Source organism: Diabrotica undecimpunctata, chromosome 8 (genome assembly GCF_040954645.1).
Source record: "Diabrotica undecimpunctata isolate CICGRU chromosome 8, icDiaUnde3, whole genome shotgun sequence".
NCBI lineage: Eukaryota > Metazoa > Arthropoda > Insecta > Coleoptera > Chrysomelidae > Diabrotica > Diabrotica undecimpunctata.
The window spans coordinates 73,345,029-73,417,117 of record NC_092810.1 but is presented as its reverse complement, the minus strand read 5'-3'; the positions used below and the strand labels follow the sequence as shown (position 1 = coordinate 73,417,117).

Here is a 72,089-nt window from a genome sequence, read left to right as displayed (position 1 = left end):
CTTCACCACAGGATCTGGATTGTGACAATTCAATGTTATGCCATTTGGACTCTGTAATGCTCCTGCGACATTTGAGAGGCTTATGGAAAATATGTTGAGGGGGTTATCTTGGAAAACATGCCTGGCTTATCTAGATGACATAATCGTCTTGGGTAAGACATTTGAAGAATTTAGAAAACGTTTTTAATCGACTTGAAGCTGCCCGATTGATGTTAAACCCCAAGAAGTGCCAGCTATTTCTAGGTAAAGTCAATTATCTGGGTCATATAGTCAGTAAAGAAGGAGTGGCCGTGGATACGGGAAAAATCGATTCCATTAAGGAATGGCCAAAACCAACTAACAAACACCAAGTAAGAAGTTTTCTGGGACTATGTACTTACTACCGGAGGTTTATTAAGAAGTTTGCAGATATCGCTTAGCCATTAACGCGACTCACAGAGGAAGCAAGAGATTACCGCTGGGATACAGACTGCCAAAATGCCTTTGAGACCTTGAAAAAGCATTTAATAACAGCACCAATTTTAGGGTATCCACTGCCAGAAGGAGAGTTCATCTTAGATACAGATGCAAGTAATGTGGGAATTGGAGGAGTGCTGTCTCAGATTCAAGGAGGACAGGAACGAGTCCTCAGATATTTTAGTAAAGTTCTTTCAAAACCTGAGCGGAATTATTGCGTCACGAGAAGAGAACTTCTAGCAGTAGTTAAATCTGTAGAGCACTTCTATCAATACCTCTATGGCAGAAAATTTCTAATCCGAACCAACCATGCCGCCCTTAAGTGGTTGATGCAGTTTAAGAATCTAGGGGGTCAGATAGCCAGATGGATCGAACGACTCCAAGGATACGATTTCAAAATTGAGCACCGGGCTGGAGTTAGCCCCAGAAACGCTGATTCTCTTTCCAGAAGGCCATGCTCAGCAGAGTGTTTTCACTGCAACAAAACGGAATCCAAGAAAGCAGCAGTGCTAAGAACAACGATGGTCAACGACGACTGGACGCCTACTAAGACCAGAGAAGAACAAGAAAGAGATCCAGTTATACAGAAAATTCGAAAATGGAAAGAGGAAAACCTTCGACCACCTTGGCAAGAAATATCAAACCTATGCTTAGTAGTTAAGATGTATTGGGCCCAGTGGGACTCATTTATCATGGAAAATGGCTTGCTCAAACGAGTCCTGGAAAATGATGACGGTTCAGAGAAGAGAAGACAGTTGGTGATCCCAAAGAGCAGAATAGCCTAAGTACTTCATCAGTTACACGACAGTCCATCAGGAGGGCATTTTGGCGTAAAGAAAACCCTTCAGCGAATTCGGGAACGGTTTTATTGGATGAACAGTTCCGACGATGTAAAAGACTGGTGTAAGAAATGTACTATTTGTGCTACGAGTAACAGGCCTTACCGAAAAAGGAGAGTCCCTATGAGACAATATATTGTTGGAAGCCCGTTTGAAAGAATAGCTTTGGATATCGCTGGGCCATTTCCAGAAAGTGAAAATGGAGGCAAGTACATGTTGGTAGTAATGGATTACTTCACTAAGTGGGTCGAGATTTACGCACTTCCAGACCAGAAGGCCGCCACCGTTGCAGATAAGTTGATCCAAGAATATATCAGCCGATTTGGAGTGCCTTTGGACCAAGATCCATAGTGACCAAGGCAGGAACTTCGAAAGCGATCTATTCCAAGGAATATGTAATAGACTAGGCATGAAGAAAACAAGAACTACCGCGTATCATCCGCAATCGGATGGTATGGTAGAACGAATGAATAGGACAGTTGGCAAGTATTTGACAAAGATGGTGTCCGATCATCAGCGAGACTGGGACCAATACCTTTCGTTCTTCACAATGGCCTACAGATCTGCTGTTAACGAATCAACAGGCCAGACACCAGCCAGAGTCCTATTCGGAAGCGAAATGCGACTACCTTGTGATCTAGAGTTTGGGTGTCGACCTGGAGAAGATGTAGCAGGTGAAGATTACGTGATTGAATTACGAAGAAGAATAGACGATGTACATAAGTTGGTCCATTCCCACCTTCAGATCGCTAGCGACCGAATGAAGAAACGGTACGATACACAAGCCGAAAAGGGTTGCTTTAAGAAGAACGACAAAGTATGGCTGTATAATCCCAAGAAACGAAAAGGTTGTTCTCCCAAATTGCAGCAGTTTTGGGAAGGCCCATACTTAATTATGGAGAAGATCAACGATGTCATCTACCGAATAAGCAAGATTCCGAGGGGAAAGCCGATGATAGTACACCATAACCGGCTGGCGTCTTTCGAAGGTGACCACGACGTAGATGAAGAAGTGGAAGTAAACCAAGTCCAAGATGTGTCTGACCTCACGTTTGAGGAATTCATGGGTGCCTATGGAGGTACCGGTAAAGCAAGACATGGTGTTACCACTAAAGAAAAGCAGGATCTACTCGCGCTCCCCGATGACTACTCACTGGCCCTTACCATCCCGGCCAGTATCAAAGACGCACCAGGGTTGGCATCCGTCTTTCGAAGGAAGTTTGGTCGAGTTGTAGAACTTCAATGCCAAGTAGCAGCTCCCGGTAAAACCTTGAAACTTCAAGATACATCACGTTACCTTTTCTACCTGGTAACAAAAGACACTGCCCGTGACCAACCTACCTACCGAGATGTATGGGAAGCCTTACTTCAATTGGGAGAGCACGTACTAGAGTCCGACGTGCAAAAGTTAGCCGTGCCAAAGTTAGAGTGCCGCCAATTAGATTGGAGGGTTATCCGAAATATGGTGGAGGAGATCTTTAAAGACACCGAAGTCCAGGTGTTAGTCTGTTGCAATCCGTATAGTTATTGGTGCGGAGAGAAAACCGTCCCTTGTCATTTTTATACAACTGGAAGTTGTAAAAGAGGGTCCAATTGCCGATACCAGCATACTATTCTAGTTCCAGTCCCGACAAGGTTCCAGGAGGAACCATCTTTTAAGAGGGGGGCAATGTTACGTAAAAATATGAGTCATATTAAAAACCTGTAAACATGTTTATTCACTAATATGTTCTAGGTTCTACGACCCTTCGACTAGCAGAAATTCCAAGCAATTAAAAACCCGTCCATTCGAAAGTTCCGGAAATAGGCCTGTCCATTCGAGGCAAAACCAGGTCAATTGAGGTCAACATCCATGGGGTTCGAGAAGCAACTGTTTTCGTATAAATATGACGGAACTTTCATTGTGGGGACAGTTAATTTTGAAGATTCGCGCCGCGTGTAAATTGTATCGTTCGTATAGATAAATTATGTATTATTAGTGGTTTAATAAATTGATATAAATTATCGTGTGTTTTAATAAATTAAAATAAGAACAATATACAATACACATTGTAATAAAAAACATACGGCTCTTCACTTTGATAATCTCATCACGAACGATCCCATGCCTTCTGTTTCGGTCTTATCAAATACTTTGATAAATAATGTCTTGCTAGCTTCAGCTACAATCTATGTTCTTGATCGTTTTGGTAAAGCCTTGGGGGTGAAAGCCTTGTTAGACAGTGCGTCTCAAGCTAACTTAATTATATAACAATAAAACACTGAAAACGTTGTTTTCAAAATTTCCACAAAATTTAATCTAAACTTTTATCACTACAGCTGTTTCGGCTAATTGCCTTTCTCAAGTGATCTATTTTTGGCATGCGTTTACATTTTATAGTCTCTAATGAAATAGGTTGAGGAGGGAAGAACTGTTTGTCTCAAGTTGGTCATTCAGAATTATATCTGTGTTTTTTAATTTGTTGATTTCCATAGATTCTAACTATCTAACTTAAGTTATCTTTGTTAGAATATATGGAAATCAACAAACTAAAAAACACATATAATTCTGAATCACCAACTTGAGACAAACAGTTCTCCCCTCCTCAACCTATTTCATTAGAGACTATAAAGTGTAAACGCATGCCAAAAGAGATCACTTGAGAAAGGCAATTAGCCGAAACAGCTGTAGTGATAAAAGTTTAAATTAAATTTTGTGGAAATTTTGAAAACAACGTTTTCAGTGTTTTATTGTTACATAAAATGAATTTCCATCAAGTAACGGTCGAATCCATCAATTACTAACTTAATTAGTTAAGGATTTGTAGACAAATTAAGTCTCCCTAAATTCAATGCGGTTTTATCGATACAGTGTCTTGGTAGAATGTGCACTCCAGCCAAATAAGGCGTAAAATTGAAAATTTCTTCGTCTTATGACATAACTTTTCGTCTTTAAACGATACCTTTTATCCAGCTCCAAAATTACACAACGATCTTGTAGATTTATTGCTTAAATTCAGGTTTCATAAATATTTATTCACTGCAGATAATAAATCCATGTTTACACAGTCTTATCGCTCCTGAGAAACAAAGATTTTAAAGAATACTATAGCATTTTTCTGAACAGGAATATATTGCTGAATACGAACTTACTCGGGTTACTTTTGGTGTGTCTATCATATCTTGCAATTCGTACTCTACAGCAACTAGCACTAGAGGAACCTAATTTACCTGTGGCCTCATCTATACTCCTGAATGATACTTCGTAGATAATGTGGTAACAGAAAAGGTTTCTTTACAAAATAGTGTACTTGCTATAACAGGTGTTGCGTAGCGCAACCTAAAATTATGATCCAAATGACGAACACCCTTTTTTAAAAAATACTACTTTTAGTTTTAAGTCGAGTTGTACCCGAGAATGCACGATAGATGTTGCATATACTCTTTGCACATAATTGCGAGATTATCACGTATTCTCTTCTCAATTTTATTAGAAAAAAAACATCAGTCATTGTGTCACTGTCACATTTGATTAATAAAAATTATTTCGCTCATTTTTTCAACACTCAATGTTCAATTAACGCAAAATAAAGTTTCTCACGTAGTAAGATGTTTTTTTAAGTGTAATACGGGAAGTGTGATCGCCAAATGTAAGGTAACACATTTTAATTAATTAATATATATAATTAGAACCAGATCGAAGGTACTGCCCCAACAGGCAGTGAGCAACACGTCAGGAGGAGAAGATAAAATTCCCCGGTGTTCTACATGGTCCTTCGAGCCGGATACAGCAACTGTTCCCGTTTATGTAAAGCTGGAAGCTGAATTTTCATTAATTATAGCACGAGGGCGATCATCTCTCGTTTCTGCAAAGGCGTTTTCACGCAGTACTCAAGATTTTCTCACACTATTCGTAAAAAACATCACTCGTTTCCTCATTTCTTTGCAAAGAAAAGACATAGTTTTTATTCTCTCATATACACACATTGGAGTTTTGGCGGTTCCAGGATTCAAGGTTGTTCTATTAGCGCCGAGAGGCCGGTATATCGACATCGACACTTGCAAGTAAGAAGTTTATCTGTGGTCGCGGTTGGACTTATGTGCAGTTTGGTAATTTATTTTAACTTTTACGAATTGTTTTTTTTGCATTGTCGCATGTCATTTTATTTTTAGATTTTAGATTCGCAGTGATTATAAGTAGATTTTTATGGTAATATTGTTTAGTTCATAATACTAAGTATCTCTTGTTATATTTAAAATTTGTATTATTTTTTATCACGTTCAAAATGACTGATGTTTCAAAAATTATAAAATTGAGAGGGCATACTAAAGCTTGTATTACTAGAATTCAAACATTTGTCTCAAAAAACCAAAATGTAGTTTTAGATTGCGGTCAATATATTGTACTCAAAAATGTATTAAATGAAACTTATCGCGAGTATCTCAACCTACAAAAGGAACTTGAATTAGAAGATTTTGATAAATATTGTTCAGATAGGGACATAGTTTAAGAACAGTATTATAATTTAGATTCATATTTGTACGAGAAAATCACGCAATTATCTGCAAAACCAGTTCAAACTCAACCTATTGTAACAAATGTAACACCATCTGTTAGCACAATTCAAAATGTAAAGTTGCCAGAATTAAAAATACCTTTTTTCTCGGGCGAAATCTCAGAATGGCCCAGCTTTTTTGATGTTTTCATCAAATTAATAACAAATGATAAACAGCGTTAGGCTTTCACGGCCATCGTCTAACTTATTAAACTGTTTATTCGGGCTGTTGGGCTGTTGTCTTCTGTTGAGATTTGTTCTCGACGTTTCGCCAACACTAGGGGTTGGCATCTTCTGGAGATGTTGATGCTTCGCTTGTAAGTCAGTTTCTGCTTACAAGCGAAGCATCAACATCTCCAGAAGATGCCAACCCCTAGTGTTGGCGAAACGTCGAGAACAAATCTCAACAGAAGACAACGGCCCAACAGCCCGAATAAACAGTTTAATAAGTTAAATGATAAACAGTTATCTAATGCTCCAAAAACTTATTTATCTCAAATCAGTGTTAGGGAATGAACCGTTAAAGTTAATTGACAATCTAGAAATAATTGATTCCAATTTTGAAATTGCAATACAAAATTTATGCAATAGATTTGAAAATAAATATTTAATAGTAAACAGTCATTTGAACAGTTTATTAAATGCTCCACTCATTACAAAACCCAATGCACATGCTCTAAGGGACTTCTTAACTCAAATTAAAAGCCATCTCGCTGCTTTAGAAAACCTCAACATCTCGAATCAACTCACTGATTTAATTCTCATCAATCTCTTTACTCAAAAATTAGACTATAATACTAAAAGATCATTTGAAACCGAGCGTAATATAAACAAACTCCCAAGTTTAATGGAGTTCCTTGAATTTATTGAAAGAAAATGCAAAATTCTCGAAAATATTGTTCCTGAATACTCTCATTCTCCGAAACAAAAACAACCTTCTCGTTTTACTTCTCTTAACACAGTTAGCAATAATTTGCAGTATAGTAGTATGTAATAATCAGTATTTTAAATGTTTCTTATGTCAAAATAACTCCCATAAAATATACACTTGCCGGGAATTCTTAAATATGTCTAAAGATGAGCGTTTTCAAACGGTCAAGGCAAAGAAAGCGTGTCTCAACTGCTTGGCTAGTGGTCATTCAGCAAGCTCATGTATCTCTGCGTCAAATTGCGCTAAATGTAACAGGAGACATCACACATTGCTCCACTTCTCTAACGCTTCTACTCATAACTCAAATAGTTCTTGTTTCAGAACAAATCAAGATTCTCGTAGTCTACCCACTAGAAACACTCACTTCCAAAACACTCGTCACTCTCAAGACTCACAAGACTCACAAGAAAATCATAATTCTCAAAATACTCGCCAGTCTCACAATATGCATGATACTCCAAATTCTCGTACTCACTCTAATGTATCTCGTGATCCCAATACTCAAAGCGAAACTTCAAGTTCTCCTGCAAACCCACGAATAGCAAATCAATCTCAGTCTAATAATGTCTACCGAGCATCATCTCTCTCTACATTCTCAGGCAAAAAGGAGGTTCTACTCCAAACAGCATGTGTTACAATTTATGATTCTCATAATAATCCCGTTAAGGTTCGCTGCCTTACAGACTCAGCTAGTCAGCTTTCGTTTATCACTGAGGAATTAGCAAGTCGCTTGAAATGTATTCCTTACACAAAAAGTCTTCAAATTTCTGGGATATCCGAAATCTGTTCGACGTCGAATAAAATGGTGGATTTAAATATTTTCTCAAATGTTAATCCCACAAAACATTTTACACTCTCTTGTGCGATTCTCCCAACCATCGCTTGTAAGCACCCTCAAATTACATTGGATTTTAATGCTCTCAAAATTCCACCAAACATTCACCTAGCTGATCCAGAATTCTGTACTCCTGCCGAAGTTCAAATGCTGCTTGGAGCAGATGTTTATTTCGACTTACTTACTTACGGGTTAATAAAATTAGGCCCTAATCTTCCTACCTTAACAAATACTCATCTCGGATATCTTGTAGGTGGAAATGTACCTCAATCATTTGGGTCAATTGACTCATATTCCATACTTAACATTCAAGAAAATACTTCAAATACTTCAAATCTCCCAACGAATATAAAAAATTGGGCGAATCGTTTTTCCTCGCAAAGAAGCGATTCCTAAACCTCGAACAGAAACTGATCAAGTCAGATCAATTATACGCACAGTATAAACAATTTATTCATGAACATATTGCACTTGGACATTGCAGATATGTGCCTCTCTCCACTCGAAATATTCACTCGGATTTAAAATACTTTATTCCTCATCATTGCGTTTTAAAGGATAGCGTAACAAATAAGTTGCGTGTTGTCTTTGATGGCAGTATGAAAACTACCTCAAATCTAAGTCTTAATGACATAATGCTTCCTGGTTATACGGTACAACGCGAATTATTCGATATTTTGATAAATCTTAGATTATTTAAATACTGTATTGTAGCAAATCTACGTCATATGTACAGACAAATTCGAGTAAATCCCGAATAGATATTTCTGTTGAACATCTTATGGCGTGATTCACCTCAAGAGGATTTGAAATGTCTTCAACTTGAAACTGTCACTTATGGATTAAATAACTCCGGTTTTCTCAGCACTAGATGTCTTAAGGAATTAGCTCAAAAACATTCCGACAAATTTCCCTTGGCTAGTGATGCTCTTTTAAATTGCTGTTATATCGATGATGTGTTGTATGGCTGTAACGATTTTGAAACACTCTTCGAAATTCATCGTCAATTAACCGAATGTTTAAACCTCGCTTGTTTCTCGCTTCATAAATGGTGTGCAAACTCACCTGAATTTCTCGCAGATATTTCTCATATCTCTAATGAAGCTAGTTATGTCATCAATCCTGAAAATCACACGAACAAAATTCTCGGCCTATGTTGGAATTCTCAATCCGATCATTTTTCAGTTCTTGTGCCAAAGGTTACCGTTAGGGATACCTATACAAAAAGAGAAGTTCTTTCTTTAATTGCTTCCATTTATGACCCTATCGGATTGATTAACCCTGTAGTGGTATCTGCTAAATTAATTATGAGAAAGATTTGGTTAGAAGGGTCGAATTGGGATGACCACCTCAGTCCAAATTTGCTTACAGAATGGAATCTATTTTTACAAACACTTCCTCACCTCTCCAATCTCAAGATTCCTAGGTTGCTGCAAAATTCTAGCAATGTAACAAGTACTCAAATACATGGGTTTTCGGATGCAAGTCTTAGCACGTATGGTGCTTGCGTTTATTTAAGAACATCACATGAAAATGGCTTTATCTCTTGCAATCTAATCTGCTCAAAGAGTCGTGTTAGTCCTGTAAAAGTTGTGACTCTTCCTCGATTAGAACTTCTAGGAGTATTATTACTCTCTAATCTTGTTACGAAGATTCTTTCTGTCATGATTCCATCCCAATCTCAGATAAATTCTGTCAATTTATGGACAGATTCTGAAGTCGTCCTCGCATGGATTAATTCACACCCTTCTCGTTGGTCTACCTTTGTAGCCAATAGAGTAACTCAAATTCAAGAACTCACCTCCAACCATACATGGAGACATGTACGATCGAAAGACAACCCTGCGAATATATTATCTCGTGGTGCTACACCCTTGCAGTTGCTTGATTGTGATCTTTGGTTTAATGGTCCTCAATTTTTGTCAGATCCACACTTTGATTTCAACCTCTTTGTATATAATGGTCCTTCGAGTATTAATGTTGATGAACTGCCTGAACTCAAAAGGGTTACTCATCTGATCAGAAAACCAGATTCACAAGTGTATAATGCCCTCTGCAAACTTTCATGTTTCACTCGACTTCAGAGAGCTTTTGCATACTGCCTTCGTTTTATTCACAATGTAAGAGCTAAGTCTCATAGACGTACAGGTCCTCTCACTCCACATGAACTCTCTAGTTCTGAGTTAATGATTATCAAATTGACCCAGTCTCATTTCTTCAGTTCGGAAATCCAATTTTTAATGGATAATCGTCTGCTTAACGATAAGTCTATTCGTGAATTGAATCTCTTTCTAGATTCGTCTCAAATGATACGAGTAGGCGGTCGTCTTATCCTTTCAGATGTTTCTTATGATCAGAAATTTCCTCTACTGTTGCCCTCAAAATCACATATTGTCAATTTATTACTTACCCGAGAACATCGAAGACTTCTACATTCTGGCCCTCAAAATACACTGTCCAATGTTAGATTGAAATTCTGGCCTCTTGATGGTCTTCGACAAATCAAACGTATAATACAAAATTGTCTCACTTGTTACCGTTTTAACGCACAAGTCGCTTCCCAAATCATGGCTAATCTTCCGAGGGAAAGAGTTCAAATTGCACGTCCATTTATAAACGTTGGAGTTGATTTTGGTGGTCCATTTCCAATCAAGACCTTTAAACTCAAGAGAGCTCCCCTTACTAAGGCCTATATGGCAGTGTTTGTATGTTTAGCTACTCGCGCCGTGCATGTGGAATTAATTTCCAGTCTTTCTACTGAAGCGTTCTTATTGACTCTGAAAAGATTTATCGCCCGAAGGGGTAATCCGAGTATCATTTTCAGCGATAATGGCACCAACTTTCTAGGTGCGAAAAATCAATTGAAAGAACTTTATGAGTTGCTTATCAAAGGTGATACCTCTGAATCTATTCGCTCTTTCGCTACTTCATGTCAAATTCAATGGAAGTTTATCCCTCCACGCTCACCACACCACGGTGGTATTTGGGAAGCTGTCATAAAGAGCTTCAAATATCATCTCGTAAGAATAATGGGTAACTCCAATTTTACTTTCGAAGAACTATCCACTGTACTTTCGCGGATTGAAGCAGTGCTCAATTCACGCCCTATCTGTGCGCTCTCAGACGACCCGTCCGATTTTTCCTTTCTTACTCCCGGACACTTCCTTATTGGATCTAACTTAATGTCTTATCCTGAATTAGATCTCTCTGATATTCAAGAAAATAAATTGTCTTTGTGGAATAAATGCACAAGAATTCAGCAGCATATGTGGAAGGTTTGGACCCGCGATTATCTTAATAGGCTTCAAAATAGACCTAAATGGTTCACTCCTCAGGTAGGCATAAAGCCTGATGATCTCGTCTTGCTTAAGGACGAAAACTCGCCTCCTCTCAAATGGCCTATAGCACGGGTAGTTGAGACATATCCGGGAAAGGACAACAAGGTAAGAGTTGTTAAGGTCAGAACTCCTGAAGGGTTATACGTTCGCTCTATTGCTAAACTGTGTCCTCTTCCTATGACTCACCTTCAAGAATTTTAACAGTTTTTTTTAGATTAGTTATACCTTTCTTCAAATTGTACATAAATATTTTTTTTTGATGCGTTCACATCAAGAGGGGGACTATGTTGCGTAGCGCAACCTAAAATTATGATCCAAATGACGAACACCCTTTTTTAAAAAATACTACTTTTAGTTTTAAGTCGAGTTGTACCCGAGAATGCACGATAGATGTTGCATATACTCTTTGCACATAATTGCGAGATTATCACGTATTCTCTTCTCAATTTTATTAGAAAAAAAACATCAGTCATTGTGTCACTGTCACATTTGATTAATAAAAATTAATTCGCTCATTTTTTCAACACACAATGTTCAATTAACGCAAAATAAAGTTTCTCACGTAGTAAGATGTTTTTTAAAGTGTAATACGGGAAGTGTGATCGCCAAATGTAAGGTAACACATTTTAATTAATTAATAGATATAATTAGAACCAGATCGAAGGTACTGTCCCAACAGGCAGTGAGCAACACGTCAGGAGGAGAAGATAAAATCCCCCGGTGTTCTACAACAGGATTAATATCTTAATTGAAACGTGGTGGATTTGAGTTAGGAAAATGGGCAAGTACCCAAATTATTGTCTCTAGCTAATATGCCTTTGGGCTATATTTTGCAACAGTTTTTTTTATTTGACTTAGATTAATCTTCGTTGAAGGTATTAGGACTTCGATGGAATATATCATCTAATGATTTCTTTTACAAAATTTTACCTTTCCAAGCTTCCTGTACAAAGTGAGCTTCATGGATTTTGCAATGCCTCTTTTCGTGAATCTCCTGACGATACATACCTTCTTGTTTGTTATGATACATGAGTCATCAAAACTTATTTTCTATTAGCTCAAACAAAGGCATCTCCTACCAGGGTACAAACTGTTCCTCGTCTTGAGGATCAATTAATCAGTTTATAACGTTCTACGCTATCTTTTGATTTCCAGTCTCCATTTATCTCGGTCGTTCCAAAGGTTTTTTTCAACTCCCCTCTCCCTTTAGATTTTATAGGTTCCTTCTCTCCAAATTAATCTCGGTCTACCTTGCTTTCTTCTAAATGTGGTGTCCAGTTTAAAACTTTCTTTGGTATTCTGTGTTTATCCAATCTTTGGAGGTGTCCATACCATCTTAGTTGATTTATTCTGATGTCCTCTGTTATATTGTGATTAACAGCCATACTTTCTCGTATTCTTTCTTTTCTAACTCTGTCTAAAGCTATTTTCTTGTGGCATTTTAAATTAATTACTATTTAAATGGGAATAAGCCACAATTAAAGGTTACAATTCGTTTATTGACGTTTCAATTTCCACTTCGGAAATCGTTCTCAAAATACAAACGATTTTGAGAACGATTTCCGAAGTGGAAATTGAAACGTCAATAAACGTATTTTAACCTTTAATTGTGGCTTATTCCCATTTAAATAGTAATTAACTCTGTCTAATCTTGATTTTCCAGCCGCTTTTCTCAAGAAGTCCATTTCTGTTGCTTCTAATGCTTTTAAGTTTTTTCCTTTCAGTGGCCATACTTTACTTCCATATGTAACAATGCTTTGAAGCTCTTTGAAAAAGAGCCCAGCAAGGAGTGGCCATACTTATTAGAAAAAGAATTAGAAGGTGTTTAACATCCTGAGAAGCAGTAAATTAGCGCATCATCAAACTTAACCTGACCCTGCATGGTAGTAAAGTCACCATTATTGGCATCTATGCAGTAAACGAGGACGCTTTATTAAAAGGTAAAGAAGAGTTCTTTGAGCAACTATCTTACGAAATATCAAAAATAGGAACATCAATAGAAATACTCCTCTTAGGAGACCTAAGTGTGACAACGGGCAAAAAAGTTAAAGATAAAATGATTGGTCAATTTAAAAAAAATAATAAAATTACAATGGAGATAGGCTTATCAACATATGTGAACAAAACAACCTGAAAATACTTAACGGCTTGTTCCAGCACCGAGAAATACATAAATTCACTTGGTCTCCAACAATCAAGAAATTTGAAATCCATTATAGACTATGCGATCGCCCGACAAAATACGCAACTTAATATACAAGACGTAAGAGCGTTTAAAGGAAGCACATGTGCACGCGACCACTACCTAGTAATGGCTAAAATAATGCCCATACGACTAGTCAAGAAAAAAAAACACAACGAGGAAAAAGAGCAAAAAACAATAGAAACCAAATACAACTTGGGTAGCCTAAACCATGAAGCACAAAGGCACTGTACAAAATAAAGATTAAACGAGATAAATACCACAAACACTTAAATATAAATATTACTGATCAAAGTAAAAACGAATTTCGAACAGCCCAAAGAAACGTACGATGTGCGATAACTAAGAATAAAAACAAAAGCTGAGAAAGAAACTGCTCCAGAATAAATACTTACTTGGGGGTAGCAGAAGCACCGAAAGTTGGAAAATACTTCGATTTCTTCGACAAGATAAGACTAAAGACATCATCTCATCGATCAGCCTAGATAAAGAGCCTAAGCCTAAAGAAAGGGCATAATATTTGCAAACACCTCAAACGCAATCAGAGGTGCAAGTAAATACAATAGCTTCCCCAATTGGGATTGACGACAAAAAAGTAGCACGAGTATGCCAAGCATTAAAGAATAGAAAATCACCAAGTTCTGGCAATATCCCACCTGAGCTACTCAAGTAAGGTACAAGCAAATTATATAAGCAGCTAGCCAGCCTTTAGCAAAAATGTATTAACGGATAGAGTATACCGGAGGACTGGAGGACATCGTTTATCGCGACAATACATAAGAAGGGAAGTAAAGATGTATGTGACAATTATCAAGGAATCGCAGTCCTTAGCACCATCTCGAGAGTTTACGGGAAACTCATCAAAAAGAGAATGGAAAATGAATTCTTTAATATGGAGGCCAAAGAACAGGCTACCTTTAGATCAGGTAGATCAACTATTGACCATCAGTTTTCTGTTACCCAGCTTAGCGAAAAAAAAAAATAACATGAAATCAACCAATACATCTTTTCTACGTGGACCTTAGTAAATTAATATCGTGTATACTGCAAACTCTCACTATCCCATTTAGTAGAATTTACGCATGGTCAGATTCGGCTGTTGTTCTTCATTGGATTAATTCACAGCCACATAAATGGAGAACCTTCGTCAGTAACAGAATTTGTTATATTCAAGACAGGGTTGATTCAATACGCTGGCGATATATTCCTTCTTCAATTAATAGTGCGGATCCCGTAGACTTTTCCCTAAGGATTTCTTAAATAATCCTGCTTGGTGGGTGGGTTCGGAGTTTCTTCGCAGTACTGAAGATAACTGGTCATTCCCTTGGTCGAGTCTATCGAACATAACGTGAAATTGAAACAGAAGAGTTGTCTTTTATCTTTTCCATCTGATGAATTTGTCGATAATCTCTGTAATCGATTTTCTTTCTTCTTAAAATTAAAACACATCTTTTCATATAATCTTAGATTCGTTGGTAACCTAAAACCAGCCAATCAATGAACAGTTTAAAGGCTTTCTATTCAGGAGCAAAATAATGACACTGATCAACTAATTAGATTAGTGTAACAAAGATATCTGAAGGAGGCAATAAAACAGGTCAAGTGTAATACTGTCAAACTCAAATATTTAAAAAAATTAAATGCCTTCTTTGATTCACATGATCTCCTTAGAATGGGCGGAAGACTTATTCAGTCAGAATTAGCGTATGATAAGCGTTTTTCTCTTTTTTTGTCTTCCAAAGGTAATTTTATCAAATTGATTATTTCGGAAGTTTATATTGTACATCTACATACAGGCATTCAAGGTACGCACTTCATCTTGTCACAAAACTTTTGGATAATTTCATCCAAACGTGTTATTAATAGTGTTCTTTCAAAATGTCTTTCCTGTTGGAGACTAAAACCTCAAAATTATCAGCCACCTATGGAGGCTCTTCCCGACTTACAAATATCCAAGGACAAACCATTTTCTTGCGTTGGCGTCGACTTTGGCGGTCCTTTTCTAATACGAGCCAATAAGCTTAAAAATTCTAAACGAACGAAAGTCATGCACGAAGCGGCATAAAAATGAGTATAATTTGAATATAGGTACTAATACGTAATAAGACCAAGCCTTCCTTTAAAATGGCAAATGAGTCGTATTAAAACTTTAATTTTCGGTCAAGCTTGCTCGTGCAGCTATTGTACAAACCGCGTGAAGGTGAACTTAGGTGACCTTTGGTGAAGCTATGCCCTCTACCATATATTGATTAAAAATTCAAATATGCATTTTAGTGGGAGGGAATGTTACGTCTCTCTACACACATTCATATTTTTCTATTAAATGTTTTTTTATTATTTTATTTTATATTTAATTCTTTAATTATCGTGTGTCTATATTTTATATACGTAAACTAATACGGTCCTGTACGCACTCCCAATATGATACTTAAGAGAGGCAAAGCTATTTCGGAATAAACACACTCAGTACACACTTATATAAACCAACGCGAGAAGCACTTCAGATTTGCGTAAAATCAACCATCCAACTTTAAGCAGACGCTCGCCAACCAACGCAGTGCACTGCGGAAGAAGCAGAAGTGTTAATTTAACACCACATGTACGTAATTTGATTTGCATACACACAATATTGAAATTAATTGAACAGTTTTATATATAACATATTTTGACATAAAAAATAATATCAGCGTCTAAAAATAAACATTTGGACAATTGTTAATTCTTATAATTAAAATACGATTCTTACAACAGTTTTACTAAAAAAAATGGCAACAGTCACATTTTTTGAGATAAAATACCCTTTAAATCGAAATATTAATGTTTAGATTTATTGATTAATATCAACTATTTACGCATGTTATGAAATCTCTATATTTCATGAATTTGAAATTTTTTCGTTAATCAATATAACATGGAACCTTACTTTTTGAAGCGAATCTTCTATACTGGCGTTGTATTACTTTTTTTCTACAGTAAAATGCTAAGGCGAACGTCATGGAACTAGCGCCACAAGAAGGCGTTGTTACGGATAGCGTCATAGAATTTCGGTTCTTGACATCGATTCACTACTCTCGATCAATTCGTTTCTAACCACCATATGTGTACTCCAAGTAGGTTTAAATTAAAAACTACATGAAAAATAAATAACACAATATAGTTATTAAATGATAGGTAAAAAATTAAAAGAATATCTGTCGCTAATAGATTCTATTCTTAACGATTGTCAAAATTAAATAAATATCATAAATGTCATACGATTAATAACAACATTGAATCATCTGTTTAAATTTTTATAATAATAATTATCGTTTTTAAATAATTTTATATAAATACAATTATTATTTGTAAATATATACTATTAAGTTTATATAATAATTAAATTTACTATCAAATGATATTAATTTATATTGTAACGGATTTCTGTATTGTAACGGGATCACTAGTTAATAGTGTGTTTTCCAAAGCTAATGTCACAGAGATCTATTGGGACAAGGTCCCTGATATGATAAAGATCTGTAGATAGTAGAGAAAATAAGTTTCAAACGAAATTAAAAATAAAAGTTGAAACTGAATGCAGTTCGGCTAGCTGGGTATGCTTGAGACTGGCTAGTTGATATTCAAGGTAGGATTAGGCTTATTTGCATGCCCTGAGAAAACAGCAAATAACAGTAAATCGAGATATTAACTAAATCAAGTAAAACAATATAAGAATAAGGATAAATAAAAAGAACTAAGAGTACTGACAACAGGAATGTACCTAAGAAGAATGGTTAGGGCGCCAGGAAAAATATTTGCTGGACTCTTGGTCTAATAAACACTTCACCTAGTGACTTTATTGCTGCTGATAACTATGATTTTCTGTAACTGTATGTATACACATACATATATATATATATATATATATATTATATATATATATATATATATATATATATATATATACATATATACATATATACATATATATATACATATATATATATATACATATATATATATACATATATATACACATATATATATATATACATATATATATATATATATATATATATATATATATACATATACGTATATATATATATACATATATCCAAACAACTATAACCCTTCCCTATATTTAAACCAACGTATCAGTTTGACGATTTCTGATCTGATTCACATCAGATCGCCTGTAAATTTACTTAAATTGGTCTGTTCGGAAAGGAACAGATCCAAGATGAACCAATGATGATACCAGTGGGGCTGTAAAAATACCGAATGCACAAATGACCTTACACAATTGTATTGCAATACACCCCTACCCTGTTATAACTGTTCGTTCAGCTCACTAAAAGTTTATACAAAATTTAGGTAAATTATTTTTAAAATAGTATGAGAACAAGTAAAAAAAACTTAACTCTTCTCAAGCCAAGAAGATTCTTTACCCGGAAGCCTTAACGCCACTGGGACTCGTCCGGGTAAAACCTAGAAGCCTCATTCTTCTAGCACCAGAAACCTAACAGTTACTCCAAAGTCTAGGGGAAAAACTCCAACTAAACCAAACTCCATCCAGCACCCAAATCCAAAATAATATCAATTGACTATTATATTCTTTCTTCTTCCTCCAGCGACTAAAAATGAAATCAAAGAAAGCTCTCATTAGCTTGATTCTGATTTGATAAAAAACAAGGCGGTTGAGACAAGAAAAACTAGACCGAATACTGATAATTAGTGAAAGGTTTCGTACACTTTCTATGACCTTGGAAACATTAACCGAAAGCTACGTATATATAAAAAGAATATTGGGATTTTACTATGAATATTTCAAGGAAGAAATAAAATTTAACTTATCTTGACGAATATATGATATGCAAATAGTAATGAAAGATCTCATTACATAACTGAATTGATTGGATATTGATATGAGAAAATGTATTTAGGAGGATTTCAGAAAGAATTCTGAATGTGATTAGACTGATATAATTAGGGGAAAATTATTGAATAATAAACAATGGTGTTAATATGAAACTAACAATGGTTTAAAAAAATTATTTACTTTAATTAAAATAAAACTCACCCAACACAACAATATTCCACAGTATTTAAACAAAGGCTTCTTTTCCAAAACTTCAAATAATCATCAAATCAAACACGCCTTCTTTAACTTAAATTTGCCTCCGAATAAACTTAAAAATTTTCCTAACTCAAGAACCACGTGGTGTTGGTCGCTGGAGAATTCCTCTTTCCCCTTCAGAGGTTGAATATAAAGTGCTTCTTTACACTTTTAGCTGATTGACCTCTGTCAGTTCCAAGCTAAGCGGAAACGACAGTTAAGCAGTTTGACCAATTGAAAAGGTACCTTTTACCCAAAGATACGTAGATAATTTAATACAAGTCCGTGTATACTTGGTTGCATACTTTACAGGCAGAATTAAGTTATTTTATGTCTCTAAGTAATGATGAAGTAATCTTATCTTTGCTATATTTTCATAATTTCATATAAATATAATTTCATATAAATACAATGTTGGATTTTTGCAATTATCATTTCGACTATTGTATTAAAGTGCGATAAAAAAAGTTATATTATATTAAATTTTTCATATTATTATCATTAAATATTACATTTTCATATTTATACAGACACAGCGAAAGAGTCCATTTGTATACCTAACGAAGGGCCGTTAGGTATACATAATTTCAAAACTGACTATGATTTGCTAATTTAATTTTTGAAATGATTCATAACTTTTTAAAAATTTTAAAAATATAGAAATATAGTATGAAGCTTTACGCTAGTTTACAATAAATTTTAATAAACAGGTTAAAATTTTATTTCGTTCTTTCTTTGGTTTTTTTGGCATTTTCTGAAAAAATTCGCCATAGTAATGTATTACTTTTTACATCATCAGAAAGTAATTAAGTAATTTAACAGATCAAAAAAATGTGATATTTTCTAATAAAGCAGTAACAGTAAGAGATTTGCTCAACAGAAAGATCTGAAAAGTCATCTGAAAAAAAAAATCCAATCTCAGATTAGTCGTCTTGTTTTATGATTAGAAATTAACCGAATTTAAAACAAACTTATCTAACTATTGAATCATAATAACACTTACACTGCCAATTTTACAAAAGTTGAACACCAATCAATAATTAAAGAAAAAAAACTAAAGTTGGAAAAAGTCCGAGTCACTTTTAGCCAATTATATTGCCATGTGTCAAGTTTTGACAATTCAATCAAAAAGTGCCACCTTTTTTACCTTAATTATGAAGCATTATTCACTATTTGTTATGAAAGACACTTTTAGGGCGCTTAAAATTCAAAAAAATTATATTTCTAGGGTGAGCTCAACGTGGACATAGTGGACAATCCTGGCAAGATTGCCAAATCTGTAACCATCAAACGACCCATCAGAAACGGTAGGCGCCAATGTGTAACTATCTCTGAAGGTTTGAGCCTATGTATAACAATAACACTCACAATTTTTTTTTATTTTTAATATCTTAAAATAAAAAACAAAATGCTTATATCTTTACACAAAAATTTTAAATTGATACTTATTTATGACTATATGGTTAATAGAAGTCAACAGTTGCCAACTGAGAAATAACGTCTCTCTTGAAACTGACCATTGATATCGAATACTCATCTGTGTCTATGGCATAGAACAGACTGAAATCGAATACAGGAAATTAACTGAAATAAACTAACGTCAAACAAGAAGAGTAAATAATATGAAAGCATATTTAGTAAATAGAAAGTTGATCGAAGAGTTAAGCGCCATCTATTTTTATAACAAAAAGAGTCAAATAAAAGAAAAGGTTATTAGATGAATAAAAAGAACAACAAACATGTGACGTTTATAACGTTTAGAACGGTTTGGAGTATCGATAGCGGAATTATTCCGTGAGACTGTATCTAAACAAAAGCTGAACGCAGAAATAGGTTATCCAAATCCATTAGCCCAAAAATGTCTACTTTTTTGTGTGCTTGGAACATATTCGTTACCCTATTGTGTTTTTCGTGGACGATATAGATTAATATGTTTACGATCAGTGGTCGTATTTTCGAATTCAATCGAATTTTTTCGTATACGAGTTAACTCGAAAGAAAAATTTCGTATACGAATTTGAATCTGTATTTTTGAACGTCCTTCGAAATTTTATACGTATACTAAAAGAATTTGCACCGGCAACACTGCAAATTCGAACAACCAAAACTTAAATAATAAAAAAAGAAGAATAATTGGCAGTTTTACTAACTTAGTTTATGGTGAATTTGTTATCTAAAACAAGTAAAAAAGGGCATGAAATATGGTGGTTCAGTGTCGGGCCGAACAAAAAAAAGCCATTCTATCAACTCCTTGTGAGGGGCCTTGTTAATCTGTACAATTTTTGAAATGTACATCCGAATAGTCCTCTAGATGGTAAGAATGGGTTAGTAAACTTGCCTCTTCGTTCCGCTAATATTATCGCCTCGGCAAGGGCGTTAACTATTTCTTTCTAATAAAAAATTATTTAAACCACCCATTAAAAACAAAGTTCAATGTAAAAATATGGTAGGTATCAATGTAAATTTTATTGTACTTGTTCAATCTAAAACAACGATTAAAAACTATCAGCTGAAATTTTATCTGACGTACACGGGCCCAGTGACAAAAATGACAAAAATTACTTTGATCGTATACTAGCATCGAAATTTCGAATGGTTCATACCCATTCGTGTCGTCGTATACGAAAAAATTCGTATACGCACTATTCGAAAATATAAAAAACTGGATTTCGAGCGAATTTCTTCTAATTTCGTATGCGAAATATGCTCGAACGAATTCGAAAATACGACCCCAGAAGATTAAAATATTTTTATTTATAAAAATGGACATTTTTAAAAGTTCAAATTCTGACAAATATGGTTTTTGTTACGCCAAAAATGTGATTTCTTATTATCTTGATTTTGATCTGAAATCTGTCAGTTCTGCAGCCAATTTGCTTATTGTGCATCTTACATTAACTAGTACACAATCTTTTATTTAGCACAGGTATCCTCAAGTCTCTGGTATCCAGTTAGCATTGAACCCTCCCTTACCAACAAAAGCTGCCTTACTATGTTGAAGTATTGCCTGTAGGGCCGTGTTTGGGTCTTTGGAATGGCAACCACAGTCTTGGATTCCAAGACTGTGGTTGCTATTCTTCCCGTTACTCTACATTTTTATTTATGGATTCAGAAAAGTGACTCTTTCTGAGGTCTCGTCTGGATCATGTCTTTTTCTTTTTTTTTTCCCTAGGTCTAGTCGCAGCACCAATATTACCATATTTATTATAAGTCAATTGTGGTGAGTAGATGTTTGTGTATGTATTTTTCGTATATATGTTTGTGCGTTTTGGTATGTGTGCGTGTATATCATGTTTAATCAACAAGTCTACAGTTAATGAAAGCTGCATCCCCAGCCCCTATGGTATCTTTTCAGTTTATACGCGCCTGTTTATTTGGCTATATCTTATTAACACGTATCCTAGGTTCTATATACCATAGGACGTTCCCTATTCGCCATTAGCGTGCGGGGTCGAAAATGAGAATTATGTTTATATTCCCCTGTTTTGTGTTGATCACCATCTCAAACCGGTACGGATTCCCTTCATTTAAATTATTTATTTTGGTTTTTTGTCTTGGTTTGTAACTGTTTAATTTTAGATTCTAGCTTCGAATTCTTCAGCAACGAAATAACAAATTTACTTCTCTTCTCAGATTTTGCAATCGGTTAATGCATTGTTTTAAAGTATTCCAAAATTTTAATCTTCCACCGAGTAAGAAACTTGTGATAGACCAGTTCACGTTCTTTTTTACAGTTTCCTTTAAACCTGCCATTATGCAGATAAATTCTTTAATTTGTTAATATTTAAGCTGTGACTGCTCATGCACTAATTTTTTCTACTATCACAAGTTCTAAACACAGTTTTTCAAATTGAATAATAGCTTCTGACATATGACAAAGTCATTTTGACAATGTTGACAAATATTTCAACAAATGAAATAAAAAGTAGATCACACCGAGCATCTTTCATTCTGATTTACATAGATCATCGTGAATATTATCAACGAATAATGGCGTCTATATTAATTTGTATGAAGCCAAGTTCACATTTATCATGGGCAAAATTAATAATAACAATTTAAAATAAAAATAACTTTCCCAGACAATAGTAAAGAAATAAAAAATTGAATAACTTAAATTCTCGAAGTATGTCAATGACCGGTTTACGTATGTTGAAATTGAAATTGCGTGATATGTCTTAAAACGGTGTTGAATGTTAAGGTTACCTATAAGAAATATTAAAAAAAAAACAAGATATGCGATAATTATATACAAACATTTTGAAACCTCACGTTTAATAACATAATACTTCCTGTGTTAAGGTGACTATTATTTGCTACTTTAACGATTGCATAATTTAAGATAGTGCCTATTTATTCCAAAATTTTTTGTCTTATTTTAATTGCAAATCTAAAAAATTAGTTTTGGGCAGGACAAATAAATTATGATAACTAATTATAATTATTATATAAAAAAAAATAAAATGAAATTTTAATATTAAAGTAAATCCTGCGTAGAATCCTACAAAAATTTTGAAAATGATACTTATGGCTCGTTGGCTTGGCCTCGTGCAGTTGGATTTCTTGTTGAACGTAGTTGTTCGCTTTAGATGTAGCTGAATTTAGATGCTTGCATGTATGTATCTTCAGGTAACCGTTGTACTCTATGAATAGCAGCTGCAGTTTTAAGGGAAGCTTCTATACTGGCGTTGTATTACTTTTTTTCTTTAGTAATATGCTGATGAGACCGTCATGGAAGTAGCGCACCGGGACGGCGCGCGGCGTCACGGAAGTAGCCTAACGAAATAGCGGTCTTCACATCCATTTACTACTCTCCATTAATTCGTTTTTAGTCATCATGTATTTATTCTAAGCATGTTTAAATTAAAAAATACATGGAAAATAACTAAAAAAATACAAACACTAAATGAAAAGTAAAAAATTAACAGAATGTCTGTGACAATATCGATCTGCCAAAAAATAAAACACCGATACTAGAATTCGATTCGTATGTCATCATATTAATAACAATATTGAGTCATCTGTTTAAATTTTTATTCTAGGCACTTTTTGTGTTAAAATAATTTCATATATAAATACAATATCATAAGAGAGACAATTTTGCCGGCAATATTTTCGACTGGTATGAAAGTTTGTTGCCTGGCAATTTTCGTGAATTAAATTTTGACAATTAAATCACGAGACGCCAATCGAGTGATTTTGTCCATTCTTTTCTACCAAAGCATGATTTTGTGTATTATTGACCTGTAGCATTTGAAAACTCGAAGGTTCAGCTTCATTTGTTGTTCTGAGATTTTCGATCAACTTCTGGTGGTGACTAGAATCTAGCTGCAGATATGGCTTTAAAAATCTTGAATTTGAGTGACCCGTTAATTTAATTAACTCCTGTTCAGAAACACCTTGCTTGAACATGGCTGACACAGCTGAAAATCAATGATAATTGTTTCTTATTTTATGTTTTTTTGTGTCTATTTTAATTTTTTCAGCAGACATTTTGTCCATTTAGATACGGAGTTGATTCCAAGTGGACAGTTTTGGAACCAAGATCCATCCTTCCAGTTGGGCTGAACGGTAAAAAAGAGTCTGTCTGATAAAATCTTTGGTCCCTTTTTGTTCATTAATTTCAAAAATAATCGAACTGGGCATAAATTTTCGTTTGATAAATTTCTTACCAGTCATTTGCTACTTGTAAAACTTTTGGAACCACCTTGATTTGTTTTAGAAAAAATGCTGTTGTATTTATTGTTGCATTTAATGTGGCATGTAAATTTTTCCATAACATCAAATTTCTTTTGGAAAATGTGAATCTTGCAGTTTACAGCCTCATTGCCCCTCCAAGCAAGTTCAAATGAGCAAAGGTGAAAAAACTTTTTTTGCGCTCCATCGGGGGTTTCCTCGTCGTAGCATTGGATGTTTTTTTATAGTTCTTCGGTGAATAATGCTTTTGAACTGAGTTCTCTTTTTTCTTAAACACTTTGATGCTGCCGCTGCTTGGTGTCTCTGGCCGATCTTGCACATTTGAAAGATATATCTGTGAAGGGTCGATCATAATGCCGTACTCCGTAAAATATTTTTCTTGCACCATTTTTTCTATATTATTCCACATTGACTTTACATACGACTCTTTATAGTCTTCGACATTGCCTTTTTTCATGTTAAAGGGATAATCCTCGAGAATTTTTGCTAGTTTCGTTATAGTAGTACATATTTCAAGCGTAAAATTTCTTACTCGTAGGAACTCCGAAATTGGGTCCAAATAGAGCTTCAGGACCTCTGCGTGTTCAATGGGGCATTTTCCGCATCCAAATCCTGATTTTTGGTCTGGATTCATTACAACATTGATTACGCCTCAATGATATTTGTCAAACTGGCAATAATAGAATTACCATACACTTTGGTGACAAATCTGTCATAATTTTGTCGCTGAGAAATCACGGGCAGGAAGGGGTTTTGTCGGTAGGAGACGTTGCTATCAGAAACGTTTTATCAGTTAAAAATAGTCCAGTGAAATAGTCACAAAAAGAGTTATTATATTAACATTTTAAGTTGAATTTTCATATTTATACCTTCTAAGACATTTCTAAAGCAGCACATAATAAATATGACTTTTTATAAAATAGCCGTCACAGTAAATAATCGGAAAAGTCCATTTACGCCACAAGTGGAATCCGTTATACAACAGGTAAACTTTATTAAATTTATCAAATTTAGAATCTATAAAATTAATAATAAATAAAATAAACTTACTTTATTCAATTTTTAAAATATTTAAATTTTAAAAATATTTATATTTTAAAAATACAAAAAATGTAGTATGAAGCTTCGCGCTAGTCTACAGCCCACTGTACCACTTTTTTTATTTCGTGGTCGAAGATGTGCTTCGGGAAGTCCTTGTGTAGTACCACAATGCTCAAGAAATTTCACCCATATGATTAAGATTTCTCCCAGCAACAACTGTACAAGAAAAATTAATAAGATAAAAAACTTAAACGAGAAACCTTGTGTTAGCGATGGCATATGTTTTAAAGATTTCTTGTCATAGAAAAAAATAATTTTTTTAAAGAACAGAGCTGATGGAAAGGACAATTAAATGAATATATTTATTATTTAAATAAATTACTTAAAACGATTTAAATAAAGATCCTACATGCATATATATAAAGGATTAATAAAGGTGAAAATAAAGCATGGCTTGGAGATTAGGTTATGTATAAAACAAAGTCAAAAGGAGTAAATACAAATGACATTTACGATATATACAAAAAATGATCAACTGCGAATATGAAATGAAATAATTTGTACTCATTCCAGGGAAGATATAACGATATAAATTAAACAGACAGAAACCTGTCTTTTTATAGATAAAAGAAGTACATAATAGCAGGTTCCCTACTTCTGCACCGAACTAAAACTGACGAAACAGAAGGCAAGAGTTGCCAACTAACAAGTCTTACGCGTAGAATAGAATGAAGTAGATAGGGGGTCTGAATACGATAAATCTTAGAAACTTTTAAACTGACTACTGGTAAAAAATATAGGCATAAAAATTAAGGTAAGGTATAACTAAAACAAAGTCCGCTTATGTTTTTTGTGACGCAGAAAGTAACAAATTCACCCCCGTAAAAAACCACACTTATTGTAACTATTCGTTGTTCATTTAGAATTTACTGCATTTATATACAATCATTACATTCTGGAAGTTTAAAAGGTTTAGTTTTAGAAAAATCCGAGTTTAAAGTGAAGAATTATTTTCGGGATTTCTCAAAAATCTCATTTTTTCAACATAACTAAAAAGGCAACAAAAATAGTACTACAAAACAAAAAACACCTTTTTTACTAAAAATTTCGATTTTTTTTATTTATATAGACTAAAAATTAAACGAGATATGATTGTATAAAGGTTTCTTCGCAAGATGGTACTAAACCATCTTCAAGCCCTTTGAGTGCAACCCTTTTTAAAACGAAGGGTTAAAAAAAATTATTTTAAAAGCTACAAAGTAATGTATATACATTTTTTTTCTTTTCTTCTTTTTTTGGGGATTTTCCACTATTTTTACGGTTATATCCTGGACTAAAAATATGATTATCTATAGCCAGCAATTACTTGGAGAACTATTCGGCAGAAAGATCGTTTCACAATGCAACTTACTTGTTGGCGGTTAGCCAGTTTTAGTATTTTATCATGTACTTCTTTCTATTGTGGATTCAACATTGGTACTTTCGTTCGAACTAATTGTTTTAATGTATCTCGTTCACATTTACTTTCAATTCTCGATTGAATGCGTCCTTCAATTCTATGAACGTCCATGAAAGTGGTCATAAAAGACCTGAGAAAAACAACGGCCTTACGCAGTGCTTCAACTGCCAAGGATTCCATCATGCTCAAAATACCTGTCACAAAGATTTAAAATGTACACAGCCGACGTTTCAAGAAAACCAGGAATCCTACTTAAACTATAAGCCGACGGCACTGTCATGGCGGCAAAATACAGAAATCTGGATGTAGCCGTGAGAAACATTCAGACTGTAATGGATACAAAAGAAGACTGGTGTATTCAATGAAAAAAAAATCTAGAGAAAGCCAAGCAGTTAACGTCAAAAAGAAAAAGGATAAACCAGAGCAGTAACTAATAATACAAGACAGATATATCGAATAAAAAAACAAAGCCTGTTCAGAGACCTGAAGCAAATATTGCTTATTGCAGAGTATTGGAGATAATGAAAGAGAAAGCTAGGAAAAAAATTCGCTGGACTTGAAAAACATCCAAACCAGATCCTGCAAGGATGGGGTATGATGTTTTCCCTAATTGGAAAACACAAAAAATCAAAACAACAAATAAAAGCAAATGTTTAAACAAACAATAAGATAACAAAATAACCGCGAAGCTCTATCTGAAAAATCCATCAAGTTCAAATCGCAAGAAGATTAACACGAAATAGATTCAGACCACGCTCGAAAAAAAAATATGAAAAAACAAAAAAAAAAACAAACCAAACAACCGGCCAACAAAAAAAATTTTAAAAACTAACAAAACGTTGCTTCGTTTTTAGGGAATGGAAGGTTCAAACTCTCGAGCTTTAAGTAGCCGAACTAGACCACCTAGTTTGGAGCGGGAATTCGACGCATGGGTCAGCAAAGTACAATGATAATATTTCAATTAAGATAATAACAGGATTCAGGTGGAGTGGTTCCTTATCCCCTCAGATCAATTCCTCCGACTTCAATGAATTGCAACTCAGATGTCATTTTCTAAGGCGTGTACATGTCTCAAAGGCTGGGTTCGTTTTATTGCTTGTTTGCTGCCAGAAAATAACTTCAAAGTAAAATAGGGAAAAAGTACACACTTTATCCCGGGCAAAAAAGTAATTTTATAAAAGGTGATATTTTGTTACCTGTCAATAGAGATAAACTGTTAAACGTCTTTCTCGCCATAGAAAAAAAATATTTGTAAGCCCTACCAGTTGTCGCGAGTTGATTTTTCTACGTAAAAAATATTACCGCAGTATCTAATAGCTTGCTGTTTTTATTCATAACTTGACGGATTTTTCTTAACTATTATAAATTATTGACTTGTCATTTAATTTATTTTGATGTTAGGCTATATGTTATTTTTTTCTAATTTTAGGCATATTTTATCGTATATAGTAACGAAATATATTTGAAGAGGTATTTAATAAATTAATGAAGTAAATTTATTTAATAAGAACTAAACTTACACCCACACTATAGAAAAAAATTATTTATTAGCCATTTCACATAGGCAAAAATTTAACATTAAATTCAACTCATAAATATACGACAAGTTTTGGATTGTAGAAGGGGACATAGTGATTTAAGTCCTTGGATATAAAATATTTATTAAATAAAGAAACTCTTAATTTTTTGCCATATGAAATATTGATATAATGAAATCAGCAAGGATTATTATAGCTTGTGTTCTTTTTACTGAAGTATTTACTGTTTCCTCTGCAAGACGAACAAAGTTCAAAAATAAAAGCCCTGATGAAATTGACAGTCATAATTTTAGTAATTCGGATGAAGTGTAAGTAAATCTATTTTTTATTTAAATTTTAGTGTGACAACAACTGGCATTTTGCCAATATGTTGGTTAAAAATAGTTAATTTTGATCAAATTGTGTAATACAAAATAAACAATTTTATTGACAAATATAATATTACAATATATCTAAAGATGATAAGAAGTAATTGTATGATCCGTGCCTATAGAATTAAGCAAGAGCTTTTTCCAGGTAAGAATCTACCTTGGTTACTTTCAACTACAATATTGTTCTATATTTAATGCCGTAATAATTCTAATTTACACAATATATATCAGCATTAGATCAAATATCGTCGTTGTTAAAGTAATTTGGAACAATTTTTATTTGATTATTTATTTTTGTTATCTACTTTAAACTTATTTTATATTTTTCTATAAGGTTTTATGTCTGGATCGCATTGCGAAAGTTATAAAGAAATAAACGTTCATATTTTTTAAACACTTGTCTTTGAATTGAATAATATAATTTTTTTATGGTTTAATATTGTACATTCCAAAGGGTACACATATTTAAGAAAGATTTTGCTTTTGTGGGATTACGCTAGTTCGAATTACCACTTTTCGGAATTCCTGTCATCGAGATTATGTCATGTCTTCTTATAGGTTCCTCTTGATTTACTATTATCCTTTATTTTAAATTTTATTATAAGCTAATTATATGGATATCGATAGGTGTTGACAATGGATCTTAAGCGACAAATGACAAACTTTAAAAGAGAGGGCTTGTCTCCTCTAAATACGTAATTATTGAAAATCAAGATAAAGCGGGGATTATTTAGGTGTTTTTCTTCGTTGTAGAATGAGTTTTTAACCTTCGAGTAGAAAAAAAAAATGGTTTAGTAGACTGTTTTTACTATCCTCTTTACAATTCCATAATATTTTCCAACTTCTATTTAGATTTTGTGAGTGTATCTTTTTTTACCTTTTTTAATGCTTTATCGCATTCGTTACTAAAATACGTTTTCTGTACAAACAAATATAAAACGTTTCAAAAATCAAAATAACAAATTATGGTCAGTTTTGACATTTTGGATACTTAACGGCCACTCCAGATTAGGTACACATCCTCCGCTGTGGTTGGATAAAATATGAAAATGTTTTATTAATAACTTTTTTATCGCTCTGCTAATAATTGCAAAACTCCAATATTGTATATATATATATATATATATATATATATATATATATATATATATATATATATATATATATATAATCGATATACCTCTTTTGGTTTTCTGTTTTAAGTTATATTAAAAAACATTTTTAAAATATTAATAATAAAAATATTTAAAAGTAGTAATTTTAGTATTTATTTTTTAATTTTATGTTTTAAACAAATTCAATAAATTATTATATTTGCTTCTAACGCCACCTGTTAACCTATTATATACAAAGCATACGATATTTACGTATGACAAACCTGTCAAATTCAGACCAAATAGTAAATTATTATTAAAATATAAATAAATATCATTTGACAGTAAATTTAGTTATTATATAAACTAAATAATATGTTAAAAAATAATAATTGTATTTATATGAAATTATTTACCGAATCTTTTAGTGATAGATATTCTTTTATTTTCTTGATTCTCATTTTTAATGTCTATATTTTGTTAGTTGTTATTTTTCATGCATTTTTTAATTTAAACCTGCTTAGAGTAATATATGATGACTTGAAACGAATTGATAGAGAGTATTGGAATCGATGTCAAGAACCGCTATTCTATGACGACACCATTTCGGGGCGCTAGTTCCATGACGCTGTCCTCAGAATTTTACTGTAGAGAAAAAAATAATACAACGACAGTATAGAAGCTTCACTTTAAAAAGTCATATTTTTAAAATTATTTAACATTAGATATTTTATCCCATTTAGTTCCGCAGCACGGGACGCGGGACGGGACAGCGATTTTTCTGCTCAATGGTACACGCGACGGAACAGGCGCTTTGTCCGGTGGGACATCCCGCATGTCCCGCAAAAACTGGACTTTTATTATTATTGGAATTATTTTATATTTTAAGTTATACAAGTATCTGCATTATGTTTGCAACGTAAAAATATTTATAGAAATTTAATAGTTTTGTGTTTTAATAATTCATATTGATGAAACCTAATTAATACAATTAGAATAACAGAAAAATTTTTAAAAAATGTTTGACAATTCTTTTTGATTTATTGCGATGCACGCCTGGTATGCAAAAAATTGTTTTCGTCTAGGTCCTCCTAATAAACCATCACGCAACATTATGGAGACACCACCACATGATGACACCTTTTAATCTAACCGTAAACATGATAAATCAAAAGAACTTTCTTTCCCTTACTTTCTTCTGTGTCAGTAATTCCAAATTATTACCATTCAAAATCCAAGAAGTGTGGTCATGTACATAAATTTATTTCTCTACTACCTCGACAAAAAAATATTAGAAATTAATACTGACCAAAACAATGACGAGAAATTCAATTTGGAAAACTCTTTTATGGCAGTAAGAAATAAGATTATTAAATACTGCAATAAAACAATGTGGATGTACTGTATTTCTATAGTATTTGAAGCTTTTGATTTATCAAAGTGGGGCTGTTCCTTAAAACAAGAAAGAGACACAGAACTTGGAGAACTATATAAAAAAACCTTAATCTGGAAGTAATAAGGAAGTTGGATCTTCTTCTAGGTCATCTAGTGGCGAAGACAATCTCACAATTTTTTCAAGATACAAGAAAAGGGTGCGCCTCGACTAAGAACTGGATCGATATCTAGCAGAAAAATGAGAAGACAGAAACGTATACATCTTATCTGGGTGAAAAGATAACCAGAATAAATTTCCTACCATGACTCGTTTGGCCAGAGATATCCCATCAATTTCAGCTACGCCCGTCTCAACAAAACGGTTCTTCTCCAGAGCCGGTTTGACCATGAGGAAACCAAGAAGCCGGCTCAGCGAGCATTCAGTAGCTGCGAAGCTTTGTGTCTATTTATGGATAAAAAATAAAATATTTTTAATTTAATTAAAGAATGCTTGTGAATAAATAAAGTAAATAAAGTAAATAAATGAAGATTTGTACAATAAATGGATATTGAAATAATTACTTTTTTGTAAAAGTGTATCTTGTGACTCTATTATGTATATATCCAGCGTATCTGTCCAATTAAGTCGGCGCCAAATAAGACTTTTGTTATTTTTAGTTTTATGAATAAATTATTCCTTATAAAGTTATGCATGTTCGAAAACCTAAAATACAATCATCAGATATTAATTTTTTTTCAGTCATATAAGCAGTTTGTCAAAAAATATTGATGTTGTGAATAGTAAAGTGGGTACCTTTATTTTTAACAATATCTACAATCGTTCAATTAATAATATTGCTCCAAAATCACTCATAAAATTTCATTTAAAATAAAAAAGCTTACAGCGATTTTCAATCTAACCAAAAGTAATAATTAATAAAAAAATATGTTAAATTAGAAGGTGAAGCATATGTTACCTAGGGATGGGAAAAACCTACCGATTTTAACCGAAAACCGGTTTTTTTACTTCGCAATAACCGGTTTTATCGGTTATTTTTTTGTCCCGGTTATAACTGGTTTTTTATTTTTAAAGTAAAAACCGGTTATTAGGTTTTTACAGTGATTAGGATTAGGTTAGGTATTATTTTGGATCCCAATCATAATTATTATTCTCAAGTAATTATTCCTTGACAAAACCATAATTCAAATTTTATTTTATTTTATAAATACAGAAGCAAACTGAAAGTGCAAACTCACATCAGCCAGAAACAATTAAGTTTTATTATAATATTTCGTTGAAAAGGTATTTGTAATCATAATATTTTCATAAGAAGTGATCTGGTACATCATCTATTTTTCACACTTGACTCTTGACATTGAAAGTGGGTGAATGGCTTTTTCTGATTACCAAAAATAATGTTCTGACTATGAATATCGAATTACCGATTGCGAATACGAATATCCAACGATTTACCTACGTTTTCAAAACGATACACCCATACAGGAAGTGTTGGAAACAATATCCAACACCTATGCAAAATTATTGGGACGCTTTGTAGGTTCGGGTGTGTTCGGTCGGAAGTGACAGTGTTTCTCCCTGCCACCACCAAAAAAAGTGACAAGTGACAATTCTGCGCCAGTGCATTCATTACGCATAACGCCATTTTTTTAGTTGTAGTTTTATAAAAAGTAAAAACATACATTAGCTCTGGCTTGTTGCCATCTAATTATTATTATTATTGAACTAGTAAATATTGTATTAGCTCTGGCTTATAGCCATCTAATTATCATAAGTGAATGGTGAATAGTCTAAATTAAATAAAGGTGTAACTACAGTAAGTTTCGTGAGTCTTATTTCAATTAATTAAGTATACAGTCCGCTAACCATCGAGGCTTTATTGTGCGTCTCGTACATAAATTATGGAAGTATTAAATGAGCTAAAATGTACCTATTATACAAATATACAAACGTGTTAAAAGTAATATATGATAAATTTTTTTTGATAGTAGTAAAAATAAAAGATGAATTGCATTATCTAATTTATTTTAAGTAAAATATTTATGTTGATATTTTTTTTAAATCCCATTTGAAAGAGTCTGGGAAATTTTTTATAAGTTAAAATGGTTGGGGTGGGGAATTTGAAATGGCTGGGGATGCAAACTAAAGTGCATTGTAAATGTAACTTTGTAACCTATTGGATTAAAAAAACCGAAAACCGGGTTTTGAAAAAACCGGTTTTTTTTGGCCGGTTATAACCGCCCGGTTAAACCGTAAGCAAAAAAAAACCGGTATAACCGAAAACCGGTATTTTGTCAAAAACCGCCATCCCTACTGTTACCTAACCCTCCTGGTTTAAATGTTCAAAAATATACGACAAGAAAACTTCTACTTGAAAACATATAAAACTTCTACCTAATTATTGAATTGTTGCGTGAATAATCATATAATATATATATATATATATATATATATATATATATATATATATATATATATATATATATATATATAGATATATATATATATATATATATATATATATATATATATTTATATAATACATTGTACAGGAAAAGGTACCAACTATAAGGGGTCCCTTATTATGTTAACTCCCTCTACAATATTTTGCCATAACTCTTAAAGGTTATTTATATTTTTTTATAAATAAGTGAATTTAGGTAGCCCCACAAGTGAAGGTCTAGGGGATTTAGTTCGGGACTGCGTGCTGGCCATGGGTATACACTACCGCTACCAACTAGCAACATTTTGCTTAAGCAATTTGAGCTTAAACGCTTTATTTTGATGTCAGCTATCACCAATTAGCTAATGTCCAATTAATTATGGGACACACAAAACATTTTGACGTTTAATTTTTAAAAGAATTTGTAAAAGCAAAATGTGCTTAGAAAAAACTATAAATATTAAATTTGTCTTTATACCATTACTATAAAAATATGTTTTTTATTTAGAAAATATAATTTATGTTACCTTTGCGGGACGGAACAGCGAAAATAGCTGCGTGACGGGACGCAGGACGGGATGTTGACGTTGATGAAAAAGTGCGTGACACGGGACGGAATAAGTACAGCAAAACGTTTCAGTATTCTTTGTTGTAATATTGTCTGTTTTCAGATTTTTTTGTATCTTCAACTTGTTCAACGAGTTCCAAATATTGATCTAGTGATAACTTTAATGATTTTTTTTACTTTGGTAATAGTAAATTTTGTGAGAATACCGCCACCAAATTTGAAGTGAGATTTTTTGTCTTTTTAGATGTCCCGAGCAGAGAAAATGTTAGAATTGGCGTTGTCAAAGCCTCTTATCTTAGTCGATTTGTTTGTACCACATGAAAGTGAAACTGGAGATATTTGTAACACAGATGTTTTAATTATTGAAGATATGATTGAAGACCCCTATGTAGAAAATGTATCTGATCAGAAACAAATTTTGAAAAGAATGGTGTTAAAATTAACAAAAATGGAGATTCAGAGTGCACCTGGATTTCTCTAAAAACCATGAGAACGAAATTTTTGAAAAATTCAAGAAACTTTAAGAAAGAGCAGAAAAACTAAAAGACATGTTAAAGTAGAAGCTTGGAAAAGAGAGCAAGATAGGAAAAACAGAGAGCTAGGTATTGCTTACAAAGGTAAAAAGTGTTCTACTAGAAAATGGGAATACTGTATTCCAAAAAGACAAAGAATGTTAAAACAAATGTGTTCTTGTAAGATATCAGCCAGAAATCAAAACAACCCAAAAAAATCTGGTATGCACTGCCATCTACTATCGGATGAAGACAGAAAGTTGGCTTTCACGAATTTTTGGAAAATGAGCTAGGGTGAAAAAAATTTTTTTTTGTAGATCTAAACCTAAAATCTGAAACACCCCAAAGAAAACGACACCGAAAAGATGAAAACAAATCTAGAAGAAGTAATAGTTTTACTTATTATTTAAGAAAACAAAACGATCAAATTAAAGTGTGCAGAAAAATGTTGCTTAACATACTAAGCATAGGAGAATGGACCATACGCTCTTGAAAAATTGAAAAACCACAAGAACGTCAAAACGCCACAAGTGTGCATGTGACTGGTCATGAAGATGATCCTGCAGCCAGAAAAGCTCAATCAAAGGCTAGCAAAAGGTAACAGTTAGATTCGGAAGGAATAAATTCGTTAAAGTTATTTTTTGAAAGTTTGTCAAAAACGGAATCCCATTAATGCTGATCTACATCTCAAAAACTGTATCTTGAATCACAATGGCAGTCAAAATAAAAACTTTACGAACTTTACTCTGAGGACTGGTGTAATGACGTGGACCCATTTTCAATTGCATATTTTAGCAATTATTTTGAGAATATGAATTTAAGCTTATTTAAAAAAAAGACAGATGAGTGTAATTTATGTGTGGCTAAAAGAGTAGGCAATGCTACAGAAGAAGGGTATGAATTGCACACATTAAAAAAAGGTGAAGGCAGAGAAGAGAAGTCAAATGACAAAATTAGTGCCAACAATAAAGTGTTTACTATGGACCTACAAGCTGTACTTCTTTGTCCAAAGTCCAACGTCTCAGCTTTATATTATAAAACCGAATTAGCCGTCCATAATTTTACTCTTTATGATATTAAGACCGGTAGAGGATACTGCTTTGTGTGGACCGAAGTTGAAGGGGGTGTTAGAGCAAATGAATTTGCAACTATAATTTGTCATTTTTCAGCTACTCAATTGTCATCCATTCGGCCTGGAGAGAAGTTAATTTTTTACAGTGACGGGTGCACCGGGCAAAATCGCAATGCAATATTGTCAAGTTCTTTGTTGAACTTTGCTGTATATAACAAAGTGCCTGTGGTTCAAAAATATCTCGAGCGTGGGCACACACAAATGGAAGCTGATGATATGCACTCATGTATAGAAAGTGAGTTAAAAAAGAAAATTTTAAATGTACCTGCGCAATACATAGAAGTCATCCAAAACGCTCGAAAAAAAAACCAGAGCCTTATGAAACAAAATACTTACCATACATTTTTTCGAAATTTTAGCAGTCACTACTTATCAACCATTAGGCCTGGAAAAATGACAGGCGATCCTACTGTAACAGATTTGCGTGCACTATAATACAATCCAGATGGAACGATTCAGTTTAAACTAAGACATTCCGAGCAATGGCAGGTTCTTCCAGTCAGAGGAAATAAAAAAGTAGTTTTAGGAGTACCACTTGAAGAAATACCACTTCTTTATCTGGAAACGTTGAAAATTAAAAAAAAAAAAAAGTTTGATTTTTGTGATTATAATTCATTTTATAATAATCTCAAACACATTTGAAAAATGTTATTATGTACCTACTAATTATATTACAGTTTTATTGAAAATAAGTAATATTTTTGTAATATTTAATTAAGCAGTTAACTAAAACATCATTTTGCATTAAATTTGTTTTATAATGCTTGTGTACTTTTAACCTCGTAACTCCAAATTAATATTGTTTTAATTGGGACAAACCTCGTAACTCCACAAACTTTTAGTAAAAACTCTAAAATTTTAAAAATGATTCTCCATACCATCAGGTATATAATTTTATTTTACAATGTTCGATTAATTTTGACAGAATCTCAAAATTTATTCCAAATTCAAATTTTTGCGTCTTCTGAACAATTTGTCGTTTTGGAGTTACGAGTTTTGCTAATATATCATATCATATATGTATACGTGCTTTCCTCATTCTCTGTATACACTCAGAAGTGCATACAGAGAATGAGGAAAGTGAGTTCTTATTTTAAAAAGCAGCCCCTCATGCCATACTTTATTAAATTATAAAATAATAAATTAAATCAATATTTTCATTTGGTTTGAGATTAAGATTTAAATTAATTGCGTTCTAAATATTAACTCTGAACAGACTCCAATTTCTTATATGATTTGAAAACGTAAGTATTTATTTTGTATTATATAAACTTCATTCACAATTATTATAAGAACTGACTTATGCAGAATTTAAAAGTATCCCGCTGATAAGTCGACGCCATAAAGAGATTTGCTCTCTTCATGTAAATAGTAAAAAGGGCCGGCTTAACGAATATTATATTTTATTTGGCATTTACATTACATATTTAATTTAAATAAATATCTAGATAATTAAGGAAAAAAATACATAAACTGATAACTTATTCAATATGCAAAATCAACAAATCCAAAAGTATTTTTTTTTATTTACTTTTTACTTTAAATGTATTATTTAATTATTAGAAAGAAGGTCATGAATCTAAACTTGGACATAATTTTTAATACCTACAAACATTTTAAAATAACATTTTCTTGTATATCTAAATTTAAAATCACTTTCTTCTTCAGTATTAATTAATAATCATGATTTTCATTATCTACTACTTAATATTTTATAAGATTATTGATTAATAATTTTATGTGATGCACAACCTTTAGTGAAGAATAATTTTTTTTTCTTGAAATTATTAATAAAGAAATTTATCATTTTTTACCAACTTTTCAGACATGAAACGGAAAAGTTAAATATAACAAGTCAACATGAATAAATATGAACCTTTTAAAACGAGTAAATCGGTACTCACCTGAGGGACCGCAGACGTTCGAATACAATTAGCGTCTCTTTGTAAAGACAATGACGTCGACTTTATTAAAGTAACAAGACATTTACTTAACACAGACACTACACATTACTCCCCTGAGTTAGTGATAAGTTTAGATTAGTCTAAAAAAATCATTATGAAATTGACTGGCCAGTTGGTTGTGAAAACCAGTGCCAATAAACACAAAACACACACAAAACGAGTATAAATATTACATCACATAGATATTATGTTAAATCTGTGTCACTATCACTGTCGTCTTTTAAATTGATGATAATATTTTGTATATTATATGTAGGAAAATATGAATTCTCAGCTTTCATGATATGTGAGACTGCATTTTTCCAACTATTTGCATCAATTTTGAGTACTTCCTTTTCAATTAAATGCAGGACAGATGCATTTAAATGTGACGAAGTAATATTTCTTTGAACTCTTGACTTAAGTTGATGCCACATATGTTCGATTTGGTTAAATACACAGTAATATGGTGAAAGTCTTAAAATCGTATGACCCATATTTTCGGCATAATTATCACAAAAGTATTCTTTTTTCAATGCGAAACTTTTTAAAATGTCCAATAAATCCTTCTTAGTATTATCTATGTGAAAATAAATATCTTTGTCATACAAGTAATTTTGTATTGTTATTTTCGTATCGCTTGAACTAGGAATTTTATTTAATTGCCTGCTATGATATGTTGAATTGTCCATAACTACAACACTATTAGGGGGTATGTTGAGTATTAACTTATTTTTGAACCAGTCTTCAAATATATCTGAAGTTGTGTTGTCATGATAATCGAGACATGAATCACTGATGTTTTTAGCTGATAGAGATAAGGCATTTGAAACCCATCCATCGACTGATCCAGCATGGAATATTGTTATTCTTTTTCCTCTATAAGAAGGGGCTTTTGTTGAACAAGATTGACTGTTATCTACCCAACCTTTAGATGGCGTATCGTAAGTATCAAACCACGTTTCATCTAAATAAATAATAGGTCGATTCTCTCGACGATACTGTTTAATTTTGTTTAAATATTCCATTCGCCATATCCGTAAACGATTGGATTACGTAAGTACCTGTTTTTATCTAATTTTTTGTATTTAAACCCTATACGTTGCAAACACTTCCAAACAGTTGTTCTACCGCACTTAATTTCAGTGTTGTCGACGTGAAGCCTGTCAACTAATATATCTAGTGTGGGTACAATTTGTTCTTCATACAAGACATACACTTTGCGACGAATAAGATCTTCATCTGCACGATCGAGCTTCCGAGAAATACTGTTATCCCGTCTTATTAATCTTGCTATAATAGGATTACATTTCTACTAGGACAATTTTTCTGACTGTAGATAATGGTTTTGACGTGACAACGTCTTAAATTAGGTTGTGGCTCGGAGTCACTCATGAAAAAGTGTAACGCCCGCTCACGTCTGTTACGATGAGTCACCGAACGAGAGAGAGGCCCGCCGGACCGGCGAATGCCTTGCGTCTCTCTCCCACTCAAACATGATCGGTCCGCTGGTGCGATGCTATTTCTCCTATCATCGTCCTATCCTCAACAAAATCACTCAAATAGAAATTAGTTAAGTTTAAGTTTACATGTACAATGTTTTAGTAAACAAAATATATTTCTATAGTTAAAATTTGTGCAATTCTTATTTTCATTCAATTCCTTGTTCCTATTGTGCAATTTAATAATATTCATATCAATAAATATTCTACCGAGAAAAAGACGTCACGTAAAATCTTCGCCCGTAAAACCGACTTTACAGGCAACCAATTTTTTTAGTCAAATTTGCCGTTTCATGTAAGGCTTCGTTACTGTCCATGTTTTTTTCGACAAGAGTTTGAAAAACATTAGCAATAATTTGTTTTGCATCAGTAGATAAATGTATTCCTTGGCGGAGTTCAGGTTCTAATACTTGAATGAGATCACCTCCTATAGCGAAATTGTTCTATTATCCTCTGGACTCCAGGGACGCCACATTGTTTTATACAATAAAGGTAAATTTGACTATGTGGATTCACCGGCAAGTGTACACACTCTAAAAAAATAAACACTTTTAAGTGTTAATTTGTCATCGTACAACTCTCTTCAAATTAAAAAAACAATTAACCATAAATATCAGGTGAAAAGTTATATAAATTCCAATTAATTTGTTAATAGGTCAATTAAGTTAAACGTTTACTCATTATAACTGTATATATGGGTTTGTCGGTTCTAATGTGCTGTTTGGGATATTACCCGTTTTCCCAAAACTTAATAATTTCCACGGCCGGTCCAGTCAATTTGACTAAATTGAGATCTTCATAATTTTGGGCACTTTTATTTCGTTGAGACTTAAAATAATGATTAATAAAAGAATACAATAATTTTGGGAAATTTGTATGTTTATAAAAAGAGTTTTTTGACATTACCTTGAATGATAATATTTGATCTGATTATATGTACGAACCTACAGTTCACTTGGCTAGATGCCGGTCCTGTTAGCTTGGATAGCTGTGATAATTATACAACAATAGAGTATTTACAAGGAATTATTCAGTTTTACAGCTGTTATTAAAATAACTTTTATACTGAGATACTAAATTTCTGGATACAGTATACATGTTCCGTCACATCAATAAATATGGGAGAATGGTCCGACGAAAGGTCAAAGGAAGGTTAAATATTTAAAAAGTTGTTACTAATTCCTTTTATGACAGAAAAATCAATGAGATCGAGTATTTTATTTCTGTCTGTAGGCTAGTAGGATGGTTGTCCAATAGAAATTGAAGTCAAATTATTGTCGTTTAAACTTTTAGTAACTTATCTTCCACGTGTTGCTATCAATCTTGAGCTCCATCTTGTATGTTCTGCATTAAAAGAAAAGCATCTGCTGTTATAAAGTTGTTATGGAATACTATGCGTTTATTTCTTCTCCGGACTAACTCTTTGTTTTGGAATTAAACAGAATATATTGACATGTATAAATTTATTATATTAGAGGATGAAAATTACACTCTGCTTGTTATTTCTTAAAACTATGAATATATAAGTTCTGTTATCTACAATTATTTAACGATGTTTCTGGATGGATTTGAGTACAAGAGATTGGACTCAAATATTAATATTAAAATAGCAAATACGGATAGCTTATCGAACAAAGAAATAAGAGAAATAAATTATTATTATTCCATAGATACGAAGTATTAGGTGAATAAACTAGCGAAACTTATTTATTCTAAATAGGAAAATATTTATGAAGAGTATTGATTCTGATTTCTAACAGCAAATAATTATTAGTGATTATACATGAGAACTTTTCATAATTGTAAATAACATATACCAGGTGACTAAAAACTATATAGAAATACATAGATACTTTAATTATCTTACATGTGAGTAGGTAGGTACATTACACCTCCTTTTGTAAGAATGAAAATAATTGTAAAATGAATTTTCATTTAAATGGTATAAAACATTTGTATACATTATTATTTTATTTTAACACATTTAAATAGTTTCTTTTAGTCTCGATAGTCTTTCACTTCGTCTTATCGGTGTAGTCTCTGTGAAACTAGTCTCTTCACACTTTTTGGATTCACTATAATTATTGTCTTTATTATGTTTACAATCTATACTTAAATCTGTCTCATGTACATGTTTTCGTTTACTTTGACATATATTTAGTGTTAAACAATTTGTAATTTGTTGACAACTATGTGACGGATTTCTACGAAATCGTCGGTAAAAATATTTAATTATCCTGTATAAAATATAAAGTAACATACATTTTATCAAAAATAAGATTGCATAAGTGAAATAAGAACTATTTTTTATTGTGTCTGAAAAATTAATATTTGTTTCTGAGGTCATTTTCTCTAAATTATCTAGTTTATGGCTTGCTAAATTTAATGCATCTCGATCGAGATTATTTAATTGTAAGGGAACAAGGTGTAATTTGGATTCATTATTTATCTTAATATCATCACAACAGACTTCTGGAAGGGATAAATCTGGAATGATAGACTGAAAATTACTTTCTTTTGGATTTGAGACAGATATCAAAATAGTTGATCCGGTGTAAGTTTTGCAATTATTCGAAGTAGAAAAAATACCTGTGTTTGAAAGAACAATAGATATTGGCGTACTAGTCTGACAGCTTAAAGTTAAATCTGTTGGTTTGGGTAAAACATATATCCAAGAATTTGGTTTGTTTAATTTATGCCAAATTTCATATTCTGTTTGAATTATACGAGTATCGCAACTAGATGGTATGTTTGTTATTGAAGTTAACAATTCAGTTTCACAAATTGGATTAGTGTGTGTAAATCGGAAAGTATCAGGATTTTTGCAAATAAGTTTTTCTTCATCTAATGAATAACAGTCTTCTAATGTATCAATAGTAACATAAATGTTTCTATTTTCTGAAAGAACAAGATATTTGACAGATGGAAGAATAAAGGTAAGTCTCTTTAATGTTGGATGAATTATAGGAAGAGATATTAGTTTAAAAAGAGAATAAGGAGTATTACTAACCAAAGGTATACTAACCGTAATTAAAATCTTGTTATCAAAATATATATATTTAAGTAAAATGATATCGAAATATTTATGAGCATAATCGATAGTCAATGGAAATGGATAAGTCGATGTACTAGGTAAATGCGTTACCGTTTTAGATAATTCTTGAATTAGTTGCTCAGGTGTTATAACAGAAGGATGAAGGTTATTATTTCTTGCAAATAGAATAACGTTTATTAAAGTAGAATATTCTTGTTGTAATTCTGTTATAAAGAAAGTTAGTAAGGTAAAATGTTCTTCAATTTTTTGTTTTAAATCTAAATTAAAATATTTATTATTCATTTTATCTGTGTAATTGGTAATTGATTCAAAATTTTTATCAAAAATCACTTTGTTTCGGTCTAGATTTGTAATAGAGTTATTAAAATTTGCAATCGTGGCTTTTACTACATGAATTTGTTGTTTTAGTAAATCAAGAAGATGATTTTCGTTACTTTCAGCTTTGTTAATAGCATTATTGAAATTTTCAGCATCATCACTGTCTAAGGTACCGAATAAGGTCCTGAAAACAGATCCAATTGCATTAAATAGAGCGCGTTTTGGTCTAAAATGTTCATGCAGAATTATGTTTTTTAAAGTTTGTTCATCTTGAAAGAGTCTAGGTATGATTTGTCCTAAGAGTTTTAGTGAAGTATCGCATAATCGTAATTCAATAAGAACTGGTTTGTTTTGACACAGTCTTAATGTTTTTTGATAGGTGAGATCTACAAAATTTAATTTGTCTGTAAAAGGTTGTAAAGGAATATGACTTAATATGTTCCAATGAGTTTCAATAAATTGAACATTTTTTATGTGTTCGTAATAGATTCCAGGTGATTTGTTGATAGGAGTATTGGTATATTTCTTGTGAATTTGTTCACTATTTGTCAGCCATATTATTGCATACCTGAAACAAAAGCATGTTTCAATCTATTCATGTGAACTTTTATTGGTTTTTTATTTACTAAAATTGTGCAATTGACAGGAGAATTTATCTCTAGAATTTTATAAGGTCCATTATAATTTTGTGTAAGTTTTTTGGTTTGACCCTTCTTTGTTTGCTCATTTTGGAGATATACTAATTGTCCTTCTAAGAAAACGGTGTCATTAATCTTTTGGTCATAATATTTTTTACTGACTACTTTAGATTCTAATAGATTCGTTTTTGCTAACTCATGAGATTTTCTAAGCTTAAGTGTTAAATTATCTAAATAATCTTCATATGTATATTTGAGTTCTACTGGTCGTATTATACTGCTAGGTAGATTAGGTGTATATCCAAATATTAGTTCATATGGTGTGAATTTGGTTGAAGTATGATTAGTTGTATTATATGAAAACATAGCAAAATCTAGCCATTCGTCCCAATCGGATTGATCAGCTTTAATATAATGTTTAAGGTAGTCTGCTAAAGTAGCGTGACTCCTTTCTAATGCAGCATTTGATTCTGGATGATAAGCAGTACAATTTATATGTCTGATTTTAAAAAGCTTGGCGATTTGAGAAAATAATTTGGAAGTAAAATCTCGGCCTTGATCAGTAACTATTATATCGGGTTTTCCAAACTTGCAAATAAATCCACGAACCAGATTTTCAGCGATAGTCTTGGTTTCATGATTCGGAATTGCATAAGCTTGAGAAAATTTTGTTAAGTCATCTTGTAATGTTAATATGAACTTATTACCTGACTCGGTTAAAGGTAAAGGACCTACTATATCTAAAAATATTTTTTCTAATGGATTTGAGCTTGTTGTTGTTATCTCCATGGGCTTTACGAATTTTTTTCTAACGAGTTTATTTTTCTGACAAGATTCACAGGTTTTTATAAAGTTTTTAATATCATTTTTCATATTATTCCATTTGAAATGTTTTTTTATACGATTGTATGTCCGATGAAAACCAGAGTGTCCAGCCGTAGGACTAGTGTGATTCTCTTGTAATATTGTAGTTATTTCCTCAGGTTCAGGATTTGTTAGTATATCATGATAAATGATAATAGATATATCAGTTTTTCTAAAAATAAATCTAATCATAGATCTAATTTTTTCCCAACTTAATTTATCGTAGCTAAAAGTTATTCTGGGTAGGCAAATTTTTAATATTTTATCGTTTAATAACCAGTCTCTTAATTTTATTAGGGAATTAAATATATCTTCATAAGAGGTATTGTCCCAATAATTATTTTTTATAAATATGTAATAAAAGTTTTTATTTTGATCAGAAATATATATAATGTCATTTAGTCTTGGATTTTTGGCTTTCAATTTTTCTATATGACTGAATTGTTTATTTATTTGTTTCTGAACGATCTCATTAAAATTTAAATCTACGGAAACAAACAATGCTAAATTTTGTGAAAATGATGTAATCTTTTCATTTGTTTCTTTTATATTATCATTTGTTATTAATATAGTTTCGGATTTAGATAAGAACTGTGAATAAGTGTCATTATTTTCTTTACTCATTTTGTTTATTTGTAAGGTGATTGTTGCCGGGTTTTTGTTTTCTTCGCAAATATTTGTTTCAGATATGGTTAAAGGAGGACGACTTAAACAATCAGCATTTTGATTTAATTTACCTGGTTTATAAATAATTTCATAGCTATATTCTTCTAATGCTAATCTCCACCTAACGAGTCTTGATCCGGGATCTTTTACATTAAATAGCCATGTGAGTGGTTTATGATCCGTATAAATGAAAAATTTATTTCCGTACAAATATGGTCTAAAGTGTTTAACACTCCATACAATTGCAAGTAATTCTTTTTCTGTTGTGCTATAGTTTGATTCCGCTTTGTTCAAGGTACGACTAGCATAAGCAATAGGTAAATCATCTGGTACTTTACCTTGAGAAAGTATGGACCCTATTGCATAATTACTAGCATCCGTTGTTAAGACAAAGGGTTTGGTAAAATCTGGATACTGAAGTATTGGTTCTGAACAAAGTATTGATTTCAGGTTCTCAAATGACTGTTGTTGAATGCTTGTCCAATTAAATTCAACATTTTTCCTCAGCAGTTTTGTTAAAGGTTGTGTTAAAGCACTGAAATTTTTTATAAAGCGTCTATAATAACCAGTGAGACCCAAAAAGCTCTTAATATCTTTTTGTGTTCTGGGTATAGGAAAATCTGTAACAGCACATACCTTTTTTTCGTCCGGTTTGACACCAAATTCAGTTATTAAATGTCCTAAATACATTACTTCGCGACGAAAAAATTCGCACTTATCTGGTTGTATTTTTAAGTTGAATGTAGACAATTTTTCGAATACTTCTTTTAATCTTTTATTATGATTTTCTAATGTATCGGCATGAATGACTATATCGTCGAGATAGACAAAACATCTGTAATTTTGTATTCCTGAGAGGACAGTATTCATTAGCCTTTGAAAAATACTGGGAGCATTTTTTAATCCAAATGGCATTCGTGAATATTGATAATGTCCAGACGGAGTTGAGAAAGCAGTCTTTGGAGAATCCTCAGGATCCATTTTGATCTGGTGAAATCCTGATGTTAAATCTATTGTTGAAAAATATTTTGAATGACCCAATTGGTCTAATATATCGACTATATTCGGAAGTGGAAATGAATCTCCTATAGTAATATCATTTAGTCGTCGATAGTCTATAACAATTCGCCATTTCTTCTTTGCTGAAGCATCGGCCTTTTTTGGCACAACCCAAAGGGGCGAATTCCATGGCGAAGTTGATTCTTCGATAATACCTTGATCTAGCATACCTTTTATTTGAGTTTCGACTTCATGTTTGTGTACTTCAGGATACCTGTATGATTTAGTGCTAATAGGTACATTAGAATTTAAAGGAATTTTGCAAGTTATGGCATTTGTACTGGTAAGTTGATCTCCTTCCAGATAAAAGATATGATTGTACTCCTTGCAAATAGAAATTAAAGATGATTTTTCTTCACTATTTAAATGATCTGTTCTCAAGGCATTTTTTAATTTAGCAATTCTGTTAGAATTCGTATTATCTTTATAAGAAGACATTTTTCGTATATTTGCATTGTTTTGTAAATTTGGAATTTTTTCTATTGCTACTTGAATATCGTTTAATTCAACATCCGTTTCAGTAGTGTTTACGATTGAGGTTAAAAAGAAATCATTTTTTACTTTAACAACACTAGGACATAAAAATACACCTTTAAAGATTTCGCGTTCGGGACATAATCCTTCGCTTAATTCATTATTTATTACTTTAATTTGAACAATTGTTTCAGTTCTTGCGGATAGAATAGTTTTATTACTTCTTGAGTTAGAATTAGAGTTTTGATTTAGTATAAGATCGTCTGAACAGGATTTTTCTTCTGAACAGGATTTTGATTTATGATTTCGTGAAGAGTTACAAGTTTTATTTGTGCATATCTCAGTGGATTTTACACATTTTGGACTTGAATTTTCTTTGGATTTAGAGTTAGATTTAGATTGAATTGGATTGGATAGTAGTTCTTCACTACTTAAGGTTATTTGGATATCATTGGTTTCTAAATAAGAATGATCCTCTATGGATTTAGCATCATAAGGAAATATTTCATCGATATTAGAACTTGTCTCGATATTTTGATCTCTCAGAAATTCGTCATTGTCATTGTTTAATGGAGATTTTATATATTCGATTGAAATAGAACAATTTTTAAAGTTTAATTTATTTACTTTATAATCAATTTGGCATTTATTTATTTCAAAAAAATCGCTACCTAATATACCGTCGAAATGAAGAGGAAAATCGTCTTCTACGACATAGAAAACATGAGTTTGGACAAAATCTTTTATCTTGAAATTTACGTTACAACTACATATAGTTTTATTTGGATTTAAGACATTTTTATCAATGCCTCGTAGAGTAATAGACTTAGAATAAATTTTTGGAATGTTTAGTATTTTTGAATATTTAATTAAAGAAATATCTGCGCCTGTATCGATTAGAAACTTGCAAGAGGATGGATTAGAATTATTTACTAAGGGTAAATCTACATAGGAAGTGACTGAGAAGTTGATGGTTGTGATACGGCCTGAACTGAACGAACTCCTCGAGAATCGACCGTTGGTTGTCGAGGATTCTGGAAGTTTAAAGAATTTGTTGGATTTTTGTTTTTATTGTTAAATTCGCGTTTTCTACATTCTTCTATAACGTGACCTGGTTTTTTGCAGTATCTGCAAAAACGTTGGGAAGTGTTGGTATTTTCTTTTCTTAAGTTTGGAGGAAAATCAGAATTGGAATTTGAATTTGAAGGTTTATAATTTTGATTTTGAGAATTTGACCTTTGAAGATTTGAATTAGGATATTTTGGGTTTTGAAAACTAGAATTTTGAAGATGTCTAACATTTCTATCTGAATTGTTTTTATATCGACAGTTATTTGAGGAATGGTTATTTCGTTTGCAAATATTACAGAATGGTCTGAAAATTTCTTGTCTTGATAACTGTTCTTGTTCTTCGGCAATTGCTATAGCAACAGCTCTTTCTAAGGAATCTGGATTTCGGGCTTTGATTAAAATAGAGAGGTCTTTGTTTAATCCTCTAATAAAGACATTTAGTGCTTGAGTTTTTAAGAGTTTAGTACATGCATTTCTTGCATCTGGAGATAAGTCTGGATCAAGTGTATTTATTAATTTTATATAGCAATTTTCAACTTTATTTGCAAATGACATTACATTTTCACTGGGCATCTGACGTAAGGAATGTAATTCCAATTGCCACTGACCTTCAGTTCGGCGTTCAGAATAAGCATCTAATAAGAAGTCTTTTAAATCTTTCCATTCGTCAAATGTTCTGTTTCTAGTTATGGCCCTAGCTTTATCGGTTAATTTAGTTTCTATAATGGCTAATAAGATGGGTTTGGATTGCGGATTTACTAAATTGTATGCTTTATCACAATTGTCTATGAATTCGTATAATTTTGATTTTGTACCATCAAATCGAATGAGAAGTTTTTCAGCTATTTCAATTGATACTGACATTTTATTTGAATTAGAAGTAGAAGAATTTGAAAGAGAATTTGAGTCGGGAGAAGGTATTTGTTCGTCAAATAAGTTACTTATATCAGGATATAAAGTAGACATACGTTTACAAGATTTTTAAAATATGAGACAGAATTTAAGATAGAATGTACTTACAAGTAGAATATTGTTGTTGGTCGCATAGTCTATTATTCCACGGGTTCACCTCTACTTCCGATGGAACTACAATTGGGTTATGACTGGAACTGGATTTCGAACTGGATGTACTGGACCCCAATGTAATTAGTTGTAGTGGCGATTTTTCCACACTGACAGTTTTTTTTTGAATGATTCCTCGAAGGAAACAAGTCAATTCAAAAATTCCTCAGCTCTCCTTCTATCAGCAATCAGAGGAACTCTGCTACTAATATCCCACGTTCTGACACCAAATTTTGTTATGGAATACTATGCGTTTATTTCTTCTCCGGACTAACTCTTTGTTTTGGAATTAAACAGAATATATTGACATGTATAAATTTATTATATTAGAGGATGAAAATTACACTCTGCTTGTTATTTCTTAAAACTATGAATATATAAGTTCTGTTATCTACAATTATTTAACGATGTTTCTGGATGGATTTGAGTACAAGAGATTGGACTCAAATATTAATATTAAAATAGCAAATACGGATAGCTTATCGAACAAAGAAATAAGAGAAATAAATTATTATTATTCCATAGATACGAAGTATTAGGTGAATAAACTAGCGAAACTTATTTATTCTAAATAGGAAAATATTTATGAAGAGTATTGATTCTGATTTCTAACAGCAAATAATTATTAGTGATTATACATGAGAACTTTTCATAATTGTAAATAACATATACCAGGTGACTAAAAACTATATAGAAATACATAGATACTTTAATTATCTTACATGTGAGTAGGTAGGTACATTACAAAGTGATGACCAAGTCCATTAAAATAACTAGAGAAATTCTCTTTAATTATTTTACCCGGAGGACAATACGAAACTGACATCGTTATGTGTCCTTTACTGAGTTCTACAAATATTGAGGTTGCCTGAATATTAATTTCACATACTTTATTTATTTCATTATGTGTATGTTACTTTTAATGATTAACGCAGTTCCACCATGACCTTTTCTCATTGGGTGTGGTGTTACATAGGTGCAGAAATCTGGAATATTAAAATGACTCTTGTTTGTCATATGAGCTCCAGAGACAGTCATAATATCAAAACAATTTAAATTTTAAGGTTAAACATTAAGTTTTGATAGCATCGTTATGAGAAGCTTCTCTCCATAAGCTTTTGGACCATTAATTCTAAATTGTTACTTGTTTCTGTTTTATTTAGTTTTTCCTGTGTAGTATTTGAGACAGATGCGGAGGTATGATTTTGTCCCTCCACAACGTTTGCATATTTAACAAACGGACGACGAGTATTTAATTAACTTGGCGGGTAATAAAATTTTATTTTCTCCCTCAACTTTGGAAATTGTTTCCTATGGAGCTCTTTGTAGACCAAACAGCCTCTGTAGTTAGCAGAATAATTCTCTTGATATTTTGTGCACTTCACATCTTTAATTCGTATTGGGTTTGTACATTTGGGTGACAAAAGTCATTGGCTGTACATTTTATGCATCCCGGCATTCTGTTGCAATATTTGTGAGTGTGTCCTAAATGTTGACACCTGTGGCATTGTGTAATCTGTCTTTTGAGATATGGTGGTTCAACTTCAACTATTGAGTTAAGTAGTTTATTGACTTTATAAATGTCTTTATTATTTGCATTAGCAACCAATACTACGTGGAAAAGTGGTAGTTTCTTTTTATCCTCTTTTCGTTTTATATTGGAGATATTTTTGACTGAATGTCCTAGTTCTTCGAGTGGCCTATTAATATTATTAATTTTTGTTAAGGGGTGAATATTGCTGATATTCACTCGAAATCCACGGTCCTGTTTTATCTGATATGTGTGAAACTGTGTTTTTTTACTCAGTTAAACTTTTAATAATATCCGAATATTTTTTAGGTGAATCTACTTGAAGTTTAATTTGGTTATCCCTAAGACATTTAATGGTATATAGATATGGTATTTTTTCATCAAGAAATTCGCGTAGCGGTTTTATATGTTCGACATTCTGAATGAATATTGGTGGAGGTTTTTTGGATTCGGCATTTATATTTTCAGCATTTCGTGTGTAACATCAGTAGCTAAGGGGCTATATATATTAAACGTTGGCGTAGATTTCTGCAACCAATAATCCTGAATAGTAGTTTGCTTTTTAACTTCATTTGGAGGACTATCTTCTGATCGCTAAAGCTTCTTATTTGGAATTAACGTACAACCTATATCGTCATCATGCTGACGAGTTTGTTCAGTGGCTTCTGTTTATTGTGCTGATCTGTTTTCAGATAAACATGTCGACGTTGAGGCACAATGAGATGAGCTGTTAGTAGCATTTATTCTAATTTCATTTGGGAAAAAACTGTTTGTTCTGTTTTTAAGCGATGGTGGCGTAAAATTCGTAAATCATGTGATGCTGACTAAACTGAACAAATATATATATATATATATATATATATATATATATATATATATATATATATATATATATATATTATATATATATATATATATATATATATATATATTTATATATATATATATATATATATATATATATATATATATATATATTATAATTACTAAGTTTTTTGGAAAGAACCGCTGAGAGAATTTAAAACTCGACGTTTCGGCACCCATTTTATAGCCATTATCAAGAGGGATACGCTTCTGTTCGAGTTTGGGCTCTCAATCTGTCTACTCACCTCACTCATTACGTACCAGTATCTTGTTCTGCAAAAATACAAGCACCGTCAATGGCACTGAAGTCTCAATCTAAATTTACAATACCCAAAAAATACAGACCTCGTATATGCAGTTCGGCTGCCGTTTTCACTGAAGCAAACCAAGAATCTCCAACTATTATACGGCCAGACCCATACTATAGTTCTGTCAAACGTAGAGTGGTGGCAGTTCCTGAGCCAAATTCTTTTTCTATTTCTTTTTAGCTATATGTTCTTTACCTTCCTTAATTTCAAGACGCAGCATATTATGGGACTGAACATCAGCAAGAGTTTTACATTCAAAACCTACACCTTTAGGCTTTCTATTTATCTTAATATCAGCTGGCAGTCCATAAGGATTATAATTAGCCCTTCCATACTAGGAAAACATTGATTTGTCTACACATAATTTATACCAGGGGTTAAATATATCATTCCATTTTATACGAAGTATGTCCAATAAAGATTTGATAGGATTCCACGTGTCCTTATTTTTAACATTTTTTACGGAAAATGCTAAAGCTTGCAAAATTCCTTCAAACCTATGGTAAAATCTTTTGACAAAGGCTGAAGCAGGGAATAGTTCATTATCTTTTAAATATCAATATTCTCTTTTGCTATGTAGTACTCATAGCGTAAATCATTCCGATCATTTTGAAAAATTCACTTTTGGTACATTGCATTTTGGTTGGATCTAAATTTTTTTTGCGGTTCCAATATTTCTGACATATTTTCTATAGCAATAAGTAACAGAAAAAATCTAATTCTATCATGTTCTGAACTTGTTGGTCAGTATTTAATTTTGTTTTATATTTAGTGTTATTATACTGATCTATTCTTTTTTCATAACAGAAATTTCAAGTTCGCAGTTTCTTTTTTACTGCCGAAAACATTGTTACCTTGAGTCTCTCAATCTTAATGAGTATCCCAATGTCCCTTTTAACATCACGAACCATTATCTTCACTAACCTTTGATAAAGATGAGGACAAAAACTTGGTAATTATAATATATATATATATATATATATATATATATATATATATATATATATATATATATATATATATATATATATATATATATACAAACAACACAGTTTATTAGGGTTGCAGTCAGAAAATTGGCCGGGATGTTAATGAAACACTCTTATGACTTTTTGTCTAGCTTTCGGAATGGTTTTATTCCTTTTTCAACCTTTTCAAGACACTGTAATAAGAAAAAAAATGTAAATATTTATAAAATATTACAAATCTTTAGTGCAACTTACTAGTCGTTGAGATTATTTGTAAAAGCATAGACACTCAACATTAATAACACACATATAAAATATAAAATAGTGGACAAAATACATTTTAAAATTCTTTAAAATTTAGGTACAGATAGTAAAATTTTTGTTTGTTATCTTTTACTGGTGTGTTTTAACTCTGACACATAGAGAACAAAAAGGAAAAACCCTATGATTTTTGTAATATAATAATATTCTCATTCAAAAAAAACTTTTTGTTTATTCTAAGGGACTTTCGGCCCTCGGTAATAATATAATCTGTCATTCTGCGTTTAAATTTTTCAAAAATATTTATTAGTTTTCTGAGGATTCGAAAAAAATGAATGCATTTAAAAGGCATTGGCCCGAAATTTTGCGCCTACGCTCTTAATAACATATTTTATCAATTACCTACTGAACAAATTCCCCTTCGTTGGCTCAGTGAAGATGTTCGTTCAGTTGTAATGGAAACACCAAATAATAGTAGCAGAGTTTATTGATGAGACGTATACTATGGGACCCGGGATTACTTTGAGTAGAGACTGATGAAGTTGATCGTTGAAGACTATCAAGTTTGTTGAGTGAATATTAATTGAATGCTTCTCTAGGCAAGAGATCTTAGTTTTATATAAGTTTTAATTGGGTCAATATATTCGCGGACCTCGCGTGATATGTGTATCTAATTTATGTAAATTGTTTAACTTTTGTCAGCACTTTTGACTGATGTCCAAATTATATTATTGATAATTGACCAAATGTGTATGTAACCTAATTAACTACGTGTGTGTATTTAATAACAAATAAATTCATTCGGTTTACTGGGTGATAAAATTATACTGTCCAATTTCGGATATGAATTCTGAAGATTTGATATTGGACACCTACGACATTTTAACTTTGATATTAGTGCTCTGATAATAAATATAATTATAAACTCATTACAGTAATTATGGAGTATAAATATTACAGTTCAATACCTCTAAAATAATATTCCATTAGGCAACACCGCATCAACCAACGTCTGTTGTGTCTGGTCGTATTAAATCATCACCATTGCAGTTAAATCTGTTTAGCTGTACATACTTTTTTAAAGCGTCATTTTGTACTGCCGAAAAGCCTTAAACCAACATATTTGACATTTCTAGTTTATGTAATATTTTAATAAACTAAAAACTTAAAAAAATAAATATTTGTGAAGGGACCGGTCCTGATTGAGCACAAGTTAACCTATGTTTTAGTTATGATCGTAATTTATACAAAAAGTGCAAGTAAAAAGTCTGATTTATTTTGTGAAAGTTGTGCATATCAATAAAAAAAGGCAGTAAGTGACCAACGAGATATTATTTTTCATTTAATTATTCCAAATAACAAACATTTTATTGTATATACCATCGAGTTAAAGTCTATTCTAACTCGATGGTATATACCAATAATATTACATTAACCAAGAAATTTTCAATCGAGATTTAAATTGATAAGAACTGGTTGAGTTTCCATCAGGGGACAGAGCCGCACTCACTCTTGCGGATAACATTTTACTGAAGCAAGCATGGATATAAGTAATGCACAACAACTTGATTCCGAACTATCTCAATATAAAAGAAATGTACCAAAAAGCTACTTAGCATTAACCAATCAATTAAAATTTCCTTCCAAAGAACAAGCACTAGTGTTTAGTGCAATTGAAAATACTCCGCTTCAATACTACCTAATTCCTCTTGGTAATATATTTCAACCAAAAAATATCATTTTCGCCTCCCGCCCTTCCAACAACCGAATCTGCAAATACCTTGACAACAAAAATATCCCAGATGAGTTTTTAAATAACCATGGTCAAATCACTATCCAAGGAGAAGTTTTAAGAGCTAGACGGCTTATAACACCTAAAAGAATTGTTATGTCAAACGTATGCCCGACCATTTCATATAATATTCTTGAAAAATAATTACTTAAAATCGGTCTAAATCTTGTACCTCCCATACCATTTCTAAAAATCGGTGCAAATCTTTCTGATCATAGCCATATCCTAAGCTTTAGAAGACAAGTATATGTTAGCCCTCATAATTTAACCATCCCAAGCGCCATAACAATAACATTCGAAAACACAAACAACACAGTATTCTTTTCACAAGACGGAAAGTCTGCTTTAAATGTAAGAAACCAGGACACGTGGTAGCAGCCTGCACTGAACCTACAAATATATCTAAAATACAACAAACTTCACTAAGTTCTACAACTTCTAATATTACAATTATAGCTGATTTAACTACACAAACTGTAACAGAAACGCTTCCTACACAATCCTGTTCTTTTGCCAGTGAAACTAGCCAACCTTCACTAACCAAACTCTACCTCCATTATCACACCAAAGCACCCTTTTACAACATACCTAGTCAGAATTACCCAATTTAAATACAGAAGAAACAGGAAATAAGAAACGCGTTCAAAAAGCTCTATAAATGAAATCATCGCTCCAGAAACTGACACTGCACCTCAAGAAAGCCCATTTATAACATCAAAATCCACAGGAACTCGAAAAAAGCGAAAGAAAACCAAACTAGTAGAAATGCATTCGGATTAATCCTTTTCATCCATGATAGAACCACCCAAAACCTTCATCAATAATCACGAACCACCATTTTCACTGAACAGTGAACAATTAGCCCTCCTACTAGACAACACTGCCGGCTTATCTAATTCCATAATCTCGATCAAGGATTTCACTTCTGATTTGTTAGCTATCTCTAACATATTAAAACAAATCCGTCCCTATTTAAAAGAAAGGTCAATAAAATCAAGACTAACTAACTTAAACAAAAAAATATTTGCTTATCTTGGAGAGGTGGGCTCTGTCAGCACTTATTAGCAGCTATCGTTTAGTTTTTATTTTTTTTTTATTGAAATTTTTTTATTTCGCACATTCAACTCGATCATACAATGGAATATTAATGGATTCTTCCATCGCTTGGCTATGCTACAGATTATCATTGTAGAAAACTGTCCAGACATAATCTGTCTACAAGAGACCAATTTAAAACCCCAACAGAAATACAGTCCTAAACAATACATATGCTTCCGTAGAGACAGGATGCTTGTTAACCATGCTAGTGGTAGTGTTATGACAGTAAAAAACTCTTTCGATGCAAACTTGTTTCCCGTAGTAAGCAATTTAGAAATTATAGTCATCAAAATTGATTCCTTAATGTCATTTTATCTATGTAATACCTACATTCCTCCCAACTGACAGGTAAATTATGCAGATATACTGCACCTTATACACCAAATTCCAACACCACGTATAGTCGTCGGTGACTTTAATGGACACAATATAATATGGGGTTATTCTAACACAAATAATATGGGAAGAATAATATAAAACCTAAAATATAACGTTAACTTAAATTTTCTTAATGATGGAACCCCCGCGAGGTTCAACTCAGCATCAGGAGAATCCTTGGTAATTGACCTAAGTCTCTGTGATCCAATTTTAACTCCTTGCTTATCCTGGGAAGTGTTGTCCTTAAAATGGAAAACAGAAAGGGCTGACTGGGTGAGTTTTTCAACATATATTGATAATTCCATAGAAAGCTGTAAAATAAATTACTGTGATCTCGATAGAACAATCACCAATTTGAATGACTTAATACTAGAAAGCGCAGAACTTAACATTCAAAAAACAAAAAAAAAATCACCCAATCATCATCCAGTACCATGGTGGAATAAGAATTGCAAAGAAGCAATACGGCAAAGTAAAAAAGCTCTAAATAGGTTCAAATGGCACAAAACCTAAGAAAGTCAAATATAATTCAAATGATTAAAAGCTAGAGCCCAATTATTCATAAAAAATTCAAAAAAAGCCTCATGGTCAAAATGCGTCTCAGAAATACACAGTTCTACTCCAATGAGCGAAGTTTGGAAAAGGGTAAAGAAAATTTCCGGTTTGAAGTATTCTTAATCAATTAACACTCCTAAAATAAACAATACCACAGTCTTTTCTTCACAAAACATCGCTAAAACTCTTGCTTTCACCTTTGAATAACATTCCTCTAGCGAAAACTACGATATTAATTTTAGGGACTACAAGCTAAAAAAAGAACGTACCATCTTGTCTCTAGAAGAATCCCACGAAAACCCCCTATCTCAACCTCTTACTATTATAGAACTTAATAACTTCTTACAAGATATGAAAAACTCAAGTCCAGGACCCGACAATATTTCTGTTGTATTCCTAAAGCATTTATCAATCTTAACAAAACAACATCTACTGCAAATTTTCAATCAAATTTGGCAACAACGACAATATCCGTCTATATGGGCAAAAGCCACAATTTTGTCGTTTTTAGATTCCAGAAAGCTTCGACTTGATCCAGATTCATACAGACCCATCTCTCTAACATCTGCCATGGCTAAATTAGTGGAGAAAATAGTCAATGCCCGGCTTATGTGGACACTAAAAAAATCTCATTTCTTCTTACCAGAGCAAAACGGCTTCAGACGTAACCGGTCAGCAATTGACAATATCGTAGACGTACAAAGTGTTGTCCAAGAAGCATTAGCAATGAATCAAATGTGCATAGCTATTTTCTTCCATATGAAGACAGCCTTCAAAACGTATTGGAGATTCAACATCGTTAAAAAATTGCATGCATCCAATATTGAAGGACACTGCTTAGGCTATATCAAAAATTTGAAAAGACTTTTCAAGTAAGAGTTAATAACGTTTATTCTGATTTTTATACTGCAGAAAACAGTACCACACATGGCTCAGTACTTAGTCCTACCCTATTCCTAGTTGCCATAAACAACATATTAAACAAACTACATAAACCTCTCAAAGCTCGCCTCTATGCCAACGATTTAGTTGTGTACATTAAAGGAACACAAAAAGAATCTATGTGCAGAATAGTACAGACATTTTTAACCCAACTAGATGAATGGACAGCTAGTACAGGCTTCGAATTCTCCGTTACAAAGACAACTGGTATGGTGTTTACGAAAAAATCATCCATTACACCAGTCCTTTATCTTCAACAACAGCATCATTCCCTTCCAAAACTCCGTGAAATTCCTTGGTGTGGCTAGATCAAAAACTTTCCTGGAAAAAGCACATACAACACTTGTCGCTAACATGCAACAAAAGACTCAATTTGCTTAAAACCGTATCAAATCTTTTCTGAGGTTCCGACTTCTCTACACTACTCCTTCTGTATAAAACACTAATTAGATCCAAACTCGATTACGGTTCAATTGTTTATGCCTCCGTAACCAAGAGTACCTTAAAACCGTTAGATACAATCTACAATGCTGCACTTCGGATCGTTCTCGGAGCTTTTCACACTTCATCCATAGAAAGCTTATATTCCAAAACTGGAGAACCATCACTGCAGTATAGGCGGGCACTTTTAGCACTTTCTCACGCTTCTTCTGTAGCTGCTAATAAGGATCATCCACTCTTCGAAAATACTTTTTCTAAAAATAATCTTGACTTTCTCTTTAATAAACCGCGTACTGGAAAACCTTATTATATACGAGTAAGATCAATTCTGAATAATTTTGACACAACAATCCCAGATATATTTCACTATAACATCCAACATCCGACTCCATGGTTAATAAGCATCCTAAATTACAACACCTCTCTAATAGAGTTCTCCAAAAAATAAATATATAATAAAAAACATACTAATCAAAAACAAACTAAATGATTTTCTTGAACGAGACTACCTTAACTGCACAAACATCTTTACCGATGCCTCTAAATCTAATGATGGCATTGGTTGTTTATTTGTTACTCTAATGTCTACTTTCAAATTTAGACTACCGCCTAGCTCAAGTGTTTTCACCGCTGACCTATTTGCTTTGTACCGTGCCCTAAAACATGCAAATCTCTCAAGAACTTCAAAACTTCTGTTTCTCACCGACTCGCTCTGCTCTCTTTTTGGAATTCAGCATTTGTATCCTAAACAGCCATTGGAGCAACTAATAAAAACTGAACTACAAATCGCCCAAGAGAACCACATAACTCTTAAATTTATATGGATCTCATCGCATATAGCAATTATCGGCAATGAAGAGACAGACAGTAGTGCTCGTAATGCAGGAACAAGTGCGGAATCTGAATTAGTGCGTGAGAGTGAATCACACATTCGTATTTACTTTCGGCCAGTGAACGCCCCCTGTGCGACCTATGTGCTACGCCTCTTACGGTCGTCCATTTGTTAATTGAGTGTTAAAAATACCATAGAGAACGTTTAATAAACGATATACCAATTCTTCTTCTTCTTCAGTGCCTTATCCGGTCCGGATGTTGGCGATCATCAAGGCTATCATGATTTTGTTGACTGCTCTGCGAAACAGCTCCGCTGAGGTCATCCCGATATACCAATTACTCTACCAGATTTATTAGGAGAAAACTGTCACGTAAAAAACTTATTAAATTAACTAAGGTCAATTATTATTTTGTATCAGATTTAAAGTTTTGTTTACTGAGTAACGCCGCCAATAACCTGTTGGTGGATGCAGCAATGTTTCTTTTTAATAAAAAAAAATACTTGTGAAGACCTTAACAACTTTGTAGCTGATGAAAAATCAAAAGATATTGAGGGTGCTGTTATTTGAATAATTAAATGTATTGAAAATAAAACCAGCTCAAGAACATTGTGTAGTGTATCTATTCTTATAAAACATCTCTTACAGTTATATATATATATATATATATATATATATATATATATATATATATATATATATATATATATATATATATATAGTAACTCTTATGTTCAATGAATGTTTATAATTTTTTACTTTATATCAATGAAGTTATTTGTCCGTATTTGTGATATAATTTTTTTTTTGATTTTTATGTTTGGGGGATGAGCGCATATTTTATCCTTGGCCTCAGATCGCACAAACCTCTGAAGGATCCTGCTCTTAGCCATGATAAATTTTATAATCTGGTAATATTCTTCCCAGAATAGGGCTACGTCGATTCCATTTTTGTTGGCGAGCCAGAAATCTTAAAGGGTTTTCCTAAAACCTTAAATCTTAAACAGTTTTTGCATGTAAGATAATGTTCCATATTTTGTCTTTCCCCACAATCACTGCTTACATCATCTTGGTCTCCTTTTGTCCCATTTTGCCATGATTAATTTTACTGGAGCATTTTACGTAAACAGTGTTAAATATAACATTATTTAACATTAAATATATAAATTTTAGGAAAGTTTAAATTCATTAACCACATGTTTTATTTATTAATTACATTATTTTATTACAATAAGTAGTCTTGATTGTCCACTAGTATAAAAGCTTGCACATAACTGAAGCCGCACGCAGTGCAGCACATCATATACGAATTCTACACTATACTTTTTCCACGACTGTAGAGAGACTTTTTGAAATATAAAATAGGAGAGTTTTTAAATATGAAAGTTTTTAATTTTATTGTCACTCATAATTTTCCCTCCCAACGTGGTTTTTCTATTTCACATGTTGTTTGAAAGGCATTATGTTTTCAACATTGTTGATAAGAATATTCGCAGATATGTAAAAGGAAGGTTTATATAATTTTGTATTAGGAAGATTAATTTAAAATCATTTTCTGAATATTATTTTGTTCTTCTTTCCCTTATATGTAACACACAGATTGCTGTTGTTAGATGAACTCTCATCAATAACCATTATTGGTTTAATTAGATTATTAACTATGTAGTATGAAATACAGTCTATTATATGACACCGGTCTTTAAGCACAGTACGGTTTGTAATTGTCATTATAGAGAATACAATAATGTACATAATTATGTGGAAGTAGGAAGATGATTGGTTTGAAGATATTCCAGTTTTTAGCTATCACCTTTGTATTTAGTCGTGCCGTTCCTTATATCAAATTGCAAGAAATGCCTGGCAGCTTCCTGTAAAATATTGCATAGTTTCTTGAGCTAGACATATTTATAGGAATTTTGGGATGTTTGTTTATCAAAATGCGTATATTATCCTTAGATAGACTATTTTTGCGCACTTCTTTGCGTAGATGTCTCACCTTGCGTCTGAAAATATATTCTTAATTTAGTAACACATTTTAATATTTGCCCACCTGTAACGGTACCGCCGTGAAGCTACCTAATTTTTTTTGTGTATTTTTTGTTAATTAGATTTTTTTTTATTTTAGATACCAAACAAGTAATTTGCCCAATGCACGTCCACACGTAAATAATGGTCCTAATCTTTTGCCAGAGATAAATAATGATCCTAGTCAATTTAATCCATTTTCTCAACCAAATAATGGTGTTAATCCATTCCCACAAATAAATAATGGTCTTAATCCATTACCACACATACCCCCACTACCAGTTATTCGAAAAGAGAATAGCGAAAATGAAGATATTACAGCTCCAAAAAATTACTTCTACAGTTTTCCACGGGCAAATATTATTAAAATATATTACATTTCTGGAAAGTCAGAACCATATGATGAACCTGACGTCCCAGTTACAGGTGGTCAACCCATAGTAGGGTCCTCGCCAATTCCCACTGCTGCTATCGCTTCCTTAACTGGCGGAAACTTTGGATAAAATATTTAGACTTGAAATAAAGTATTTGCTAAGTATAGTTAAGTATAGAATAAAAAAACATATTTATTTATTTATTTAGATAGCATATATATGTTTTTATTTAGCAGTCTAGCAACGTAAATAAGTTTTATACCCATTTAATTATTAAACATTTATAAATGTAGCTATTTGCTATTGTAAACTTAAGCTCATGAAAATAAATTTGATATTTCCTGGTTAAGTTTATGTGTATATTTAAACTTTTGTGTAGCAAAAAGGTATCTCACCAAAGATATAAAAATATTTGATATAAGTATATATCGCTTTTAGATAATAGTAACGAAATACTTTTTTCTCGATTTTCCCGTAACAAGACAAATCATACAGTTATTTATTTACTATTAAATACCCCTCTTAAATGAAATCACGATAAATACAAGAATCTATTAATCTTATTTATCTTCAGCCTTCTTGAAACAGCGCAAGTATATGCAGGTGTCATATGTTAGACGCATGTCTAGCAAAGAAGCCTCGGTACATCCATCTGCAGAGTATTTCACCTATTTTCTCTAGACGAATTGCCCTTTTCATTTCTTTGTAAAGGGTATTGTCAAATTGTTCCTTTATATCGGTAAATACATCCAGAATTAGTTCATGATTTTCCAGAACATATTCCATGCTCGGTACAACATAGCTCAGCGCCGTTTTCGTAGAGAATCCTGCTCTACACGCATACTGACTCTAATTCGATCAAACTTACGACATATACATCGTCGCTAATGTATTTAACAAGAACATAAGACTTATGGGCTTCAGAGACCTAGCTTTTAATTCCAGTTTTGCCAGGTTTGCGTATAAGCCAAGGTATAACCAAAGTGACAATGACTTAATCGTTTCTGATTTGGAAATCCTAAGTTCTTTATTTTCTATTTCTATGTCACAATCGTTTATTTTTTGTCCTCTCGGGAGCAAAAACAGACCTTATGTAGTACGCATACTGCTTGAAAAATATTGTCTACCGTATTTACATTAAAAGCAATGGTTGTGTGTATAATTCTAAACTTAAATGGCATCATTTCAGACAAGCATTCTACTGATTTGCGACCTCTTGAAAACCTGCCATTAAATACTCTCTTCATATTTGTTAAGCCTTTTTAGAATAGGGCTACATGATATTACACATTAATGAAAAAGCTTAATTTGCAATAAATTAAAATGGAAAATCTGTGGTTTGTCTAGGTAGTGGAGAAAGGTTTCGTAAATCTAGAAGAGTGTAATTAAGTAAATTATTTTTAAAATTACTTTCTGTTAATGCCCTTCCGTCACTTTTTTGGTCATACCTATATCAATGGCCATGAAACATCCATCACTTCCATCTGCATTGGACACAGCCATCAAAACAATGGAGAATACCTTTTGTAGTTAATATATTCTATACCTGATTTTGGCGGAACTCTTATCCTGACTGTTTGCCCTCTATACTTTCCACATAATTGGATAGATTTCAACATCCCAGTATCTTCTTGCCAATTCTAACCATGTCTCTTTCGTAGGTGTAGGGAGGTAAACTGATTGTAGAACTTTCAAGACTAATTTTAAAGTTTGTAAAGATTTAATTTGCCTACCACATTTTATATCACTTATAGGGGGTTGAAAGTGGAGACTGAGCAATTACTGAGATAGAGATAGGGTAAGCAAACAAACCGAAACGTTTGCGAATGGCGATTCTTGTTTTGGTTGGAGAGCTGGGTCGTAAGTAAATTAATAAAGCAGGAACTGGATGAGGTAACTAAAAAGAAAGAAATCAAACAATACTTAGATAGATTTCCTGGGCAACACACACAAGAAGGTTCCCAAACTATGTAAAAAGGACGCCGATTAAAAGAATCCTCTTGCTGGACAGAAAGAAAGGCTTTTTTCCTGAAAAATATTAAAGGGTGAAAATCTTTTTAAAGGAAATAATTTTACAACTCTTGGTTTAGAGAAAAACATTACACATTTATTATTACTTCACATCAATAGTTATTACAAATAATATTAACAAAATTTATCAACAAGCCTTACCGTTCTGATAATTCCTTAGGGTGCAATACGTATGAGCGGATATACACACGGACTATACGTAAAATCAAATTTTAACTGTCTTTTTGCTTTTATTTCGGTATACTCTTTATGAGTACTAGAAACCAGTTCGCTGAGGATTTTTGCTTAGTTGAGGAGATATGTTATGAAATACAATTTTAGATTCCCCATGTCTCTAATAACATCTTTATCAACATCTGTTTTGCCTTGCAATTCTTAGAAGGCACAGATTAAAGCAGAAATCTGAATTTGGTTTCGAAAAATTAGTTTACGGATTTATCACACTAAATCTTTATTAATTTTCAAAATCCTTAGAGCAACCGGTTTTTCACTTCTTCGAAATTCAATTCATCCCACCCGACGCATCTTAGATACAACAAATTCCCAGCTTTTCAAAATTTACAATGACATCCATTTTTTTAATATCCATCCATTATTATGGGACACTTTCGATCGTCTTTTCACCAAAAAGCCCAACAGATTTCTGACAACAAAACCCAAACACAGAAACGCAAGCTGGACCAACGTATCTCTCACCAAATTTAAAGCCCATTGCGAATCACCAACCTTCTACTGTTGTTCACAATTTCTCAGATATTCATATATCCAATTCAGCTACCAAAGCTCTGTCAAAAGGTTTCAATTTTTCTGTCACTCCTCTTTCAATTCCAACTGAGAAAATTATTTGTCAAACTAAGGAAGCTATTTCTCATCTTCCTTCCGACCAAGCCGAAGTTGCCAGACATGATGTCGTAAGAATTCTCTGTACTTCCAAACCCCCACCGTCAAATATCAGTCTTTCAGAAAGACACTCCCTCAAATAGCTTTATAACTAGCCTGACATCGTCATCCTTCCGGCCGACAAAGGTAATGCCAACGTCATTCTTAATTCTTCTAATTATTTCGACAAAATGTTCGAATTTCTCAACTCCACAGAATATAAACGCGTCCCAAACGATCCCGCCACCTATCTAGAAAAAAACGACCAAATCCATCATAAATAAGTCTACTCTACCTTCAGACATCAAAAAATCTCTTGTTGTTCTCTAGATCTCTCTAGATGTTTTTGAATGCTCTTATTGATTTGGGTTTTGTGGTAGCCGTTTTGTAACAGTGTTGGCCTTATTGAATTGATTTCGGATGACCTAGGATTGTTGTCGCTAAGTCTTATGAAACGAGAAATGAGAGTGTTGACAACTGAATTGAGTTGGGCGGGGTGATGATGTAACTGGGCATTAACATAACGGTTTGTATGAGTGGGTTTCCGGTACACGAAATTAGAAAAACTGTGAGGTGGCTTTTTCTGAATAAAAACATCAAGGAATGGCAAAGATGCTTCAGACTCAACTTCTATCGTAAATTTAATACTAGGATGTATTCCATTCAGATGGGAGAGGAAGAGATCTAATGTGTCTTTACCGTGTGGCCAAATGACAAAGGTGTCATAAACGTACCGTAACCAGCAGGTGGGTTTGAGATTTGATGAGGATGGGGCTGCTGATTCGAAATGTTTCATGAAAATATCAGCTATTATGGAAAAGAGGGGGATCCCGTTGGGGCACCTTTGATTTGACGATAGAAATGATTTTGGAATAAAAAGTATGCATTAGACATGCAGTGTTTTATAAGAGATACTGTGTCTTGGGAGATTTGATGTTTAGAGTCCAAGATGGAAATGGTTACATCGATGGGAATGTTGGTGAACAAAGAAACAATGTCAAAACTAACTAGTATATCTAAGGGTGAAATAGAAATGTTTTTCAGAAGATCAGTAAAATGAAAAGAGACTTGACTTCAGATAATGGTTGTAAGGATAAAGCGAGATGTTTTGCCAATTTCTGAGTGGGGCAGTTGTATGCACTGATGATGGGTCTTAGGCGGACATTAGGCTTATGGATTTTTGGAAGGCCGTATATCTTTGGACTTCGGGATGATTTTTCTCTGGGCATAAGAGATTTTTGATGTCTGAAGGTAGAGTAGACTCATTTATGATTGATTTGTTTGTTTTTTGCTAGATAGGTGGCGGGATCGTTTGGGACGCGTTTGTATTCTGTGGAATTAAGAATCTAAGAATTAAGAATGACGTTGGCATTACCTTTGTCGGCCGGAAAGATGACGATGTCAGGGCTGTTATAAAGCTCTTTTAGGGAGTGTCTTTCTGAAAGACTGATGTTTAACGGTGAGGGTTTGGAAGTACGGAGAATTCTTGCGACATCTTGTCTGGCAACTTCGGCTTGGTCGAAAGGAAGATGAGAAGTAGCTTTCTTAGTTTGAAATAATTTTCTCAGTTGGAATTGAAAGAGGAGTGACAGAAAAATTTAAACCTTTTGACAGAGCTTTGGTAGCTGAATTGGATATACGAATATCTGAGAAATTGTGAACAACAGTAGAAGGTTGGTGATTCGAAATGGGCTTTGAATTTGGTGAGAGATAAGTTGGTTCAGTTTGCGTTGCTGGGTTTGGGTTTTGTTGTCAGAAATGTGTTGGGCTTTTTGGTGAGAAAGACAATCTAAAGTGTCCCATAAAAATGGATGGATATTAAAAGAGTGGATGTCATTGTAAATTTTGAAAAGTTGGGAATTTGTTTTATCCAAGATGCGTCGGGTGGAATGAATTGAATTTCAAAGAAGCAAAAAACCAGTTGCTCTAAGGATTTTATAAATTAATGAAGATTTATTGTGATAAATCCGTAAACTAATTTTTCGAAACCAAATTCAGATTTCTGCTTTTATCTGTGCCTTCTAAGAATTGCAAGGTAACACAGATGTTGGTAAAGATGGTAAAAACGGACTAAGCAATAGCCGTTCTGATGATCCCTTTTAGGGTCAAATACGAATAAGCGGATATACAGACGCACTATATGTGAAATCAAATCTTAACTGTCTTTGTCCTTTTATTCTGGTATACTCTTTATGAGTACTAGAAACCAATTCGCTAAGGATTTTTGCTTAGTTGAGGAGATATTTTGTGGATTGCAATTTTAGATTCCCCATGTCTCTAATAACATCTTTGTCAACGTCTGTTTTGACTTGCAATTCTTTACAGATTAAAGCAGAAATCTGAATTTGGTTTCGAAAAATTAGTTTACGGATTTATTATTAGATGTCGCTATTTGCGTCCATACGAAGTCATGTTAGAGTTGCTTCTCAAGACAGGAAAGATTTATTTTCACGTTCAGAGCATCTGTGAATAGTCGTTCTGATGATCCCTTTTAGGGTGAAATACGTATAAGCGGATATACAGACGCACTATACGTGAAATCAAATCTTAACTGTCTTTGTTCTTTTATTTTAGTGTGATGTTAGATTTAAAGAGATTTTGAAATGACTTGATGGTCACGACATGATTTAAGAAAAGCAAGGTCACAGAGAAGACGGTATTTGCGTGTTAGAAGTATAGAAAAAGATTTAGTAAAAATGAAAAAATTCTCCCCGTAGAGGCGAATAAAATGTTCAGATGAATTTCCGCGGTCAGATGAATGAAAATTACTAAGTTCTCGGGAAGAACCGCTTTGAGAATTGAAAACTCAACGTTTCAGCACCTATTTTGGAATAATTTTCAAGAGTGATACGGTTCCGTTTGAGTTCGGGGTCTTAATCTGCCTACTCCCCTCACTCGTGACGTACCAGTATCGTGTTTTGTATAAATACAAGAAGCGTCAAACGGCACTGAGGTCTCAACCTACTCCTCAGTGTCGAGTAACGACCGGTCTTACCCTGTGTGGCTGCTTTTATACTCTCAGTATGCGCGGGAACGGTATGCGCTGACGTAGTCTGAGCTGACGTGGCCTGAGCGGTATTGGCGGGAGGTGGCTGAAGCAGGGGTCGCCATGTTTCCGGTAGTCGTTTAGCGTCATCGCGCGTATTTAAGTTGTTAACCCGTTTTTCAATTTCGATAGCTCCACAGATGATTCTTGATTTTAAGGAGTGGATGGGAGCGATGGTTTTTAACCATAACCGTATTTACGAACATTCTATATCAGTCAAACATTTCGATACTACTTCAGCTCTAGCCCAACATCATATTGAGACAGGCCACAAAATAAATTTCGAAAAAGCAAAAGCAAATCAAGAACTAGACAAGCATAAATAACACTGGCGATCTTTTGCATGCCAAGGGAGGACAAGGAAGGAGTCTCCAGGTGTGATGATATATGCAGTGAACAAATAAAGCATCTAGGCCAAGGAACAAACAACTGGATCTTGAAATTTTATAACACGTGCTGCAAAACCTGCGAAATTCCAAAATCATGTAGTAAATCTTAAGTAATAGCCTTTCTAAAACCAGGAAAGGAACCAGAAAACTCCAGTAATAGAAAAAAATGTCGACAAGCACCTCATTCCACAACAAGAAGGATTCAGACCCGGCAAATCTTGCACCGATCAAGTCCTCGCACTAACAGAATACATTAAAGAGGGATTTGAAGAAAAACTTACAACAGGGGCTGCTTTCGTAGATTTGACAGCAGCCTATGACACATTAAGGCACAAAACATTGCTCCGCAAATTATACTACACTCTCAATGACCACCATCTGGGTAAGGTCGTATATTAATTACTGCAAAACAAACGTTTTTTCGTTGTACTGGAGGGTAAAGTAAGTAGGTGGAGAGTTAAAAAAATGGCCTCCCACAGGGAAGTGTTTTAGCACCAATGCTCTTCAATATATACACAAACGACCAACCTACCCCGACCGAAACCAAGCACTTCCTCTATGCTGACGATCTTGCAATATGTGCTCAAGGAAATAGTTTTGAAAAAGTGGAGGAGAAACTGCCTTAAAAACAATGACAGCGTACTACCTGCAGAATTCCCTGAGACCCAATCCCTCTTAAACCCAAGTCTGCGCTTTCCACCTTCGCGCAAAGGAAGCCAAGCAAAAACTACAAATTGCGTGGAATGGTAATACATTAGAACACACAAACCAACCTATATATCTGAGTAACTCTGGACCGGTCCCTCACCTACAGACAACATTGCATAAAAACGAGAGGGAAAGTAACAACTAGGAACAGCATACTCAGAAAGCTAACGGGAAGTAAATGGGGCGCACGTCCTGGCGTTTTAAGAACAACGGCACAGGCACTGTATTTCTCAACTGCTGAATATGCGTGCCCCGTTTGGGGCAGATCTGCCCACACCTAACAAGTTGATACCGCGCTAAATGAGACATGCAGGATAGTAACGGCGTGCATGAAACCAACGCCACTCTCAAATCTATATAAAGCAGCGGTTTTTGCAAAACCCTCAACACGCAGAGGCCTTGTAGAGCACACAGAGAAAATTAAACAGATGGCGGATGAGCGGCATGCCCTATACAAAGTATTTTCCTCTTCCTCAGGTTCAATGGACCGGTCAGTCCCTAGATTTTGGATAATCGTGGAAAACTATAAATAGGATAAGAACGGGGGTCGCTCCAGTAAAATCAAAGGGCAAAATGGGAAAAAATCGACCAAGATGATGTGAACTGTGACTGTAGAGAAACACAAAATATGGAACATCTTCTTACATGCAGAAACTGTCCTCATCGATGTAGCCTCGAAGATTTTGTGGCTCGCCAAGAAAGATAGAATCGACGTAGCCCGATACTGGGCCGAAATTTTATGAATCACATGTCCGGACACGATAAAGTAAAGTAAGTTTGAATGCCGCAAAAGACAGACGTCTGGCTTTAAGATAATTCGCCAACGCACTATAGGTGCACGGCACTACAAGAAGAAGAAGGGGACGATTATTCAAATGGTTAGTTTCTACTAAAAGAAGCTCTATAGAAGGCGATACTTCTGTGGGTATATGATTTACAGAAATTTTACAGTTAGGATAATTTGTGCGAACATAACCAAAAGTATGCCAATTATAACAAACTACACTGAAAGAACGTTAAGGAAGTACTAGGATTCGCATTTAAACGACTAGAAGGTACATACGTGCTAATAGAATTAATAAAAGTCATCGATTGCTTAGTCTTTTGACTAATATTGTTAAATTTTCTACATTCTACCTGAATATAGCCAAAATGCTTACAAAATGTACTTTACAAAATGTACACTTTGGTCTGAATTTTATTTTGCAAAATCCTTTTCTGGATTTTATTGAGGTTTTTGTCGTCGATCAGAGTCGGTTGTAACTAAACCTTCTTTTACAGATGCTTTTTTAAAATTCCATTAAAAGTTTATTAAAATTTTTAAATTTATTTCTTTGTAGCTTTTTTTGTAATTTACGTACCATTAGTAGACCATAGACCATGTTCAACTGAACCTCTTCAGTTAGGGCATAAGGTAATTGTAATACAGTAGTTGTAACAAATATTTCAGTAGGTTCACTAAATTTTTGTTCACGTGAGAATATTTCTCAAAATAATAAATGAGCGGAAGTTTTTTCGAATAGGCATCCTCTACGGTTTGTACAGCATCTTGCCATGTGAGAATTGTATTTTTCATACCTTGTCAAAATGTAGCAGTAAAACAGGACCCTTTAAGTTAGCAGGGACACATGAGCGGAATCCAATTTAACCTACGTAATATTTTTTCACCCATTTTTCACTAATTTATTACCACCCTAATAATTTTTCACCACTAAACCACCCTTAATGGGAACGATTCTGCTGGCTTAAGGTTCAAGCTAGCAGAATTCAAAAAAAAACTTTTTGTTGATGGCATATTTTTTCACTCATTTTTCACTAATTTATTACGACCCTAATATTTTTTCACCATCAAACCACCCTTAAGGGGAGTGATTCTGCTGGCTTACGGTTCAAGCTGTCGCCCAGCCTGCTGAATTGTGATTGGTCAAATGGCAACAGTAATTGCAGCCAATCATAATTCAGAAGTCTGTTGCTCATTTTCTGAATTATCGTTGGTCGAAATGCATCCGAGCTGCAGCCAATGATAATTCTGAAAATTGGGCATTGGTCGCCGTGCCTGGTCAATCGTAAAAAGGTCCAAAACGACCGTTACGATTGACCTACTTTTTTATGCATAAAAGAAGTGCACGACGGCCAGGAAATCAGACCGGGTCAGGATATGTCCGCTGGTCCAGCCTTCTAGGCAAGTAAGATCCTCTGGTTGATTCAGTTCCTAGAGAGTTCTTGTTTTTCTTTCAGCTCACCTCTAAAACCCGGAACCTAACGTTCCACATCTTTAACTACGGTTTGTCTACAAACCACGGCGGCCATTTTTGAAGGATTTATCTATGCTTTTTGACTTAGTCAAATTTGCTAATAAATTCCTTTAAGAGCGTCGCCATTTTTCGCCGAATTAATCTGTGTTTTTCGACTTAGTCAAAATTCTGATTATTTCGGCATTCTTACAAGTCATGTAAGAAAATATTCTCTTACAGATTTGCTAAGTCCCTACTTAACGGGACTTAGTCACCGAACGTGCATATATCCTTTTACAAAGTTTTTGAGATTAAATAAAGACTACCTTTTGTTGTTTTATTTTTCTCTTTCAGGGATATATATATTGCTATATATTTACTTGTGAAAATAAACGATTTAAACTGTGTTTTATTTCCCCTTTTATTTCAGGTACACTGCAGACGTAAGTACTTGTACTTTGACCCTGATATATATATATGTATTTTGCTACTTGTATATTTAAACTCTAAATATAACTTTGATATATCTGTATATATAAACTTGTATGCTATTTCTTTTATTTGTTTCTTTCCCCAGGTACACTATTAAAATTACTTGTATTTCTTTGACTTTGATATATGTAATTGCTACTTATATATTTGAATATAACTCCTTGATATATATAACTTGTATACCATTTCTTTTAGTTGTTTCTCTTTCCAGGTACACTATTAAAAATACTTATACTTTTCCCTATCTTTGAATTTATATTTTATTTTACACTGTTAAAAATTTCAATTTTTATTTTATTATTTTATGACCATAATATTTGTCGTTTATTTCATTTTCGAATTGATATATATTATTTATATTATTTATGCCTATTTGCCACTATTTGTTTATTTCCTACAGGTCCGATTGACTTATAAAATTCTGTTGAAAATTAATTTGAATTTTTGCCTGTAGTTATTTTTACAGTGTACTTCTTCCCCTTTTTATTGCTGATTATTCCGATTGGCATAACGACCGACATCCCAGTCCTTATCCCAAGTCCCTAGCTCAACTCCTTCCCACTCAAAATATTTTGACAGGTGACATTCTCCCTAGTTATTAATTTCAAATTTGTTTATATTTGATTTATTGTTAATAAATAACGTTCATTACTTTTCAGATTCTTAGTTTAGAACTAATTGGTATAATTATTCTCCCGATTTCCGGATCTGGAGATAATTATACGTCTCTTTCAGGTTCTTAATATAAGTTATATATTATATCATTTTCTTCTTGTTATATATACTGTGTACTTGTTTAATAAACTTTATTATTACTGTTTTATTCTTTTAAAAAGGCATTAATCCCTAGCTAGGTCACAATGGCCTCCGACAGAGAGCCTTACTCTCTGAGGTCACTCCACCAAGCGACGGATAGAGCGGATAACTTGCCTTCTCCCTCTCTAGAAAGAGATGGGAGTTACTCTAGTTACCGACATGGCGCCCAACTCTACGATAGAACATCACCACACCCTGAGACAACGGAGTGCTCACCACCGCCTGCGACGTCAGGCCTTCCTTCCACAACGGAGACGACAGCCCCAAGTCCACCACAGCCTGCGACGTCAGGCAATGCAGATCTAACACAGATGCTAGCAGCCCTAACACAAGCAGTAACGGCCCTAACCCTGATGCAAGGACAGACGGTTAAGATTGAGTATCCACCAGCACCACCAGCACCAGCACCTACACCACGATGGAGACCAGCATTAAAGAAGTTCAGCGGAGCCGAACATGAGAGCCCGGAGGAATTCGCCGCAGCAGCCACGGACCACCTCCTGGAGATGGCGATCGAGAAGAGGCACTGGACGGCATATCTTCTAGAGCATGGCCTCGAAGGGGAGGCGGCTGCGTGGGCAAAAACACACACAGACACCAGGATGGACTACACTTCCTTCTTCAAAAGACTAATGGACCATTTCAGCCATTCGTCCAAATTCACCAAGTTGCTGGCCAAACTATACGGTCACAAACAAAGACAAGAAACAGCGGCAGAATTCATAAATCAGAAGATGGCCCTGTTCAACCGAGTTGCACCAGATACCCCAGACGAGGAGCGCTGCGAGATCATCCTCGACCAGTTGCGCCCTGAAATAAGGAAATACCTACGAGGCAATCCACCACGTACCGAGGAAGACCTACGGCGGACAGTGGACGAACTAGAAAGGGACATACGAGTCTCTACTCCCTCAGCATCAAACCAAAAACAAGAGAGACCGACTCCCAAGCCGGACCGTCCTCCACAGCCACAGCAGGACCGTCCACAGTATC

The 72,089-nt window shown here is 33.3% G+C and overlaps 2 protein-coding genes across 2 annotated transcripts; both read left to right on the top strand.

The window, feature by feature from the left end:
- Positions 1 to 6,897: 6,897 nt before the first annotated feature.
- LOC140448899 (uncharacterized) lies at positions 6,898 to 11,135 on the top strand. Its single transcript, XM_072542026.1, has 2 exons — positions 6,898 to 7,845; positions 8,358 to 11,135. The coding sequence occupies exons 1-2, from the start codon at positions 6,898 to 6,900 to the stop codon at positions 11,133 to 11,135; spliced, it is 3,726 nt and encodes a 1,241-aa protein (XP_072398127.1).
- A 16,980-nt stretch (positions 11,136 to 28,115) lies between these two features.
- Positions 28,116 to 60,859, top strand: LOC140448454 (uncharacterized). Its single transcript, XM_072541532.1, has 2 exons — positions 28,116 to 28,275; positions 60,228 to 60,859. Exons 1-2 carry the CDS (start codon positions 28,139 to 28,141, stop codon positions 60,628 to 60,630), a joined length of 540 nt encoding a protein of 179 aa, XP_072397633.1. The 5' UTR covers positions 28,116 to 28,138; the 3' UTR covers positions 60,631 to 60,859.
- Positions 60,860 to 72,089: the final 11,230 nt, after the last annotated feature.

Coding starts and splice junctions, on each gene's coding strand:
- LOC140448899 (XM_072542026.1), top strand. CDS start 6,898: ATGTCTAAAGATGAGCGTTTTCAAACGGTCAAGGCAAAGAAAGCGTGT. Junction 7,846..8,357: donor ATACTCATCTCGGATATCTT/GTAGGTGGAAAT, acceptor AATCCCGAATAG/ATATTTCTGTTGAACATCTT.
- LOC140448454 (XM_072541532.1), top strand. CDS start 28,139: ATGAAATCAGCAAGGATTATTATAGCTTGTGTTCTTTTTACTGAAGTA. Junction 28,276..60,227: donor TTTAGTAATTCGGATGAAGT/GTAAGTAAATCT, acceptor TTTTTATTTTAG/ATACCAAACAAGTAATTTGC.